The sequence below is a fragment of the Nicotiana sylvestris genome, chromosome 5, assembly GCF_000393655.2.
Source record: "Nicotiana sylvestris chromosome 5, ASM39365v2, whole genome shotgun sequence".
In the NCBI taxonomy this organism is placed as follows: Eukaryota; Viridiplantae; Streptophyta; class Magnoliopsida; order Solanales; family Solanaceae; genus Nicotiana; species Nicotiana sylvestris.
Window position 1 is genome coordinate 14,827,567 of NC_091061.1, and position 72,089 is coordinate 14,899,655.

General features: G+C 37.9%; 2 protein-coding genes and 2 long non-coding RNA genes across 4 annotated transcripts; all 4 read left to right on the forward strand.

The window, feature by feature from the left end:
* The first annotated feature begins 261 nt into the window (after positions 1-261).
* On the forward strand, positions 262-1,587 carry LOC138869774 (uncharacterized). The gene is made up of 2 exons (XR_011400022.1): positions 262-685; positions 1,436-1,587. It is a non-coding gene; the product is annotated as an uncharacterized lncRNA (long non-coding RNA).
* An 8,833-nt stretch (positions 1,588-10,420) lies between these two features.
* Positions 10,421-11,725, forward strand: LOC104239507 (uncharacterized). The gene is made up of 2 exons (XR_714148.2): positions 10,421-10,823; positions 11,574-11,725. It is a non-coding gene; the product is annotated as an uncharacterized lncRNA (long non-coding RNA).
* Positions 11,726-25,894: 14,169 nt separating this feature from the next.
* LOC138868296 (uncharacterized) lies at positions 25,895-26,752 on the forward strand. The gene is made up of 2 exons (XM_070145841.1): positions 25,895-26,194; positions 26,291-26,752. The coding sequence occupies exons 1-2, from the start codon at positions 25,895-25,897 to the stop codon at positions 26,750-26,752; spliced, it is 762 nt and encodes a 253-aa protein (XP_070001942.1).
* Positions 26,753-66,730: 39,978 nt separating this feature from the next.
* On the forward strand, positions 66,731-71,438 carry LOC104216019 (ras-related protein RABH1e). The gene is made up of 6 exons (XM_009765979.2): positions 66,731-67,013; positions 68,831-68,901; positions 69,578-69,666; positions 69,892-70,003; positions 70,719-70,809; positions 71,011-71,438. The coding sequence occupies exons 1-6, from the start codon at positions 66,897-66,899 to the stop codon at positions 71,152-71,154; spliced, it is 624 nt and encodes a 207-aa protein (XP_009764281.1). The 5' UTR covers positions 66,731-66,896; the 3' UTR covers positions 71,155-71,438.
* Positions 71,439-72,089: the final 651 nt, after the last annotated feature.

Below are 72,089 nucleotides of genomic sequence, written 5' to 3' on the forward strand. Positions count from 1 at the left end.
ACAGAGTACATATTGGGCTAGTATAATTTAATTAAAATTGTGCCAAAATTGGCCCAAAATTTGAGCCCAAAGAGCCCAAATCCGGTCCAAAAGGGGGCTGCCAAGAAGAGCTTAAAACGACGTAGTTTTGTCTTGAAACTACGTCATTTTGGTTAAGTGACAAGATTCAATCTCATCCACCCATCTTGATTTAATCCAAAAGTTCTAGTTTGATCTTCATCCTAGGTATTTAAAGCCTAAAATCCCCAAAAATTTGCCCCATTTCCCCCTTGTTTCCTCTCTCTTCTTTCTTTCTCCTTCTTCTCTCTTCTCTCTCTCTTCACTCTCTCTACGCCGCCCCAGCTCCGCCCACCTCCGCCAGCGGACCACCTCCAAATTCACACCACGTAATCTCCACAACTTCCTCTTTCCATATCTCCAAACCAAATCCTAAAAAAATCCCTCGAACTCCTTGAATCTTAGATCTAGGAAACTTTCCCGTCAACTTTTTTGCCCAAATTCTTGAAGCTCCAACCACTACCACCCCAAAATACCTACATCAATGGATAGAGCTCCTCAAGACCTAGCTATTGATGTCAATTATACCCCAAAATCCGGCGACCAAAATCCGGCCTAATTCCGGCGACCTCCCGGAACACCCTCTTTGGCATACCACCATTTTTTCGGCCTTTTGATGTGTAAAATGGTAAAATACTATTCTTTTTCATGGATGATTTTTTTATTTTTATTTTTAATTTTCAGATTTTATTTTTCTCTATTATTAATTATTTTAGCATTAGTTTTTGAAGTTTGAAATGTTAAATTTTCTATTTTTGCACTTGTTGAAGTAGTAAAATAGTTTTGTATTGATAAAAGTGAGGTAATGAAAAATACTTAAGAGTATATGGTACTTGTTTGGTTGTTTGTTTACTGCTTCAAGACTCTTTGAGTACAACACTCAAAAGTCAAATTGTTTGGTAAGAAAATGTAGACCTTTGGACATTATTTGAATAAAGTCTATCTTTGAATAGTGGAGAGCAGATTTTGTTTGAAATACTTGACAAGATTTGAACTAGAAAGTCTTGCTTTTTGAATTTAAGAGCAGATTTTGTAGAAAAATCTGTCAAAAAGATTGATTTTTTTTTTTGAAATAGCTGATTGTTTTGATATATAGGAGGACACTCCATCTTACTGAGGGAGCTCGACACACAAAAAAGAGAAAAACTCAGTAGCTATAAGTGAAAAACTTGTTTAAGGAAAATAGAGTCGTCTTGAAAGATTTTTCTGGAGTTACATAATTGTACTGTTTTGCTGGGGTATTTCTAGTTTATTTTCTTGGGTTTGAATCTGCCGGTTGTCGCTGTCTTTTGCTGTTGTTGCTGCCCGTTTAATTGTTTTGTTGTTGATTTTGGAAAGAGCTGACTCTGCTGTATTTGTTCTTCTTTCTGCTGTCCAGGTAATTTTCGGACCATGTAAACTCATAAAATCGAGTTGGAATGAAAGATAATGACGCTGGGAAATATTAGTAGCTTTATCCTTCTATTGTAATTCATTTTTATATGCTCTTGAATGTTTGATAATGTTATAACGATATGTTAGTTAATTAAATTGTGTTAAGCATCTTTAATTATTTTTATTTTTGCAAAACATTAGATATAATTCCACTGGTATTTGGTTGTCTGAAAGGAGCATATATATTAAAATTTGAACCCTTGTAGCCATGTTTGTCCCTTTGTTATCACCAAGCTAAGTTATTATTATTATTATTATTATTATTATTATTATTATTATTATTATTATTATTATTATTATTATTATATTTTAGAGTCCCAATAATCTTTTTTTTCATCTCTTAAAAAATACTTATTTAGTAAGGTAGTTAAGTTGTAGATTAGAAAGACAATTTGTAAACTTATTTTTGTAAATAGTTGGCTACGAATTGCAAATAGCAAGATATGGCCAAATATGTAACATAGCTTTAAAAGGCCATATCTGCAGATTTAAAGTCCAAAAGCATATGGGCTTTTGGATTTTGTCTTGGACATGAGCTCATTTGACTCCATCAACCCAATAGTGGGCTGCCTCATTCAATATCAAGACAAACCCACATCTTACTAGTTTTAAGCAATGTCAATTGATAATTTTCTCTCATTATTCTCATCTTTTAAATTAGTATTCATAACAATAATTTTCTCTCATTAGTTAAGTTGTAGATTATTGTTCAAATCTTGTCTTTAATTTTTTTTAAAATAAATAAAAACGAACATAAGAAAAGCATAAAAATCAAATAAACCACAGTTTATCCAAGTTTAATTCAAGCCAAATGTAGTCAATAAAGCGACCGTGCTAGAACCACGGGACTCAGGGAATGCCTTACACCTTATCCCCGGTCAACAGAATTCCTTACCCGGACTTTGTTTTCGCAGACCAATAATAATAGAGTCAAACCTTCCTTTGAATAGGGATTCAAATAAAAGGTGACTTGGAACACCAGTAAAAATCAATTCCAAGTGGCGACTCTGTAAATAAAATAATCCCTACTTCAAATTTGTCACTTTAATTGGAAAAACTCTTTAACCCACAATCCGTTACATTTTGCACACTTATCTCTTGGAGGGGTAAAAAGGGGTGTGACAACTCTGGCGATTCTGCTGGGGACGGTACTCAAAAATTCAAGCTTGTACATTGACTTTATTTGGCTTTATTAATTTTTTATATATAACTGTGATCTATTTGGGCATAATGTGCTACTTGCTTGCTCTTTACCGCTTTGATATTGTTGAACTATTTTATAAATTGTCTTCTTGCGCAACCCCTTTGAGTCTTCTGAATACAACCTCGGGAATCGCAGATATGCGCCCCATTCTTTGTTGAGATAAAGACGGTGGGCCTGGGCTCCCGGTGAAGGATTATTAGTCACCCATATTTAAGAACGGGGAGGGTCCAGTAGTTAAGTCGGAGAAGTATTGCTCCCGGTACGCTACCCCTTCCCAACTCGAGTTGTTCGCTCGTTGTATGGTCAGTCTAGATACGCCTCATCCCCTAGGAATTTTAAAATATAGAAGAACAAGCCACATGACTGGTTATCCCTAGTAGGATCGTTTTGTTGCATCATATGCACTTGACTTAGTGAAGCTCGGCACAGGGGCCGAGTCCGTATAAGACAGATATCCTTTTTGAGACCATCATGTTCACTTATGTGCTACTTGTTGCATCATTTGGAAGGCTTTCTTGCATTTGTCGATCGGCTTTAGAAAATTAGTTTAGCAGAATTATTAATAAAAAAGTACCCAGTTTTACCGAACTACGCGAGTCTGATTCTCATCGGATGTGAGATACGTAGGCAAACCTCATCGGTTCCGGCCCCCAATTTTCAAAAAAGAAAATTCAAATATATTTCCCTTCACTTCCTTCTTTAGAAAATAATTTCTTAGAGACCTCAATTTAAAAAAAATTCAAAAATATTTTCTTATTTTTTCTTTTATAAGTCTTTCTTCCACAAAAAACAAAATCAAAATCAGATTTTTTTTTCTTCAAAAATCACAAAATAAATAATTGAAAAAGAAAAAAAAAATCGAAAATTCCAAAAAAAATAAATTGTTGAATTCCAAAATATTTTTTTTTCTGCTTCAGAAGTTTTTCTTTCAAAAATTGAAAAAACAATAATTCAAATTTCAAAAATATTTTATTTCTTCTTTAGAAGTGTTTATTTTAAAAAATCCCAAAAAAATGAAAAAAAAAAGAAACTTTAAAAATGAAAAAAAAAATCTTTTTTTTAATTCTTTCTTTCAAAAATTCCAAAAACAAAATGAAAAAAAAATCGAATTTCAAAAAAACAAATCGCTCTTCTTTAGAAGTCTCACTTTCAACAATTCAATAAAAAAATTGAAATCTAAAAAAAAAATTCTTTCTTCTTTTGAATCCTTTCTTTCTACCATAAAAAATCCAAAATTATTTTCCTTGTTAGGAGCTTTCGTAGAGTTATTTGTATATGAGTAAAAAACGAGAGTTAGTTTGTGTACTTTATTCCTGATTTTTTCTGAACTACGTAATGATCTGATTCATGCGACGTCATGATACGTATGCAATCCCCATCGGATTCGATCATAACCGTAGAATTAACTGAGGAAAAAATAAACTAAAAAAAAAGAAAAAAAAAGAGAGAAAAAAAAGAGAGTGGAAAAAAATAAATAAAAGAGTGACCAAAAAAAATAAAATAAAAAGAAAGGAGAATGCCAAAAAATAAAAAGCGACAGAGACGAAAAAATCAAGAGTGATTAAATAGAGGTAGAAATAACAGAAAAGAGGTACATACTTAAAGGATTAGTTAAGGCCGGGATGAAACATGCAACCGTTCAAACACATGGTAGAAATGTTTAACTATTAGGTGCATTGCATCCCCAACGTGCGATTTCCTATGTGTTAAATGTTTCAAAACTAACGAGGTTGTGGTGTGAGCAAATTAGTCAGGTTCTGTTCAGGTGGTTGGTTTTGTTGGTATGCAGTGATGAACGCGCAACCTTGCACGCAGCCACAACATTATACACAAAACCGAGCTCCACCTCCCAGAAATGCACATCCTTACCCAGCTCCATATAATCCCCAACCAAATGATCTCCGATACAATCCTCGCCTAAGAGAGCCTTTCAGAAAGAATCAGTTCACCCCTATTGGTGAATCGTATTCAAGCTTGTTCCAAAAGCTAATCAGGCTAGATCTATTGCAGCCAGTGGCCCCGAAATGGCCGAACCCCGAGTCCCCTCGCACCGAGATGATGCTAGATGTGAATACCACTCTAGAGCAGTGGGACACAGTACAGAGGACCGTTGAACCCTCAAAAGGGTAGTTGATTGAAACTGAAAGAATCGTTTTTCGGGATGAAGAAGCTTCTGATGTGATGAGCAATCTGTTGCCTGCCCACAACATTGGGCCAATGGTCAGAATGATTTGTGAAGCTGAGGAATTTGATCCGGCACCGAAGGCCGTTGCAGCCTTTGCCGAGATAGAAGAAAAGCCAAAAATGGCCGCCAAGCATGAAAGTTCCCCATCAAACGGGAGTCTTAGTGGCCAGTCTTTCTATCCTTTATGCATCCGGATTATCTTAGGGTGTGATCCGGATGTTTTACCTTATTGTCTTATTTTCTGATGCAAACCCTTCTATTTTCAAAAGATTGAAAAAAAAATCAAATGAAATTAATATTTTATTTTCCAGGAATGCCTCTTTTCTTAATCTTGTCATTTTTCTTTCTTATTCTCTTTTTAGTTCTGTTAAATGCAGATTTCAATAACATGACATGCTTGCGGACTTCATGCCCAGATCCTGAAAGTTGTTAGACCTCGAAATAATGAATCAAGGATTAGATCGCAATGAAGATAAAGTTTAAGGAAATAAAACAAAGAGTTGGAACAACTGAAGGAAAATTGGTTCCCGGATTGGAAAGGTCCGTACATTGCAACAAGAGTACTGCCAAAAGAGTGCGTTGCACTTGGGACACATCGAAGGAAATGTCCTTGAAATAACTGTCAATGCAAATGCAGTCAAAAGGTACTATGTTGGATCCTCCATATAGTACTAATATTCTCCAATTGGGATGACGAAGGCTTTCATTCTCGCTACCCAAACACTATCAACCCTTTGCAAACCCTTTGAGCCGGCTCCCATTTTTTTATCATCCTCTTTGGAACCTGAAAGTGTTATTGAAAAATGAAATGAAAAAAAAAAGAAAAAAAATGTACAAAAAAGAGGAAGAAAAGACAAAGACAAAGAAAAACAAAAGAGGAAAAGGAAAGGAAAAAGAAAGAACAAACAAAACAAAACAAAAAAACGAAAAAAATAAGTTCCCTGAACTACGTTCGACTTGATTCCGAAAGGATATGTAGTCAACCTCTTTATGGGGTTCAGTCACACCAAAATAAAAATCCAAATTCCACCAAAAGTGAAACTGGGGCAGATGTTGTAATGGTCCGGCGATGATCCCGCCTGAATGGTTCCAAAGTTGTAATTCGATCCAAATTATTTTTACCCAAATCCTTTCAAGTCCTTCCGATCAATCGGTGAGAATGTTCAAGGATCAGAGAATACGACTACTTGGATCCGATGCAATAAAAATGAGAGAAATAAAATGAGAGAGTCTTATTGGTGAAAACCCACACGGGCACCATGAGGCGATGGTAAAAAGAGAAATGAAAAATAAGAGAGTCTTGTTAGTGAAAACCCATAAAGAGCACTATAAGGCGAGAAGAAAAATGAGAGAGGTTAGCTCGTGAAAACCCGCAAAGGGCACCCCTGATCGAAAAGAGGATCCTCACAGCCATCGGCATCGATAGAGTCCTGGCAAGGTTTCTCCATTTTGAGGAAAACATTGTGATGAATTTCTGAGAGTCGGACGGTTCAGACAGATCATGCATCCAGTCCAAAATGCATGTCATGATTCATTAAAGTCGGCACATACCTCCAGATAAGTCTCCCTATTCCTTTCCCCGAAAGGGACACCTTTTGTTTAAGCACAGTTCTTTTTCGCTTCCAGTTATTATTCTATTTTTACCCATATTTTTTCTTTGAGTCCCCTTCGGTCTAATCCTGCATCAAAATCGAAGCAAAGAAAGGGCTGAAAACTGGCTACAGCTTCCCCGTAATGTCGGGCACAATTTGGGGCATATATGGCATTGACGAAGGAACGAATCCATCTCTGATCTCATTCGATAAGACAAACAAAGTGTCTCAAAAAAAAGAGCTGAAAAGGTCACCTAAGCAAGACCTGCTTTATCAGAAAAGTTGATCAGCACTACAGACACAAACTGATACTGGGGTAAGACAACTGAGTTTGATTTTAGAGAAAAATGCATTGCCTTAGAGACAAGGGTAGCGGTACCATGGACATCTGGGTATGAAACAGTTGGGGGCAATATTGCAAAGCCAAGGTCTCTAGAAAATGATACAGAGCGGCATAACATCTCGGTACCACGCTGACAGAATCAGTTCTTCGATAGTAGTGGTCATGAATCAAGCTACTCAGGGCATCAAGGCCACAAACCAACCACCACTTTAAAAACTCATAAGTTTTTCTTTGTTTAAAGTAGGAACAAAGTAGTGCAGAAAGTCGGTCCTAAGTGAACGAATGTCACCAAACGTAAGATCCTTAAAAGCTCCATTTTTCTTTTATTTTCAGCATACATCACTATTGTTCACACCTCCTATTTCTGAAGCTTAACTCAGGTAGAACCGTTTCGCCTAGGGGGATCCAGCTCATAGTTTCCGGGTAGAAATACTCTTAGCTCAGGGTGTTTTACATAGCTTAACCCAGGTAGAACCGTTTCGCCTAGAGGGATCCAGCTCATAGTTCCGGGTAGAAGTACTCTTCGCTCAGGTTGTTTTTACATAGCTTAACCCAGGTAGAACCTTTTCGCCTAAGGGGATTCAGCTCATAGTTTCCGGGTAGAAGTACTCTTCGCTTAGGGTGTTTTACGTAGCTTAACCCGGGTAGAACCGTTTCGCCTAGGGGGATCCAGCTCATAGTTTTCGGGTAGAAGTACTCTTCGCTCAGGGTGTTTTACGTAGCTTAACCCAGGTAGAACCGTTTCGCCTAGGGGATCCAGCTCATAGTTTCTGGGTAGAAGTACTCTTCGCTCAGGGTGTTTTACGTAGCTTAACCCAGGTAGAACCTTTTCACCTAGGGGGATCTAGGTCATAGTTTCCGGGTAGAAGTACTCTTCACTCAGGGTGTTTTTACGTAGCTTAACCCAGGTAGAACATTTTCACCTAGGGGGATCTAGGTCATAGTTTCCGGGTAGAAGTACTCTTCGCTTAGGGTGTTTTTACGTAGCTTAACGCAGGTAGAACCTTTTCACCTAGGGGGATCTAGCTCATAGTTTTCGGGTAGAAGTACTCTTCACTCAGGGTGTTTTTACGTAGCTTAACCCAGGTAGAACCTCTTCGCTTAGGGGGATCCAGCTCATAGTTCCGGGTAGAAGTACTCTTCGCTCAGGTTGTTGTTACATAGCTTAACCTAGGTAAAACCTTTTCGCCTAGGGGGATCCGGCTCCATATTTTCGGGTAGAAGTTCTCTTCACTCAGGTTGTTTTACATAGCTTAACCCAGGTAGAACCTTTTCGCCTAGGGGGATCCAGCTCCATATTTCCGGGTAGAAGTACTCTTCGCTCAGATTGTTTTACATAGCTTAAACCAGATAGAACCTTTTCGCCTAGGGGGATCCAATTCATAGTTCCAGGTAGAAGTACTCTTCGCTCATGTTGTTTTACATTAGCTTAACCCAGGTAGAACTTTTTCGCCTAGGGGGATCCAATTCATAGTTCCGGGTAGAAGTACTCTTCGCTCAGGGTGTTTTACGTAGCTTAACTTAGGTAGAATTATTTTGCCTAGAGGGATCCAATTCATAGTTCCGGGTAGAAGTACTCTTCGCTCAAGTTGTTTTGCGCAGCTTAACTTAGGTAGAACTGCTTCGCTTAGGGGGATCCAGCTCATAGTTCCAGGTAGAAGTACTCTTCGCTCAGGTTGTTTTGCATAGCTTAACTCAGGCAGAACTGTTTTGCCTAGGGGGATCCAGCTCATATTTTCGGGTAGAAGTACTCTTCACTCAGGGTGTTTTATGGAGCTTAACTCAGGTAGAACCGTTTCGTCTAGAGGGATCTAGCTCATATTTCCGGGTAGAAGTACTCTTCGCTCAGGGTGTTTTACGCAAGTTTAACGCAGGTAGAATCCTTTCACCTTGGGGATCCAGCTCATATTTCCAGGTAAAAGTACTCTTTACTCAGTTTGTTATGCAGCTTAACTCAGGTAGAACTGTTTCGCCTAGGGGGATCCTGCTCATAGTTTCCAGGTAGAAGTACTCTTCGCTCAGGGTGTTTTACGTAGCTTAACCCAGGTAGAACCGTTTTGCCTAGGGGGATCCAGTTCGTAGTTCCGGGTAGAAGTAATCTTCTCTTAGGGTGTTTTACGTAGCTTAACCCAGGTAGAACCATTTTGCCTAGGGGGATCCAGTTCGTAGTTCCGGGTAGAAGTAATCTTCGCTCAGGTTGTTTAATACAGTTTAACTCAGATCGAACTTTTTTTCACCTAGAAGGATTCAGCACTTTATCAATAATACATGGTGCTAACACCCGATTCTATTTCCTTCTAGTGAGAGAAGGTACCAGCCCCTGATTACATTTTCTTTCAGTAGTAAGTGGTATCGATCCCTGGTTATACAATCATTCGTTGCCAAATTTTATCCCCTTTTAGATAGTTTTTACTATTGTTTCTGTCTGCCTTTTCAATAAATTAGATAATTTACAGATTTCTCTAATAACTCACAAAATTTTTCTAGTGCTAGACTGGGGCAGAAAAATTTTGTTCGTTTTTGTTTGTCTTTGATGGCTTTGCAGGCTCTTCCGTATAGCACAAGTGACGATTAAAGCTTGCAGTTTCAGTTTCTCATCAGAAGAAAGAAATGATTCAATCACAAGATAGTCGGAGTTTAGCTTTGATAATGTGTCAGCAGCCCAGCTTCTCGAGATTCATCTTCTCAAATTCTGATTTAGAAATCAAGCCATCGAGATTGAGTCATAATCTTTTCTTCAAAAGAATTAAGATCCAATCTAAGGTCAACACAAGCGAGTAGGTCAAAAATCAAGATTTGACTCCAGAAGACACGTGGATAGGAATTTTTGTACTCTTAGTTTGCAGACATATGTAGTGCACTTCTCCTTTTTCTTTTGATGTAAGAAGCAGTAACGGTAAGAGTAACAGCAACAACAGCAGCAACAACTGTCTTAAGTCCAGTCTCCGGTAGTCCCAGCTACCAAAGTTTTTCAGAACTACACTGACCTGATTCCTTTATAGCCCAGGATATGTAGGCAACCTCAGAAGCAAGATTCGGTCACCACCTTTTTCAAAATGCTTCCACTAGAGTGAATGTGAGCAAAAATTATCCATAACATTTATTTGTCTTTGCACGAAAACTCTTCATGTTCTCGAGCAAAGAGAGGCAGCTGTAAATCTGTAAATGCCTAATTTTTGCCTTGTATATATATATATATATATATATATATATATATATATATATATATATATATATATCTATGTATGTATGTATGTGTGTGTGTGTGCGTTTGTTCTTATTTGTGTATGTATAGGTTTTAAGAATTGAGTAATGGTTTGATAAACGAAGTACGGATTGGGCTAGTATAATTTAATTAAAATTGTGCCAAAATTGGCCCAAAATTTGAGCCCAAAGAGCCCAAATCCGGTCCAAAAGGGGGATGCCAAGAAGAGCTTAAAACGACGTAGTTTTGTCTTGAAACTACGTCATTTTGGTTAAGTGACAAGATTCAATCTCATCCACCCATCTTGATTTAATCCAACAGTCCTAGTTTGATCTTCATCCTAGGTATTTAAAGCCTAAAATCCCCAAAAATTTGCCCCATTTCCCCCTTGTTTCCTCTCTCTTCTTTCTCTCTCCTTCTTCTCTCTTCTCTCTCTCTTCACTCTCTCTACGCCGCCCCAGCTCCGCCCACCGCCGCCAGCGGACCACCTCCAAATTCACGCCACGTAATCTCCACAACTTCCTCTTTCCATATCTCCAAACCAAATCCTAAAAAAATCCCTCAAACTCCTTGAATCTTAGATCTAGGAAACTTTTCCGTCACTTTTTTGCCCAAATTCTTGAAGCTCCAACCACTACCACCCCAAAATACCTACATCAATGGATAGAGCTCCTCAAGACCTAGCTATTGATGTCAATTCTACCCCAAAATCCGGTGACCAAAATCCGGCCTAATTCCGGCGACCTCCCGGAACACCCTCTTTGGCATACCACCATTTTTTCGGCCTTTTGATGTGTAAAATGGTAAAATACTATTCTTTTTCATGGATGATTTTTTTATTTTTATTTTTAATTTTCAGATTTTATTTTTCTCTATTATTAATTATTTTAGCATTAGTTTTTGAAGTTTGAAATGTTAAATTTTCTGTTTTTGCACTTGTTGAAGTAGTAAAATAGTTTTGTATTGATAAAAGTGAGGTAATAAAAAATACTTAAGAGTATATGGTACTTGTTTGGTTGTTTGTTTACTGCTTCACGACTCTTTGAGTACAACACTCAAAAGTCAAATTGTTTGGTAAGAAAATGTAGACCTTTGTACATTATTTGAATAAAGTCTATCTTTGAATAGTGGAGAGCAGATTTTGTTTGAAATACTTGATAAGATTTGAACTAGGAAGTCTGGCATTTTGAATTTAAGAGCGGATTTTGTAGAAAAATCTGTCAAAAAGATTGATTTTTTTTTTTGAAATAGCTGATTGTTTTGATATATAGGAGGACACTCCATCTTACTGAGGGAGCTCGACACACAAAAAAGAGAAAAACTCAGTAGCTATAAGTGAAAAACTTGTTTAAGGAAAATAGAGTAGTCTTGAAAGATTTTTCTGGAGTTACATAATTGTACTGTTTTGCTGGGGTATTTCTAGTTTATTTTCTTGGGTTTGAATCTGCCGGTTGTCGCTGTCTTTTGCTGTTGTTGCTTCCCGTTTAATTGTTTTGTTGTTGATTTTGGAAAGAGCTGACTCTGTTGTATTTGTTCTTCTTTTTGCTGTCCAGGTAATTTTCGGACCATGTAAACTCATAAAATCGAGTTGGAATGAAAGATAATGACGCTGGGAAATATTAGTAGCTTTATCCTTCTATTGTAATTCATTTTTATATGCTCTTGAATGTTTGATAATGTTATAACGATATGTTAGTTAATTAAATTGTGTTAAGCATCTTTAATTATTTTTATTTTTGCAAAACATTAGATATAATTCCACTGGTATTTGGTTGTCTGAAAGGAGCATATATATTAAAATTTGAACCCTTGTAGCCATGTTTGTCCCTTTGTTATCACCAAGCTAAGTTATTATTATTATTATTATTATTATTATTATTATTATTATTATTATTATTATTATTATATTTTAGAGTTCCAATAATCTTTTTTTATCTCTTAAAAAATACTTATTTAGTAAGGTAGTTAAGTTGTAGATTAGAAAGACAATCTGTAAACTTATTTTTGTAAATAGTTGGCTACGGATTGCAAATAGCAAGATATGGCCAAATCTGTAACATAGCTTTAAAAGGCCATATCTGCAGATTTAAAGTCCAAAAGCATATGGGCTTTTGGATTTTGTCTTGGACATGAGCCCATTTGACTCCATCAACCCAATAGTGGGCTGCCTCATTCAATGTCAAGACAAGCCCACATCTTACTAGTTTTAAGCAATGTCAATTGATAATTTTCTCTCATTACTCTCATCTTTTAAATTAGTACTCATAACAATAATTTTCTCTCATTAGTTAAGTTGTAGATTATTATTCAAATCTTTTCTTTATTTTTTTTAAAATAAATAAAAACGAACATAAGAAAAGCATAAAAATCAAATAAACCACAGTTTATCCAAGTTTATTCAAGCCAAATGTAGTCAATAAAGCGACCGTGCTAGAACCACGGGACTCAGGGAATGCCTTACACCTTCTCCCCGGTCAACAAAATTCCTTGCCCGGACTTTGTTTTCGCAGACCAATAATAATAGAGTCAAACCTTCCTTTGAATAGGGATTCAAATAAAAGGTGACTTGGAACACCAGTAAAAATCAATTCCAAGTGGCGACTCTGTAAATAAAATAATCACTACTTCAAATTTGTCACTTTAATTGGAAAATCTCTTTAACCCACAATCTGTTACATTTTGCACACTTATCTCTTGGAGGGGTAAAAGGGGGTGTGACAAAGTTGGCACAAGTCGGGTATTACTATCTCTAGGTTTAACCCTTTAATTGAGGCTATCAATCTCTTGAATACACCCCAGTTCCTTGTTGGCCTGAATTTACTAGACTTAAGCTCTCTTTCTCAAGAAGAGCCTAAATCTAAAAGGCACAAATTTGTGTTTGCACCACCAATTCAACATAAAAAGCACAAATCAGGCCAACTATCAATCATCCATAAACATCTAAGTCCTAAAATAGAAGACCCATTAAAAACCACACTAGGGTTGACACACAACGCTAGCTAATGGGTCTAGCTACTCATAATAACTGAAGAAATCAAAGACCGAGATGAAGAATAACCCATAAAAACTAATTACAATATGAAAGTCTAAGACTAATTGTTAAACAAGCTCTAAAATTACTCAAAAAGGCAAAAGTAGGCAGTTCACGTGCTCAGCTAAAGATAAGATGACCTAAAAATCTGAAAAAGAAGTATTTATACACAGCTAAATTTTTCAGACAAAAATGCCCTTGATGGAGGTACCGTTGACAACGAAAAATGGACCGCTGCAGTGTGAGGCTACCGTGGCCGCATAAAATCAAGCGCGGACCGTGGTCTTCAACATTCAGCTCAACTACAGAGTGCAGACTCTCTAAACCTCTCCTCCGCTGACCGCGATAAAACAACTACTGTCGAGGTAGAGGCACCGCGGGCAGCGGTAACTTGCAATCCCAAAAATGGAAACTCTCTGAACCTTGCCACTGCGGACCGCGATAAAAGGACCCCCTTAGAGGTAAGGCCACCGCGTCCGTGGTTGATTTTCTGATGTAGCTCTCAGTTGACTCAGCTTTTGACTTGTGCAGGTTTCACTCCTTTTTTGAGCTGGTTTTGAATTTCTTGTCTTTTTTTGGCCAAACACTGCAAACAAGCACAATAAGTTAGCTTTTAGGAATACTTGTACATACTTTTAATCCAAAACTCAAGCAAAAAGGAGCATAAAATAGATTAGAATCCCTAGTTATCAATTCCCCCAAACTTAAGTTTTTGCTTGTCCTCAAGAGAACAAAGTAATTCCCACCTCCTCAAGATAAAAGAAAGGAAAATTCAGTTGTCTTAAAGTAACCTCATCAAGAATCAAATGGGACTAACAATTACCCTCAACTCAAATGCATTATCAACAATACACAACCTTTTAGCACCATGGCTATAGTGCGACACAAAAGCATCAAGAGTTGACTCAACTCATCAAGGAAACTTTCTGTTACATTGGTCGTTGTGGAACCCAAACTCATACTCCTCAACTCTCCATAAGCAAACCTCACTTTTAGATTGTAGCACTCAGAACGAGGATTGTGGAAAACACACTCATATCTCTCAAAGGAAGGTCACAAGTTCGGCTCTAAGTACCATAAGCTTACCCCTTATGTGAGTCACCACTAATGTAAGCTCACCCAACTCAAGATCATATAGGGCTTTTGTGGGGATGTAATGAAGGCTTTTGGTTCAGGGTCGGATATATTGGTCTAAGAAGGTTTCATCTTCCCTTAAGCACTTCATTTGCTTCATTTTGGCACATATTTTCTCGACTCTTTGAGTCATTTTCTTCTTCCTTATGGGCTAGAGACACACTGTCACTCTTTCTTGTTCATTTCAATCCTTTTTCTCCTTTCTAATCTTTCCATGCCTTTCATCTTTTGCTTTTATTGATTCCCTTCATTTCTTCTACATTGTTCACTTTGTTTTTGAATTTTTGGCTTTTCTTTCTTTTTTTTTCTTTGCCTTTCTTTTTTTCATTTTGTACCTTTTATCACTTTTGCATTCCTCGTCTCTCCCCCCCAAACTTATGCTTTTGCCTTGTGCTAAGGAAAGATAGGGTGCCAAGAGAGGATCATTTTGGAATGGATAAAGGCTTGTATTATGGTTATTGAAAGAATAAGGGCTATGGCTCAACGAGGTTGACGAGGGATATCATCATTGGTAGGCTATGGATGTTTTCAAGTCTCAATTTGGATCAAGGAGAGCCTATAATCACTTCTCAAGTCGAACTACACTTAGGATTTCGCCTAGACAAACATGCAGGGCAAGTTCTAGAATTATTATCACGGGACTTGGACTTGCAAATCAAAAACTCACCACACAAGCTATAGGATTGCTAAAGAAACAGAGTCGGGGGCCCACAACAACCTTATATATTATTTGAGAAACACAAATGGTTCCTAGAAACCACTCGATGATTGTTTAGTCAACACAAGAGTCTCAAGGTCACAACTATCACCATCCTACACACACCAATATGTTTTTAACCATAAGGTCAAAGGTAAATGTGTTAGGCCCAAGTGAAGCTTTGCCTGAGGCACCATTGCTCACTAAATACTATTTACACAAAAATGAAAAGAAAAACAAACTCAAACCCTTAAGAAGGTTGTCATGCCATCCATCATCAGGAAGAGCCACCTGGTTCACACAAACTCCACCTTTGAAAAGAACAATGATATTAAGAAAATCAAAGGCTTATTGATCATTGAAACTTGTAAAATAAGAATCTACGAACCGAAAAAGAAGCTATTAAATGAAGTAAGAAGCTATACTAAAAAGGGAAATTGTAAAAGAAGCTATGAAGTAAAATGCGGAAAGTAAACTAAATATGTACAATAGGGGGTTTAGATGAATATACATAAGAGGTAATGAATATATACATGAGAGAGTAACTTTATATACATACCAAGATCGGAAAAATAACGAAAACTGAAATAAAAGGTAAATTTATATGCATACCAAAAGTGAAAAAAATAAGCATAAAGAAAGGAAATAGTATCATAATTACAAACCAAATAGGGCCACCCCCTCAAATGAAACCTAGCATTGTCCTTAATGCTAACTAACCAAAAATAAGCTCAAAAGAAAGGTAGAGAGTAAAGAAAACTCCCTATGGATCCTCCGTCTGCATGTGGTCCTGTGGTTGGGTCCCTGGAGACAGACTCTGTCTGCTCTGGGGCCTGTGGCTGGCTAGAGGCACCTCCCCCCGGCTCCTCCGACTGAATCTCTACATCATCGACCCTGGGCACTATTCTCCTCCTCTTGGGATCTCTCTCAATCTCCTGTTCTTGGACCTGCTCTGTCTGAGCTGCTGGAGGCTGGTTCTATAATAGCAGATCCAATGGTAAGTGGTCTGCTGCCTTCATCTTCTCCACCTCCCCCCCTCAATTCCTTCACAGACTCCTTCAAGGCCCGAGTCTTCTTTAGCTTCTTTGTGTACTTGCTTAGCTCCTGAAGTGTTTTTCCTTGATCTGCAAGAGCATCCATGATAATCTTTTAGTTATCTAGGAGCTTCTTCTGGTTGTCCAAAAGCTCCTTGAGAGACTCCTCTACCGAAGCTGGTACCTGTGGCTGTAGGGGAACTGATTAGGCTACCACCGAACTGGATAGCACAGACAACTTAGAAGTTGCTGCCTGCATCTAGTTGTTGATACTGGAGAGTGTTTGGCTCAATCTGTGGGCAGTCAATGGGTATGCTGAGGAGGATGGAATTTCTGAAGGCATGAAAGTAGATGGTCCGGAAGCAAGATATGGTATGGCAGTGGAAGGCTATGAAGTAGTGATTACCACTACTGGCTCTTTAGACTAGCCAGTAAAAGTAGTAGTTTTGCCCTTGGATCCCTTGTCCTTGGGGTTGTCTGGACCCTTAAGGCTGTACTATGAAAAGGGCATCTTGGGTTTTACCTTGATATCAAAATTTCTTTTCTCCACCTCCTGATCTTCAAAGTACATGGTGAGGAAATTCGGGAAGGGGTACGATTTATCACCCTCATTGACCACTCTGGTGATCACCCTAGACATGATATTCCCGACATTGATCGGGAACCCTGCCATAATAGCTGCCACTATAATCGCCAGGGAGACCGGCAATGTGTTTCAAAAGTCTCCCAACCCTTCGCCTCAAAGTTTAGGGTGTTCCTCAAGATAGGAACCCCTACTATCAACCATGCTGGAGTGGTATCAGGGAGAGCTAGGTATGATGCCAACCACGAGTGGGATGCCTCATCCATCGCCACCTTCTTCAAGTACAATGTCTCATCTTCATCATTGAAGCCCAAGTATTCATTGATTGTTTCCCTATCAAACTTAACTTTCAAGTTCTACACCTTAGTCACTTTTGTATCCTTCTTGATGTGGGAGGCATTGGCGTAAAATTCCTTGACAAGGTGCTCATTATCATCTGACACCTTACTAGTGAAGTAATCCCATCCCACTCTTTCATTGAAGTGTTGCTTCACGTTGGGGTTGTGAGGTAGAAGATCCCACTCTATGAAATGGAGCTTATGAGTAAGTGACTTTTGAGGCCACCACTCCCTGAACTTGTGATATGCCAGCTCACTGACAAACCTCCTTTGCAACACTTCAGGGTTCTTGTCCTTTCCACACCCTCGATTTGGGTCTCACCCCCTCCCTCTTCTTCCGGTACCCCAGCATCTACATTCTGTCCAGGTGACGAAGGTGTAGGTGAGGTTGAAGCTGAACTATCACTGCTCTCTACTGAGCCATTAGATGACTCAGAAGAAATATGAACAGAAGCACGAGCAGTAGGAGAGGCTGGAGGTGTGGGCTCATCTCTCAACCTAAGTCTCCCCGAGAAGTCTGGAACACGAGTGGGCACTGAGTCAGTCTCTAGTGCCTCCCGGGAGGGAAAATACTCACTCCCCCTCAGAATGGAAAGCAACTCTATCTTGAAATGGGAAGCAGCTCTATCTACAGCTCTGATGTTCTTCCTCATTTCCCCAATTGATTTTCGAACAGCTGGGGTCAATTTAATCTCTCTTCGTTCCCTACCCCGGGAGGACTCCGCTTTCCCTTTTTGTTTTTCACCGCCTCCTTTAGATTTAACCATTTTCTGCAAGTATAATTAGTTAAAAATTGTTAGTATAAATACTAGAAGAAGCAGTGCAGAAAAGCAGTATAGCAATTGACAATGCTTGAACAAAACAACACACCGCAGACAACAGAAAAAGGAGCGCGGCCGCGAAGGCTACACCACAGAAAATGCATCGTGGCCGTGAAGGTGTGGGGATCAGACTACCTACCCTCTGATTCTATAGCACCGCGGATCACTGAAAAAAAGAGGGCGTTCGTGGTAGTTGCACCGCTGTCCGCAAAAAATCAAACGCGGCGTGAACCCTTGTTTAGACCTCTCTAAACTTGAGCATTGCGGACTGCGGGAAAAAGCATCGTGGCAGCGGAGAGGCACCACTGTCAATGGAATTTGCCACTACTGACCATGGTTATCAGGACTTAAAATCTCAGAAAGAACATATGACCGCAGACCGAGGTAAATCAGCGCAGTCGTGGAAGCCAAATTAGGGCTCATATGGTTATTTCTGCTATAAACAAATACTATAAAAGCCTAAGTTTGTCATCATCAAAAAGGGGAAAACTGATGGGTTTTCAATATCTTTACCTTATGCTTCTTATGTTTTGACGATCTAACAAACTTATTGTTAAGAACCAGATAGAGAACCTGACTCACTTGGTACACATCTCAAATGAACAAAGTCCAGTATGATCTCCAGCAAATGAAATACTATAAAGAGGAACACAACAGGGACCTGATCCCTTGGTGTTCTCTAATAGAAGTACAAGTCAACAACTGCTGGAACACAAATGCAGAAAGTGACTATCTGCAACTGTACACGCGACATTGCAGCAAATAGTGCGGCAGTCACTTCTCATTGGGAAGAAGCGTTTACAAAGAATTGACTTCACCATTGTGATGTCTTTTGTAGTATAACAACCTGGTGCAAGGTACAAGATATTCACTTGAGCATTTAGTGATATTCTCTCAAGCAGAAAAGTGTTCATCCAGCATTGAGGTCACAAATGTATCAAGAACAAGAAGACAACTCCACTAAAGGATCTATTTCACAATGAGTTTATGTGTATCCGTACTTGAGTTGTAATCTTGTTATTTGTTCTTCATTGTAACTCCTATCTTGCTTTCTTAGAAGCTGTGTTTTAGGATACCCAAAAATCACAAACCCTCTAAGTTTGTGTTGTGACTACAGTTAGTCATAAGTTAAAGTCTTTGTAACTAGAAAGTGACAAAGTGGCTTGTGGTAAGAGTATCTTAAGTTAGTTAAGTTGAAGTCTTTGTAATAGAGTCATTACAAAATGGCTTGTAATAGTAAGATAACAAGTTAGTGAAGTTGAAAGCCTACAAGTGTAGGTCGTGGTTTTTGTCCCCTTGAGTGAGATTTTTCCACGTAAAAATCCCGTGTCTATTTTACTGACTGCTTCATAAGTATTCTCAGTAGAAACTCATAGAGGATAAGGTGCTCTATAGTTTGGTGGACTCATATAAGCTAACAACCGGCGAAGTCCAAGAACTATCTGAGATGGGGTACACAACCCCTGCATCTAGCAACTTGATTACCTCATTTTTGACAACCTCTTGCATAGCCTCGTTCAACCTCCTTTGATGTTCCACGGAAGGCTTGGCATCATCCTCAAGTATAATCTTGTACATGCAAAATGTGGGGTTTATTCCCCAAATATCAGCTAGAGTCCATCCAATTTCCTTCTTTCTTCTTTGGAGCACCTCCAATGTGGCATCTACCTGCACGTTAGTAAGACGAGAGGAAAGAATAACATGTAAAGTTGGACTAGGGCCTAAGAATTCATACCTGAGGTATGAAGGCAAGGGCTTCAACTTCAAAACTGGAGGTTCCTCAATTGAGGGCTTTGTTGGGGGATTTTTCTGTTCTCAAGATCCAAAGAGAGCTTTCGAGGCTCAAAAGAGTAAGATCTCATTCCATGTAAAGCATTGACACACTCCACCTGCCCTTCATCATCATTGACATCAAGGTTCAACAATACCGCTTCTAAAGGATCCTCCACATTGATCATGGCACTAGTATCATCAACTATTACCTCCGTGACAAGATCCACAAAAGAGCACACCTCAGTACTATTCGGCTGCTTCATTGATTTGCACACATGAAAGACCACTTTTTCATCACCCACCCAGAAGGTGAGCTCCCCTCTTCCACATCAACCAATGTCTTCCTAGTTGCTAGAAAAAGCCTTCCCAATATTATAGAAACCTCATAATCGACCTCGCAGTAAAGAATCACAAAATCAGCTGGCAAAATAAACTTGTCCACCCGAACAAGAACATCATCAATAATACCAAGCGGCCTCTTTATTGTTCTATCCGCCATTTGCAACCTCATTGAAGTAGTTCACGGTTGACCAATACCCAAAGTTTTGAACACAGAGTAAGGCATCAAATTGATGCTCGCTCCTAAGTCACACAATGCCTTTGCAAAATCCACACTCCCAATGGTACATGGAATGGTGAAAGCGCCGGGATCTCCAAGCTTTGAAGCCATATAGTGCACAATTGCACGTACTTGGTGAGTCATTTTTATGGTCTCACAATCCATGGATCTCTTTTTATTCACCAAGTCTTGGCGTAACCCGGCATTTTCTCAAGAGCTTCCACCAACAGAACATTGATATACAAGCTTTTCATCATCTCAATAAACTTCTTAAATTGGTTTTCATTCTTTTGCTTCGCAAGCCTTTGAGGGTAAGGCGGAGGAGGCCTTGGCAAGGGAGCCTTAGCCTTGGGAACTACCATTTTCAGCATGTCTATCACGTATTTCCTTGATGAGTTCACATCATTTTGAGTCTCCACCTCATTATCATGAATATTAATCCTCACTTCGGCATTCAAATTCTCTTCACTCACTTGCTCATCAACTATAGGAACATCGCCATCTTGTACTTCAACCTCATCATTCACCACTTCTTTTTGCTTGGAAGTGTTCACTTCACCACCTCGACTGCTTCTAGTAATCACCACCATTGTATGCCCGGTATTGTTGCCACCCTTCGGGTTTACTACCGTATCACTAGGTAGAGCCCACTTAGGGTGAGTATTCAAAGATTGTGAAATCTGGCCAAGTTGAACCTCCAAGTTTCGGATTGAAGTATTATGGGATGCCAACTGAGCATCAGAGTCGGCATTCTTTTTCATCATTTGTTCAAACATCATCTCGATCCTTCCCATCTCATTATTTGACAAGCTAGGACCTTGGGACGGAAATGGAGGCAGGTTGTTTGGTTGTTGATACATCAGAGGTCTTTGAAAGCCTTGCCCCTGAATCCTTTAATTGCCATTATTCCAACCCCTTTGGTTGTTGTTTCCTCCCCAATTATTGTTGTTGCCACTCCAGTTGCCCTGGTTGTTTTGGTTGCCCCAATTTTAATTGTTGTTCCTTGAGTTGTTATTTCCTTGTTGGTTTTGATTCCCCTAATAGCCTTGGGATCTCCACTGTTGTTGTTGGTTAGGAGCATTGCCCCTTTGTCCTTGGTAATTGTTCACGTACTGAACTTCTTCACTTTGCTCATCATACCCATCATCTTGATTGAAACCACTTTTACCTTGCTCATATTGATCCGGATTTCCTTGACTTTGTTGCTCTCTTTGTCGCCTCTTGTTGACCAACATGTTTACACCTTCCATAGTATTTACTTGTCTCGGTGCTTGCACTTGTTGCAATTGAGCTTTAGCCAACTGGTTCGTTGTTGTGGTTAACTCTGCTATTGCCTGGCCATGGTTATAGAGCTCTTTGTGCAAGTGAATAACAGTGGTATCACCCTGTGGCACATTAGCTCGACTTTGCCAAGCTGAAGAAGTATCAACCATCTCATCAAGAATATCACAGGCCTCAGCATAAAGCAGCTTCATGAAATTACCCCATGCTACTGGTTAACCACACATTGATTGGTCGTGTTTATACCCCGATAAAATATCTGTTGAATCATTGCTTAAGTCATATCATTATTGGGGTATTCCTTGACCACAGTTCTATATCGATCCCAGATTCCATGAAGGGGCTCATTTGGTTCCTGTTTGAATGCTAAGATTTCATCCCTCAATGCCGCCATATGTGCTGGTGAGAAAAACTTGGCTATGAACGTATCAGCCAACTCATCCCATGTAGTGATAGAATGGTTGGGAAGAATCTTGAGCCAGTCCAAAGCTTTCCCTCTAAGTGAGAAAAGGAATAACCTCAATCTCAATGCATCCTCCGATACATTTGTTTGTTTGCTTCCCCAACAGGTATCCACAAAGCCCTTGAGATGTTTACATGCATTCTGATGGGAGCACCTGTAAAATACCCTTGCTACTCCAACAAAGTCAACATCACATTTGTAATTTGAAAATTGCCCCCCGGATCCGGGGTGGGACAATTGCACTTGCATATCCTTCATTTGGAAGCACCCAAGGAGCGACTCTTGGAGGAGGCGGGCGAGGGTTTGGAACATTATCATTGGCCTGGCGGCCTCGTTGTTGACCTTGAGTTACTATAGGCACCTCATCCTCACCATTATCATCTACTTCCTCCCCCGGCAAAACATTTCCAAGATTATAGTTGTTCGCCATTTTGTACCTGAATTGATGATACACACAAGTTAGTAACACAGAAGGAAAGCAAAACAAAACACAAAACTAGTCAGATAGATAACCAAAACAATTTAGCTCCTCGACAACGCCACCAAAAGTGATCGGAGCCAACCTTACACCACTATAGAGTGGCAAGAGCGAACGATTCATCTTTTACCTGAGAAGGTCGGGATCGAATCCACGGGGAGCTAAGATGTATTTGGAGTTGGATTCCTATCTAATCTAGCAATGTGTAGTGCCCTTGATTGCACTTCCAATCATTCTTTTGTTTGTTTTTTATTTCTAATTTTATATTGATGATGCACGAAATTAAACTAAGTAGATATTTTTGTAAGTTTTTCTAAATTGGTAAAGAGGCACTAGGGAAGTGACTTACTCCTAGGTGAGTATCCAGCGGGATGTAGAACTTAGGGCAATAATGTTATAGTTGGGATCATGATATAGCCAATGAATGTAACTACTCACTCTATATCTCTTGGTATTTTGAGTGGCTTTGCCCTAATTGGCTTTCTCAAGCCCAATTGGGTGTTCAATTTGTGCAAGTAATGTTGGCTCAAGTCGGGTATTACTATATCTAGGTTTAGCCCTTTAATTGGGGCTATCAATCTCTTGAATACACCCCAATTCCTTGTTGGCCTGAATTTCCTAGACTTAAGCTCTCTTTCTCAAGAAGAGACTAAGTAAAAAAGGTACAAGTTAGTGTTTGCAACCACCAATTCAATATAAAAAGCACAAATCAGGCCAAATATCAATCACCCATAAACATCTAAGCCCTAAAATAGGAGACCCATTAAATACCTACACTAGGATTGAGCCACAACCCTAGCTAATGCATCTAGCTACTCATAATAACTGAAGAAATCAAAGATTGAGATGGAGAACAACCCATAAAAATTAATTACAAGATAAAAGTCTAAGACTAATTGTTAAACAAGCTCTAAATTTACTCAAAAAGGAAAAAGTAGGCGGTTCGCATGCTCAGCTAAAGATAAGATGACCTAAAAATCTGAAAAAGAAGTATTTATACACAGCTAAATATTTTGGACAAAAATTCCCTGACGAAGGTACCACTGACAGCAGAAAATGGACCGCTGCAGCGGTGAGGCTACTGTGGCCGTATAAAATCAAGCACGTACCACAGTCTTCAACATTCAGCTCAACTGTAGACTCTCTGAACCTCTCCTCCGCTGACCGCGATTAAAAGACCGTTGTCGCGGTAGAGGCACCACTGCCGCACAAAAGCACTCGGGCAGCGGTAATTTGCAATCCCAAAAATGGCAACTTCCTGAATCTTGCCACCGCGGTCGCGATAAAAGGACCGCCTCAGCGGTAAGGCCACCGCGTCCGCGGTTGATTTTCTCCTGTAGCTCTCAGTTGACTCAGTTTTTGACTTGTGCGGGTTTCACTCCTTTTTTGAGCTGGTTTTGACTTTCTTGTCTCTTTTTGACCAAACACTGCAACAAGCACAATAAGTTAGCTTTTGGGAATACTTGTACACACTTTTAATCCAAACCTTAAGAAAAAAAAGGAGCATAAATAGACTAGAATCCCTAGTTATCAGTAGCCCCACAGATAGTTACAAGCATTTATTTAATTCACCTAGGGGTTTATTTCCCTCTTACGAGGTTAGAAAGGAGACTCACTTTGCTCAAAGCTCACTTCCAAATTCAAGAACGTGCTCAAAACCCATAATTCGGAGCCGAACGATCCAAAACTAATCAAACGGGGTGAGAACTAGTTAGTACAAGCTCAAGAATTCATATTCTAGCTATTAGAGTAATTTCCCAACCCTAAATGCAAAGTTCCTCAAAATTCATCCCCGGGCCCACGTGCCAGGATTTTGAATTTTTTTTTAAGAAAGTTGTTACCCAAAGGATCAAGAATATATGATTTTTACTCCATTCTATAACAAATTTCGTGGTTAGATCTTGTTTTTATCAAAACCCTAGGTTTTACTCTAATCCCATGATTTGCACTAATCTTTATGTGTTAATCTACCCAAAACTCAAGTATTAAACTCACATTAAGTGGAAATAACTTACCTCACAATGCTAGGTTGAAATTCCCTCTTTGGAAGCTCCCAAATTGCCCAAGTGTAGAAGTGAAATGAAATAAATGGCCTAAGTGCCATTTTTAAAAGTTGTGTCCAGGCCTCTAATGTCGCATTTGCCACATCATATTTGCAAATGCGAAGGTCGCAATTGCGACAAAACCATCGCAAATGCAAACATGGGCTCCCTCTGCAAGGGTCGCAAATGCGACAAAAATGTCGCAAATGGGGACGCTGCTGGGTTCGCAATTGTGAAGGAAATGTCGCAAATACGACGACTGACTAGCTTAGGCTTCTTCACAATTGCGAAGCTTTCCTCGCAAATGCGGTCCTCGCAAATGCGAACAAATCCTCGCATTTGCAATACCTGCAACACTTACCCAGGAATACCAAAAAATCGGAGTGTTTTCACTCCCAACACACGTCCGAAACTCACCCGAGCCCTCGGGGCTCCACACCGAATGCTCACACAAGTCTAACAACACCATACAAACTTGATAGCACGATCGGAACACCGAAATAACATCAAAAACTAAGAATCACCACCCAAAACCAATGAATCAAACTTAAAAACATCAAATTCTTCAATTTACTTTCAAGGTGCCGAAACGTACTTATACTACTTGGATTGACACCAAATTTTGCGTGCAACTCTTAAATGACATTATGGAACTATTACCGGTCTCAAAATTCCATTTGGACCTCGATAACACAAAAACCCGCTCCAAACCAAATATTTAAGAACTTCTAAAACCTTCAAGAACCAACTTTTACTATTATGCGCTAAAACGCTCCTGAGTCATCCAAAACCCTATCCGGACATACGCAGAAGTCCGAAATCATTATACAAACCTATTAGAACCTTCAAATCTCTATTCCAAAGTTGTTTACTCAAAATGTTGACTGAAGTCAAACTTGGCCTTTTAAGCCAACCTTAAAGAACCAAGTGCTCTGATTTCAACCCAAACTCTTCCATATTCCGAACCAACCATCCCCGCAAGTCATAAATCAGTTAAAGCAAGTACAAGAAGTCTTATTTAGGGGAACGATGTTCTAGAAAGCAAAATGACCAGTCGGGTTGTTACAATCACATTCATGGACAGCGTTAAGGCCATGCAAAGATTAATAGGACGGATAGCCGCTTTAGGCCGATTCATCTCGAGGTATTTGGATCGAAGTCACAGGTTCTTCTCACCGCTCAAAAAGAAGAACAATTTCACTTGGTCCCCAGAATGCCAACGGGCTTTGGAAGAGTTAAAACGATATCTTTCGAGCCTTTCGTTGCTTCATACTCCGAAAACGGATAAACAACTCTACTTATATTCGGCAGTATTAGAGGTCGCGGTAAGTGGTGTCTTAGTTTGAGAAGAGCAAGGTACGCAATTTCCTATTTACTATATTAGCGAGACTTTAGGTGAGGCCGAAACCCGATACCCACACTTAGAAAAATTAGAGCTTGACCTAATAAGCGCCTCTAGGAAATTAAAACCTTATTTTCAATGTCACCCTATCTGTGTTGTAACCACCTACCCCCTTTGCAACATTCTGCACAAGCCCAAACTCTCAGGCCGACTGGCCAAATGGGCTGTCGAGATTAGCGGGTACGATATTGAATATCAACCCCGAAAAACCATCAAGTCTCAAATCTTGGCCAACTTCATGGCCGAGTTCACTCCAGCCCTCGTACCCGAGGTCGAAAAGGAACTATTGCAAAAGTCAGATACATCCTCGGGGTTGTGGACCCTTTTCACAACTGGTGCTTCAAATGTGAAGGGGTACGAGCTAGGAATCGTTTTGAAGCCACCCATAGGGAATAAAATTAGACAATCTATTAAAAATTCAAAATTGACTAACAATGAGGCCGAGTATGAGGCCATGATTGCAAGTCTCGAACTAGCTAAGAGCTTGGGAGCAGAGGTCATCAAGGCCAAGTGTGACTCCCAACTTGTGGTAAATCAGGTAAATAGGACTTTTGAGGTTCGGGAAGATCAGATGTAGAGGTACTTAGACAAATTACAAATGTCTCTACATCGATTTAGAGAATGGACGTTGCAGCACATACCTCGGGAACAAAATGACGAGGCCGATGCCCTTGTAAATTTGGGGTCATCGATCGAAGATGATGAACTTAGCTCAAGAACTATCGTACAACTTTCAAGATCAGTGATCAAGGAAGGGCACGCCGAGATAAAATCCACAAGTTTAACCCGGGATTGGAGGAATAAGTACATCGAATACTTAAAGAACAGGAAGCTCCCATCAGATCCTAAAGAATCAAGGATTCTACACACTAAAGCTGCACGATTCACTTTGGCTGAAGATGGAACACTATATAGGAGAATGATCGATGGGCCGCCAGCAAAATATTTGGGACTAGGAGACACCGATTACATTCTACGAGAAATCTATGAGGGCACTTGCAGGAATTATTCCGGTGCCGATTCGTTGGTTTACAAAGTCATCAGAGTAGGATACTATTGTGTCAATATGGAAAAAGATACCAAAGAATTTGTTTGAAAATATGATAAATGCCAAAGGCATGCGTCGATGATCCACCAACGCGGAGAGCAACTTCATTTAGTCTTATCCCCATAGTCATTCATGAAATGGGGGATGGACGTCGTTAGTCCTCTGCCATCGGCCCCAAGTAAAGCTAAATTCATTTTATTTATGACTGACTATTTCTCTAAGTGGGTTGAAGCACAGGCTTTCGAGAAGGTCAAATAAAAAGAAGTTATAGACTTCATCTAGGATCACATCATATGACGATTCAGAATACCCACTGAGATAGCATGTGACAATGGAAAGCAATTTATTGGATGCAAAATAACAAAGTTCCTCGAAGATCATAAATTAAAAAGGATATTATCGACAACGTATCATCCTAGTGGGAACGGACAGGCCAAATCAACAAACAAGACCATCATTCAGAACCTAAAGAAATGATTGAACGATGCTAAGGGAAAATGGATAGAAATTTTGCCCAAAGTCCTTTGGGCGTATCGAACGACGTCAAAATCTAGTACAAGGGCAACACCTTTGTCCCTAGTATATGGGGCTGAAGCTCTGATCTCGGTCAAGGTCGGGGAACCTAGTGTCAAGTTTCGATACACAACGGAAGAGTTGAATCACGAGGCTATGAACACAAGACTCGAACTGTGAGATGAAATATGGGAGGCCACCCTCGTTAGAATGGCCGCAAAAAAGCAGTGCATCGAAAGATACTACAACCGAAGAGTCAATCTTTACCACTTTCAAATCAGGGACTTAGTTTTGAGAAAAGTCACCCTCAATACTCGAGACCCAAATGAAGGGAAACTCGGCCCAAATTGGGAAGGGCCATATCAGGTCATAGGTGTCATCGGAAAGGGATCTTACAAACTCGGCACAATGGATGGCGAACAATTGCCAAATAATTGGAATATATCACTCCTCAAACGATATTATTTCTAAGGTATGACTTTCTAACTTTTCATTTGTATTTGATACTAACTTATTACAGGTGTTCGATCGAAGACATCGAGAAGTTATTCGACACGAATACCTTAGGTTTTAAAGCATGCGTTGCACTCTTCGGTTTTTAGCCCAAATGGATTTTTCCAGCGAGGTTTTTAAAGAGGCAACAATTATTTATGTTAACTAGGGACAATTCAATAGTATCCAAAGCTTCTTTACAAATCACCTTGAATACTGGGGGGTATCACCCTCATTATGTTCTCAAAAAAGGTATTCCGTATCAACAAGTCTCAATAGATAAAAGCTTGTAAATGGCCAAACGGTCGAATGAACCGTATCTTTGTAGATTACTCGAACCCCGATGACAAAACATGTACGCATGAATGATCTATTAAAAGAAGTATTTCTCCCTTACCAGATGTTCCATGCCTTAGTGAAATTTCTATTTTGCAAATTTCTACTGTGCTTATGATCTATGCGTCGATCGCAACTAAAGCTCGAACTGCCAACCCCATACTCGGGGACTACCGTACAAAAATTGAATGCTCGAGTTACTAAACTTCGAGACATAAGACCTTGTAAAGGCAACTCTCGATTTTATAGGCCACGGCCATCCACTCGGGGACTAGTACTTCGAACAAGTTCGAAGTACTATTGAGAAACAAGCCCAAAAGGCAAATCTCAAGTTAAAGGCTACAGCCAAACTAACACGGTTCGTAAACGTCCGAATTCCATAATAAAAAAGGCCTTCAAATATTTTCATAAAAACCGGTTAAAAAAGGCTACCCTCGGCAAAATTACAAAGGGTTTCGACAACGTCGACCCTCAAAAACCTTAAGGGGTACCAAATTGTTCGAACTCTCAAACAAACTTATACTAAGTGTCACACCTCCTTTTTCCGCCCCCGCGGGGGTCGTAGGGAGTTTTTTCCAATTAAAGGACAATCGAAACGGAATTTGTTTATTTATTTCAGAGTCGCCACTTGGGAGATTTAGGGTGTCCCAAGTCACCAATTTAATCCCGAATCGAGAAAAAAAATGACTCTGTATTACAGTCCGCGAACCAGAAATCTGGATAAGAAATTCTGTTAACCCAGGAGAAGGTGTTAGGCATTCCCGAGTTCCGTGGTTCTAGCACGGTCGCTCAACTGTCATATTTGGCTTAAATATCTGATTTTTATACAATTATGAGCTCATGTGCAAAATTTATCTTTTTACCGCTTTTATTATTGTTATTATTATTTTTACAAGAATGTGAACATTGTTTAAAACATGTCTTTGGATTACGTCACATGAAATGCTCCCGCAATCCGGAACACATTTTTATTCAATGTTTTGGGATTTGGATTTGGGTTGCATGAAATACGCACCCGAGTTTAAGAAGATAATATTATTAAATACGCGCCTAAAGCGACTAGCGTATCATTATTTTGGGTAGGGCCGAGAAATTTGCTAAACGGCTCCTCCCGAATTCTAAGCAATTAAATGTACATTTATTGAGGACCCCGCAATCTATACATTTTATTAAGCGAAGCTCATCTCATTTATTTTAAATGGACAAATCTTAAAGCGACTACATTTTTCTATGAAAATTAGTCTCTAAAATAAAATAAAAAAAGAAAATCCTAATTAATCACTAGCTTTTATTTTATTTATTTAAGAAAGCATGACATACTAATTGCTAGATTAATACAAATATTGATGAAAAGGAATTTTATTTAAAAAAATTCGAAATTATAAATAAAATAAAAATTTGACAACTAATATTTAAAAGAATCAAATACAGCTAGATTAAAACTCAGCATTGTTATAAAAAAAACTATTGAGATTAATTATTCACAACCATTTGAAACTAGATTTTAACCATAATTACTAAAAAAAAAATTTGAAAGTCTTTTAGACTTAAACGAAGTTTCTAATCTTGCCTGAACTAAAATGCCTTAATGCCTAATTTTCGAAAATTAATTCAAATTCATGTCTTAACTAAATTTAGCTACTTATTCATGATTAACCTACTGTTGATAATTTTGAAACCTTCATAACTAGTGAATTAACCCGTTTTGCCAAACCGATTCATTAAAGACTAACTTATGTTATTTTTTCTTATTTCAATTATTATTCAGTAATACGTGAAATAGTTTAAATACAATCGATAAAAGGAAATAAAAATGATATTAAAACTTCAAAAATTCATTCTTCATATGTATTCATGCTTCCACATTATTAGCTTTGCAATAGCTAGTATTACAGTCGTGTACCTGGTATTGGAAATAAAAGAAGATGAGAATCAGCAGCAGTAATAACAGTACAACACAGCAGCAACAATCCAGCAACATTAACAACCCAGGAACAGAATTTGCAAACCGGTGGAGTATTAATCCCAAAACAAAACAAAAGCTTCAAACTTTGATAAAACAACAATTAATTCTGATTTCAAACAATGAAATAAAGCAGAATATTTTTTTTTAGTTTTTTTTTTTGAAGGTTTAAATATTTTTTCGGAATTTTCTCTCTCTTAAATGTTCAGCCCTTTTTTCTCTCTCTTATTCTGTCTGTTTTTTTTTCTCTCTATCTATATGTGTTCTCTGTCCTATCTGTATTCTCTTTTTCAGACTAATCCTCCATTTGATTCAAGATTTCTACCTCTTTATAACACATTCCCAACCCTTTTAATTAACTAAAATCAATCCCTTTCCCCTACCAAACCCATTATCTTCCCACTCATCCCCATTACATTAAATAAATATATCATCACCACCCCATTATATTTTGTCCCCCATGCTTCATATAAAAAATTACAAAATGTACAATTCCTAAACTACCCCTCCGACCTTATTGCAATTACTATTTTACCCCCAAACGTACTGCGATTTACCAAATTACCCCATCAGCTATAACAAATCAATTAATCAAACTCAACCAAAATATAGTCAATATGACCAATTTCTACATAAATTCAAACAACAAATCTCATGAACATGATTTCTTCAACATTTCAACAACAAATCACATGAACATGATTGAACAACAAAGAACAACTAAAATTTGATTGAACAATATTTTTAGCAACAAACAAACCTATTTTCAGATTCAACAACAACAACAACAACAACAACAACAAACAAGTATATTCAAATTTCTAAATTCAATAATATTGAACTTAAAACCAACTCTAACAACATTACAACCAACAATTCCTATATTAAACTTAAACAAGATTATGAGACCAATTCAAGAAATAATCATAAATGATAAACAAGAAATCAAACTATACAAATTTCGGATTCAAGATCAACCAAACAAAGTATGAACATGAATGAAAATATTCAATAACAATAACAAACAAACTTTGTTCAAACTTCGAATTAAACTTAAACAAAACAAATAAACATATTCAAATCACTAATCTTCAAATAATCAACTAATCTTTCTTAAATTAAATCCAACAAAACTTATAACAAAGATGCATGATCCAAAAATTAAAACCAAAACATAACTTCGCATTAAATTGCTAAATTAAAAACGAACTTCAAACAAGATAACACGAACTAAATCTATATTAACAACCAACAACGGATTTGAACGATTTAAACTAATATCTTTCTATATTAAAACTAAATCCTCTTAAAATTAATAAAACAAGCTGAAAAATAATTAAATCGGATCTTCAACTTAAATCTAACAACAATATAATTAAACTAACAATTTTTATCTAAAATAAATAAGAAAACTAAAGCAAACTTATACTAATTCCAAATCTGAAAATATCAAATCTGAAAATATCAAACAAATTATGGATGAAATAAAAGTTAGAACAACTAACCGTGAATGACCAACGACGAACATCGAACGAACTTTAAACGAAACCAACGAAACTTGGACATAAACGGACTTGAAGACGACAAAGCAACAAACATCAATAGCAGCGAAGAGGACGATGAAGTGAAGCAGCAAATAGCTGGAAAAAACGCAGGAGCAGTGGCGACGCGAGCAGCAGTAGCAACGCTACTCAACTAGTGGCAGCGATGGAGACGACGATGCTCGTTTGGACGAAGCTTTTGCTTAAGCAGTAGCGGTCGCGAGCAGCAGCAGCACGAAGAGAAGAGACGCAGCAACAGCTGCTCGGAAACGCTGTAATGCAGCAGCAAATGCAGCAACGAGGAGCAGACGATGCAGTAGGGAAAGCCATGGATGAGCTCAAACTCGACGATGACGAAGCTCGATGGAGGAGGGCAGCTATGGAGTTGTTTGTGCGTGTGTGTGTGAGTGTGACGGGGTGAGGGGGAAGGGCTGGAGGGGGTGGCATTGGGTGAGGGGGTAGGGCAGCCATGGCTGCTAGGGAGGGGAGCTTGAGGAAGATGAAGATAGGAGGGGGGCGGATGGCTTAGCTCTTAGGGTTTTCTTGATTTTTTTTTGTTTTGCTTTGTTTTATGAAAAATGAAAGAAAAGGGGGTTTGAGTCTCTTTGGGTTATGGACTGGGTCGACCCAGTTCGAAATGGACTGGGTCGTTTGGGAAGATTGGGCCATTTTTTGGGCTTGTGGCTTGAAATCGAAGAAGAGGCCCAATTCCGACTTTCTTTATATTTTCGCTCTCTTTTCTTCTTTTATTTCTCTAAAACTAAATTATAAAAATATTTAAATTATTATTAAGAACTAAATTAATCTATAAAAGCGCAAATTAACTCCAAATAAAAATTAACGCACAATTAAGTAATAATTAAGCATAAAATTATATATTTGGACATTAAATGCTAAAAATGCAAACGATGCCTATTTTTGTAAATTTTTATTTTTTGTAAACAAACTTAATTACTAACAAATTGTAGAATTAAATCCTACATGCAAAATGCGACATATTTTTGTATTTTTTTATTAATTTAGCAAATAAACATGCACAGACAAAAACAAATAATTATTCAAAATTGCACACCAAGAAAAATTATTTTATTTTTGAATTTTTTTGGGAGTAATTCTCATATAGGGCAAAAATCACGTGCTTACAGCTGCCCCTCTTTGCCCGAAGACACGAAGGGTTTTCGTGCAAAGATAAAGCGAGCGATTTTTGCCCATCCGAGTACTCCGTATGAAGCATTTTTTTTGAAAAAGATTTGACCGAACCTTTGCTTCAGAGGTTTCCTACATATCCTGGGCTAAACAGGAATCAGGTCAATGTAGTTCGGGAAATTTTGGTAGCTGGGACTACCGTAGGACTGCAATGTTACTGTTGTTGCATGCTATTACCACTGCTTACCGATCTCCTTGTTACACCGTGCTTAAAAGAAAACAAGAAGCTAGGCTAGACTGCAATTTGTTCTTGTTGCCTTGCTTTCTTGTTTGCTTGCATTTCTTCTGGTGCTTTTCTTCTGATGCTTTTCTTCCTTTTGACATATGCACTTGAGTTTGTGCTGGGACCTCTTGTTGCAACCTTCTGCTTCCCGGTGCTGGGGATTTTTATTGTTTCCTGCTGGGGATTCCTGTTGTAACCCTCTGTTTTATTGTCCTCTGACTTGATCTTGAAATGTATGCCTCTGTTGTATGGGCGGGCTCACAACTTCAATACTTGAAATGAAAAACTGAAATGTATGCCTCTGTTATCTGGGCGGGCTCCCAACTTCAACGCTTAAAATGTAAAGACTAAAATGTATGCCTTTGTTCTATGGGCGGGCTCCCAACTTCAACACTTGGAATAAAAAGACCAAAATGTATGCCTCTGTTCTATGGGCGGGCTCCCAACTTCAACACTTGGAATAAAAAGATTGAAATGTATGCCTTTGTTCTATGGGCGGGCTCCCAACTTCAACACTTGAAATGAAAAGACTGAAATGTATGCCTCTGTTCTATGGGCGGGCTCCCAATTTCAACACTTTGGAATAAAAAGACTGAAATGTATGCCTTTGTTCTATGGGCGGGCTCCCAACTTCAACACTTGGAATAAAAAGACCGAAATGTATGCCTCTGTTCTATGGGCGGGCTCCCAACTTCAACACTTGAAATGAAAAGACTGAAATGTATGCCTTTGTTCTATGGGCGGGCTCCCAACTCCAACAACAACTTTAAAAATAAACGTCATTCCTCTCTTCAGGCGGGCTCCTGACTTCAACCAATAAATCGCCATTCTGTTATTCAGGGGGGCTCCTGACTTCAACCAATACTTGAACTGTGTGTCTCCGTTCTTCAGGCGGACTCCTGATTGCTAAATTTAAAATTGAATGTCTCTATTCTCCAGGCGGACTCCTGACTTTTGAAATTTAAACTGTATGTCTCCGTTCTTCAGGCAGACTCCTGACGTCAAACTTGAAAAGTATGTCTCTGTTCTCCAGGCGGACTCCTGATTGCTAAATTTGAAATTGAATGTCTCTATTCTCCAGGCGGACTCCTGCTGTCAAACTTGAAAAGTATGTCTCTGTTCTCTAGTCGGACTCCTGATTGCTAAATTTAAAATTGAATGTCTCTATTCTCCAGGCGGACTCCTGCTGTCAAACTTGAAAAGTATGTCTCTGTTCTCCAGGCGGACTCCTGATTTCAACAACAACTTAGGAGGAAATGCCTTTCCTATGGGTAAAATAAACTTAGGAGGAAATGCCTCTCCTATGGGTAAGACTAAACTCAGGAGGAAATGCATCTCCTATGGGGTGAAACTAAAACAAGCTTAGGAGGAAATGCATCTCCTATGGGTAAAACTAAATGTAGGAGGAAATGCGTCTCCTATGGGTAAAAACAAACTTAGGAGGAAATGCCTCTCCTATGGGTGAAACTAAACTTAAGAGGAAATGTCTCTCCTATGGGTGAAACTAAACTTATGAGGAAATGTATCTCCTATAGGTGAAACTAAACTTAGGAGGAAATGCATCTCCTATGAGTCAAAGTAAACTTAAGAGGAAATGCGTCTCCTATGGGTGAAACTAAACTTAAGAGGAAATGCATCTCCTATGGGTAAAACTAAACTTAGGAGGGAATGCATCTCCTATTAATGAAATCTTCACTTAAGAAGTGTGTTTCCTATGTGTGAACCATTTCCTTCTTCCTGAATTATTTACTTACATGTGTTGTCTTCCCTCGAAACTACTGGGGATTATTTTGATGGGGATGACTTTTCCTTTTCTTCCTTACCCACTCTGGTTGCCCGAAACTCTGTCGAGGATGCTTCTACATCTCGATGATCCACTGGGGATAACACTGCTGTGGATAACTCTGCTAAGTAAATATGTTATCTTACTCCTTCCAAAATTACTTCCTTTTGAGTAGGATGTTTCATTCCTCTGCAAACTACTTCCCCCTTTTTCTTTTTCTTTTTTTCTTTTTTTTTTTACATAGCTTCTTCCTTCGAAGACTACCTCCCTTACGACTCGTTTTGCCTTTCCCCGAAAGGAACCGTTGAGGATACCGATTTTCACTAAACTTGTGTTGGACTCCTCGAGACTGTTGGGGAATTATTTACTTACCTGTTGGGGGATAAAATGTTATCAGCTGTGGATAACGCTGTCGAGGATAACACTACTGGGGAATTCTGATTCTTTCAGAACTAGTGCTTCACTCTTCGAAAGGCTGTTGGGAATGATGTTGGCCTCTTGCTTTTTCTGAGCTCAAGTTGCATCCCTTTGCTGGGGAACAACTTCCTCCATTGAAACTTATTATGTTGGGGGCAACACTAGTTCTAAGACCACTTCCCTTGAGACTGGCGTTATCTTTATTCTTCCCCGAATGGGTACCTGACTTCCAAAAAATTTTCTAAATGGAAGGAAAATTTTCTGCCCCAGTTTGATAATATCCCTTGTGCATGCATTTCTGGCATCAATGCCATTACCTTTACCTGTTTCAAATCAAACAAAATTTGTTAGTTTTAAAACGTGGTGGTTGGTTGTGATACTCCTACTGGGATGGTTTTCCCTTTCTCCTTCCTTGCTGTGTGTTCCACAACTTGCTGGGGATGATATTATTTGCTGGGGATAATCCCTTTCTGCTGGGGATATCCCTCTTTTTTCGTGGCATGGCTCGGAAACTTGCATTTTCCCGACCTTTTAGTCTCGCATGAATTTCCCAAATCATGCTCACTGCTCTCCTTGCTTTGTCCACGGGTCTCGGCCTTGAGGTTTATAACCTTTGGTTTTGGCAAGGATATCCCTCTTGACACTCGTCAATCCTTTTGTCAATTCCCTTTTGCTGGGGATATCTTTTTTGACACTGGCCTTGCGCTTGTTCCTCGCTGACTATACCACTTGGATGTACTAGTCAGATCTTATCTTGCATAATTGGAAAATTGATGGCATATTTTGAAGTCAATTCACACTTGTTTTGACCAGACAGACTCTATTGGGGAGTTTTTCTATGAAAGGAAAAAGATAAAAAGGGAATAGAATAAAAAACCAAAGGAAAAAAAATGACTCTTTAAGAAAAGAAACGATAAATAAAAACCTATCAAATGCAGATACCGACTCTAATGGTCATGACATGCATATGTGGCCTATCCTACGCTGTCAATCATCTTTCAGGGTCTTCAATTGGCAATTCCCTATCTGATTCTCAATCTTATTCGACTTGTAGTGCCCGAAGGGTTTTCACTATCAAGCCTCTCTCATTTTGGGTTTTTCTCTCAGCTTTCATCGCCTTATGGTGTCCGTGAAGATTTTCACCGATAAGACTCTCTCATTTGTATCACTTTCCAGCTGGGGATTTGGAGTGTTGCCGGTATGACTCTCTCTGCTGGAGATTAGAGTCCTTTCTGCTGTGGAACAGAATGTTATGTTCGCCGGTAAGACTCTCATTTGTCTGACTTGGCATCTTTTGAAGACTGGTCAGAAGGTCTTTCTTTGGACCGTAATGTGGGTTTTGGATAGGCTAGAAAGAAAGGGTATAAAAGGCTAAAAAAAATACATTAATTTTGGGTTATTAGTTACAACCTTCGGAATTAGATTTATTCACAATAAACGCAACCTTTGCCCCAGTTTCTTGCTTGGGGATATCCTAACTGATTGTTTTTTCATTTTTCAAAACTATAACTGAGTCGTGAAACTCCCACGTATCCTCTTTGAGGAATCAGGTCAAACGTAGTTCCCAATTCCTCTTTTTTTTCATTTTTTATCATTTTTCTTTTCTTTTTTTTTCTTTTTTTCGTTTTGTTGTTTTCTTTCTTTTTTTTTCGTTGCTACTGATTCCGAACGAGGGGTATGAAAGAAAATAAATAAGGCTCAAAAGGGGTAACAAAGGATAAAGTGTTTAGGTAGCAGAACAAAATGCCTTCGTCATTTCAGTTTTCAAAACATGCCAAGTGCAAACAACACAATTGAACATAGATTTATAGTCTCTTCCGATGGTGCTGGACTTTGACAATTATGTTAAACATTTTATTTTTCCTTTGTCATTTCTAAAGCACCGTTGGGCGACACTCTCATTATCATGAACGACCCTCATGCCAATTTGGCGAATCTTGCTTTTAACGGTTTTCTTTGTGTTTAACTTGCCCCAGTTCCACATGACTCGGGCTTCAAATAATCTCAAACCGTTCTTATTTCCTTTAAATGCTTTGATCACCTTCCCAGGGTTTTATTATTAACTTTTAAGATTAGGCCCAAACTGGGTGCGCATGTCATGTCCCTAGAATCGGCATTGAACAAAAATGATAAAAGGACTAAACAAAAAGATGACTGGAAATAACAAAAGACCGGCTTTGTATTAGAATACCGGCGAGATGGTTTGAATAATAAAACAAACAAAACAAACCAGAATAAAATCCTAACACAGCCTCGACAAAACTTAAACAAACTGATATGACAAAATTGGAAAGATAGGAATGTTTGACACAAGAAAATATTCGGATTACAACCCTAAGAATAATCCGGGAAACAGAAATGACAACAAAATAAGCCACCACCAGCTTCTCTTTTGCTAACCAAGGAATGGAGCGTCTTCCCATTTTATCAAACTTGGCATCGTAGCCACTGAGCTTCGCATCAGTATTGCCTAGACCATTACCAACTTCAATATCATCAACCTTAGTCAACAAGTCCCCAATAGGATTCAAGTGCTTCTGTTATTAGGCCTGATCCCCGCAAAGTATGCTTCTGGGTCTTGTATTTCCGGCTTACCACAAACCAACCACCTTAACCTTCTTTGTGATTCAAAGCAAAACAGGTTAGAATGGACTCAGTCGGTCCTCATTATTAACAACATCTTTTTTTTTCTTTTTTTTCGATTTTTTTCATTCATTTTTTTTCATTTTTTTCATCTTTTTTTCATTCTTTTTCATCATTTTTTTTTCTTTTTTTTGTCGTGGTCGAATCTTACGGAGATTGCCTACGTATCATGACCCCGCATGAATTAGACCTTGCGTAGTTCGGACCAATAAAGATAAACAATACTCAACATTTTTTTTTAATTTTCATATTAAAACAAACTGGGTTTCAAAGGTTTAAAGATGACCTACAAACTTGAAAATCAAACAACCCGCATATTCTAATCAAAAGATTTACAAACTCAAAAACAAACGGCCAGCTTCCTTTCCCCGTTTGTCAAATGCAACCAAACGGCTATTTTTGCAAATGTGGCCCCTTCCAATTCTCACATGAATTTTGAGGCCGGGGAGGATTATTTTATGACACTTTACCAACTTGTCCATTCTTTTACGAAAATAACCTTTCGACAACTGAAAGATACTCTAAGGCTATGTCGGCAAGAACAGTTTAAGACGCGGCCGAAGCTGGCTCGACTTTTTATGACAAAATTCAAACGGTATTCACCTGACTGCCGACTCTTTGTTTTTTTTTCTTTTAAAATTATAATAAAAAACCTGGTGTTGCAAACACGACCCTTCAGCGCCTCGGGGACGAAGATTTATAGGGCTGTGTGGGTCAACTAGACCAAAAATCTTAAACATGACCCAAAAGTGATTGTTTATGCAAAGTCAGCCTTCCGGCGTTCCTTTCGGGAACATTCGGCTATTTATGACATAACAACATCACCTGACTTATTAGAAATTTGACATATATATTTTTGCTAATTTTTTTTTTAAAAAAGGGAAGTTGGACATCACCCGACTTATTTAAGACAAAATTAAAAATCTTGACATGTTTTTTTTTTGTTTTTTTTTAATTTGTTTTTGGCTTTTTTTAGCAAAAGGGGTTGGACCCGATGAGGGTTGCCTACGTATCTCACATCCGGTGAGAATCAAACCAGCGTAGTTCGGGCAAATTAACCGAACTATTTTAAAACATGACTCTTTTCCATTTTAATTTTTTCTCGCAAGACAGTCTAATTTCCTTTTCTATTTTTGAAAAAGACAAAATAACGATTTTTTTTCTATTTTCAACAAACAATAAAACAATCTATTTTTCCAAAAAAAATAAAAGACTCTTTTTTTCTATATTTTTTAGTAAAACAAAATAAAATATTTTCCTTTTTTTTTCAAAATTTCGGCAGAGTTTCGCCAGTAATTGGTCATTGATTTTTTTTTCTAAAATAATCAATTAACTCCCTAACTGATATATTCTTTTTCCCCTTTTGTTTTTCTTCAATTTTCCAACATTCCCGAGATTCAGAAACTGGTCAACATGCAAGTTCGAAACAAATATATGTACAGAGCAAGTAGGATGCATCAGAATGGTCTTTTCATTTCAGGTTGCTAGTCCTAGACGGACTCAACCCCTGTGTTGAGTCCCCTAAGTCAAATGCAACGTGATGCAAATAAGCGTTCCTACTAGGGATCCGGCATGAGGTTTTGTTATACTAGGTTTATAACCTGGGTATATGTTCTAGACTGTGTACTCGAGCGGACAACTCGAGTCGAGGAGGGGGCAACTTACCGGGAACCAAAAGGCCATCCGGCTTCGTAACTTATCCGTCCTCATTCTTATTTCAGGTATTGACACTAACAGAATAGGGAGCCTCGACCAGCGAGCTTCTCCCCGGAGGTAAGAAGAGAAAGGTTTCGGCACAGTTTATATGTACAGTTCAAATAATATCAAAGCGGTAAAAGCAGCATTTAGCACATTAGGCTCAAATATGTAAAAATCAGATAAAACCAAATATAAAAATTTATCTAAGCTCGAATTCTAACCCTGAACCAGAGATTCTGGGTTTATCCTCAGCAGAGTCGCCAGAGCTGTCACACCTCCTTTTTCCGCCCCCGCGAGGGTACGTAGGGAGTTTTTTCCAATTAAAGGACAATCGAAACGGGATTTGTTTATTTATTTCAGAGTCGCCACTTGGGAGATTTAGGGTGTCCCAAGTCACCAATTTAATCCCGAATCGAGAAAAAAATGACTCTGTATTACAGTCCGCGAACCAGAAATCTGGATAAGAAATTCTGTTAACCCGGGAGAAGGTGTTAGGCATTCCCGAGTTCCGTGGTTCTAGCACGGTCGCTCAACTGTCATATTTGGCTTAAATATCTGATTTTTATACAATTATGAGCTCATATGCAAATTTTATCTTTTTACCGCTTTTATTATTGTTATTATTATTTTTATAAGAATGTGAACATTGTTTAAAACATGTCTTTGGATTACGTCACATGAAATGCTCCCGCAATCCGGAACACATTTTTATTAATGTTTTGGGATTTGGATTTGGGTTGCATGAAATACGCGCCTAAAGCGACTAGCGTATCATTATTTTGGGTAGGGCCGAGAAATTTGCTAAATGGCTCCTCCCGAATTCTAAGCAATTAAATGTACATTTATTGAGGACCCCGCAATCTATACATTTTATTAAGCGAGGCTCATCTCATTTATTTTAAATGGACAAATCTTAAAGTGACTACATTTTTCTATGAAAATTAGTCTCTAAAATAAAATAAAGAAAGAAAATCCTAATTAATCACTAGCTTTTATTTTATTTATTTAAGAAAGCATGACATACTAATTGCTAGATTAATACAAATATTGATGAAAAGGAATTTTATTAAAAAAAATTCAAAATTATAAATAATATAAAAATTTGACAACTAATATTCAAACGAATCAAATACAGCTAGATTAAAACTCAGCATTGTTATAAAAAAAACTATTGAGATTAATTATTCACAACCATTTGAAACTAGATTTTAACCATAATTACTAAAAAAATTTAGAAAGTCTTTTAGACTTAAACGAAGTTTCTAATCTTGCCTGAACTCAAATGCCTTAATGCCTAATTTTCGAAAATTAATTCAAATTCATGCCTTAACTAAATTTAGCTACTTATTCATGATTAACCTACTGTTGATAATTTTGAAACCTTCATAACTAGTGAATTAACCCGTTTTGCCAAACCGATTCATTAAAGACTAACTTATGTTATTTTTTCTTATTTCAATTATTATTCAGTAATACGTGAAATAGTTTAAATACAATCGATAAAAGGAAATAAAAATGATATTAAAACTTCAAAATTTCATTCTTCATATGTATTCATGCTTCCACATTATTAGCTATGCAATAACTAGTATTACAGTCGTGTACCTGGTATTGGAAACAAAAGAAGATGAGAATCAGCAGCAGTAATAACAGTACAACACAGCAGCAACAATCCAGCAACAGTAACAACCCAGGAACAGAATTTGCAAACAGGTGGAGTATTAATCCCAAAACAAAACAAATGCTTCAAGCTTTGATAAAACAACAATTAATTCTGATTTCAAACAATGAAAGAAAGCAGAAGATTTTTTTTTTTTTTTTGAAAGTTTAAATATTTTTTCGGAATTTCTCTCTCTTAAATGTTCAGCCCTTTTTACTCTCTCTTATTCTCTGTCCATTTTTTTTTCTCTCTATCTGTATGTGTTCTCTGTCCTATCTGTATTCTCTTTTCACGAGCACTGGCAAAGAAGAGCAACCTGGGCGAGTGTCAGCAAGGGTGGTAGGAAGTGGGTGGGAGCGTACAACTACATCGAGCACAACAAATCAGCCACAGGTTTTGTTATCGGGAGTTGGTACCTCCTGTTTTACTGTTTCCCTTTTGGTGTTAGCTAAATTACTGTTACTTTACTTCGCAATAGTTAAACCTTTCAACTAGGATACTAGTTACCACGTGTTTCCTTCTAGTTTGATTTGTGTACGTTGTGCACTAGCGAGTCTTCTCTAGATTGTTGTAGGTGTAGTGGCTGCAGTCTGGGATGATAGAATAAGGGCATGTCCTCGGGTGGGGCAGAGTGTGGGGCGGGGTTCAGGGGGTGGGTCGGGTAGCAGGGGAGGTAGAGGGGGCAAGGGAGCCTATAGGTTGAGAATCGGGTCATGGAACATAGGTTCACTAACGAGTAAATCCATAGAGTTGGCGAAAATCCTGCAGAAGAGGAAGATTAATATAGCGTGTGTCCAGGAGACTAGGTGGGTCGGATCGAGGGCGAAAAACGTGGATGGGTATAAGTTGTGGTACTCTGGTGTCCTGAGGGGTAAGAATGGAGTGGGTATCCTGGTAGATAGCCATCTTAGGGAGTCCGTGGTAGAGGTCAGACGGGTGAATGATAGGCTAATGATTATTAAGTTGGTGGTGGGTGAGGGTACTTTAAATGTCGTTAGCGCGTACGCACCACAAGCAGGCTTGGATGAGGATATTAAAAGGCAATTTTGGGAGGGGTTGGATGAGATTGTTCGTAGTATACCGCCTTCCGAGAGGTTATTCATAGGAGGAGATTTCAATGGTCATATTGGGTTATCTGCAGGTGGGTACACTGAGGTGCATGGCGGATTTGGTTTCGGAGAGCGGAACGGAGGGGGCATTGCGCTGTTGGACTTTGCCAAGGCTTTCGATCTAGTCATTGCAAACTCGAGTTTTACGAAGCGGGATGAACATTTGGTTACTTACCAAAGTTCGGTGGCGAAGACTCAGATTGACTATCTCCTCCTCAGGAGATGCGACAGAAGGTTGTGCGAGGACTGCAAGGTTATCCCAGGTGAGACCCTCTCAACGCAGCATAGGCTTTTGGTGATGGACATTTGTATTAGGATAAGGAGGAAGAAGAGGTCAGTACAAGGACGCCCCAGGATTAGGTGGGGCACCTTAACTAAGGATAAAGCTAAAGAGTTGGAAGGAAGGTTATCGGTAATGGGAGCTTGGAGAAGTAGTGGGGACGCAAACACAATGTGGTCGACGACGGCGGACTGTATAAGAAAGGCGGCGAGAGAGGTGTTAGGGATATCTACGGGCCACTATGGTGGACACAAAGGAGATTGGTGGTGGAATGCGGTTGTCCAAGGTAAAGTGGAAGCAAAGAAGGCGGCTTACCTAAGGTTAGTAGGGAGCACTGACGAGGAGGAGAAGAGAGAGAACAGTCAAAGGTATAAGGTAGCTAGGAAGGAGGCGAAGATGGCAGTGACGGAGGCTAAGACGACAGCTTTTGCTCGTCTGTATGAGGAACTAAGGAACAAAGGTGGGGAGAAGAAGTTATTCCGACTCGCTAAGGCGAGAGAGAGGACAACTCGGGATCTGGACCAAGTGAGGTGCATAAAAGATGATGACGGCAAAGTTTTGATGGGAGATGACCAGATTAAGAGGAGGTGGCAGACCTACTTTCATAAACTTCTAAGTGAAGAGGGGGATCAGGATATTATACTTGGGAAATCGAGGAATGCCTACAGTCACCATGAATTAAGTAATTGTAGGGACATTGAGATCGATGAAGTCATGGAGGCAATGCGTAAGATGAGAAGGGGCAGAGCTACCGGGCCAGACGAAATTCCGGTTGAACTGTGGAGGTGTGTGGGTAGAGCAGGCTTGGAATGGCTTACTGCATTGTTTAGTGTTATATTCAAGACTAATAGAATGCCTGAAGAGTGGAGGTGGAGTACAATGGTCCCGTTGTATAAGAACAAAGGTGATGTCCAGAGCTGTAACAACTATAGGGGCATCAAATTACTAAGTCATACCATGAAAGTTTGGGAGAGAGTGGTAGAAATGAGAGTGCGAAGGACGGTGTCTATTTCAGACAACCAGTTCGGGTTCATGCCGGGACGATCTACCACAGAAGCTATCCACCTTATTAGGAGGATGGTGGAACAGTACAGAGATAAGAAGAAGGATCTCCACATGGTGTTTATTGATCTGGAGAAAGCGTACGATAAGGTTCCTAGGAAGGTCTTATGGAGCTGCTTAGAGGATAAAGGGGTCCCGAGTAACTATATTAGGGTGATTAAAGACATGTATGATGGAGCTAAGACTCGGGTTAGGACAGTAGGAGGCGACTCTGAACACTTTCCAGTTATTACGGGGTTGCACCAAGGGTCTGCGCTCAGCCCATTCCTATTTGCCCTGGTGATGGATGCACTGACTCATCATATTCAAGGGGAGGTTCCATGGTGCATGCTATTTGCTGATGACATTATTCTAATTGACGAGACAAGAGGCGGCGTCAACGAGAGGCTAGAGATTTGGAGACATGCTCTTGAGTCTAAAGGTTTCAAGTTGAGTAGGACGAAGACGGAATACCTCGAGTGCAAATTTGGAGTTGAGCCGATGGAAGCGGGAGTTGAAGTGAGGCTTGACTCTCAAGTCATTCCCAAGAGAGGTAGTTTCAAGTACCTTGGATCGGTTATTCAGGGGATCGGGGAAATTGACGAGGATGTCACACACCGTATAGGGGTGGGGTGGATGAAGTGGAGGTTAGCGTCGGGAGTCTTGTGTGACAAGAAAGTGCCACCGTTACTAAAAGGTAAGTTTTATAGAGCAGTGGTTAGGCCTGCCATGTTGTATGGAACTGAATGTTGGCCGGTAAAGAACTCACACATCCAGAAGATGAAAGTAGCAGAGATGAGGATGTTGAGGTGGATGTGCGGGCATACAAGGATGGATAAGATTAGGAATGAAGATATTCGAGAGAAGGTGGGTGTGGCCCCCATGGAGGACAAGATGCGGGAAGTAAGACTCAGATGGTTCGGGCACATTCAGAGGAGGAGCACTGATGCACCGGTGAGGAGGTGTGAGCGACTGGCTGTAGTGGGCACGCGGAGAGGTAGAGGAAGACCTAAGAAGTATTGGGGAGAGGTTATCAGACAGGACATGGCGCGACTTAGGATTACTGAGGACATGGCCCTTGATAGGGAAGTATGGAGGTCGAGCATTAAGGTTGTAGGTTAGGGGAGAGTGTGAATATTTCTACAGCACAATAGAGTGAGACTATCCAGTTAGGAGTTTGACTAGGAATGTCATTGGTCGTCTATTGAAGCAGGGCTTTACCTTCTAGTTGTACTATACCAGCCATCTATTTCGTATTTCGTATTTCGTATTCTGTATTTCATATTTCATATCTCTTATATATTGTTGTTATTTTTATTACGCATTTTTATGGTACTAATATATCATCTCCTATTGCTTTTTTGAGCCGAGGGTCTCCTGGAAACAGTCTCTCTACCCTTCGGGGTAGAGGTAAGGTCTGCGTACATATTACCCTCCCCAGACCCCACTTGTGGGATTATACTGGGTCGTTGTTGTTGTTGTTGTTGTTGTTGTTGTTGATTCAAGACTTCTACCTCTTTATAACACATTCCCAACCCCTTTAATTAACTAAAATCAATCCCTTTCCCCTATCAAACCCATTATCTTCCTACTCATCCCCATTACATTAAATAAATATATCATCACCACCCCATTATATTTTGTCCCCCATGCTTCATATAAAAAATTACAAAATGTACAATTCCTAAACTACCCCTCCGACCTTATTGCAATTACTATTTTACCCCCAAACGTACTGCGATTTACCAAATTGCCCCATCAGCTATAACAAATTAATTAATCAAACTCAACTAAAATATAGTCAATATGACCAATTTCTACATAAATTCAAACAACAAATCTCATGAACATGATTTCTTCAACATTTCAACAACAAATCACATGAACATGATTGAACAACAAAGAACAACTAAAATTTGATTGAACAATATTTTTAGCAACAAACAAACCTATTTTCAGATTCAACAACAACAACAACAACAACAAACAAGTATATTCAAATTTCTAAATTCAATAATATTGAACTTAAAACCAACTCTAACAACATTACAACCAACAATTCCTATATTAAACTTAAACAAGATTATGAGACCAATTCAAGAAATAATCATAAATGATAAACAAGAAATCAAACTATACAAATTTCGGATTCAAGATCAACCAAACAAAGTATGAACATGAATGAAAATATTCAATAACAATAACAAACAAACTTTGTTCAAACTTCGAATTAAACTTAAACAAAACAAATAAACATATTCAAATCACTAATCTTCAAATAATCAACTAATCTTTCTTAAATTAAATCCAACAAAACTTATAACAAAGATGCATGATCCAAAAATTAAAACCAAAACATAACTTCGCATTAAATTGCTAAATTAAAAACGAACTTCAAACAAGATAACACGAACTAAATCTATAATAACAACCAACAACGGATTTGAACGATTTAAACTAATACCTTTCTATATTAAAACTAAATCCTTTTAAAATTAATAAAACAAGCTGAAAAATAATTAAATCGGATCTTCAACTTAAATCTAACAACAATATAATTAAATTAACAATTTTTATCTAAAATAAATAAGAAAACTAAAGCAAACTTATACTAATTCCAAATCTGAAAATATCAAATCTGAAAATATCAAAAAAATTATGGATGAAATAAAACTTAGAACAACTAACCGTGAATGACCAACGACGAACATCGAACGAACTCTAAACGAAACCAACGAAACTTGGACATAAACGGACTTGAAGACGACAAAGCAACAAGCATCAATAGCAGCGAAGAGGACGATGAAGTGAAGCAGCAAATAGCTGGAAAAAACGCAGCAGCAGTGGCGACGCGGGCAGCAGTAGCAACGCTACTCAACTAGTGGCAGCAATGGAGACGACGATGCTTGTTTGGACGAAGCTTTTGCTTAAGCAGTAGCGGTCGCGAGCAGCAACAGCACGAAGAGAAGAGATGCAGCAACAGCTGCTCGGAAACGCTGTAATGCAGCAGCAAACGCAGCAACGAGGAGCAGACGATGCAGTAGGGAAAGCCATGGATGAGCTCAAACTCGACGATGACGAAGCTCGATGGAGGAGGGCAGCTATGGAGTTGTTTGTGCGTGTGTGTGTGAGTGTGACGGGGTGAGGGGGAAGGGCTGGAGGGGGTGGCATTGGGTGAGGGGGTAGGGCAGCCATGGCTGTTAGGGAGGGGAGCTTGAGGAAGAAGAAGATAGGGAGGGGGGCGGATGGCTTAGCTCTTAGGGTTTTCTTGATTTTTTTTTTGTTTTGCTTTGTTTTATGAAAAATGAAAGAAAAGGGGGTTTGAGTCTCTTTGGGTTATGGACTGGGTCGACCCAGTTCGAAATGGACTGGGTCGTTTGGGAAGATTGGGCCATTTTTTGGGCCTGTGGCTTGAAATCGAAGAAGAGGCCCAATTCCGACTTTCTTTATATTTTCGCTCTCTTTTCTTCTTTTATTTCTCTAAAACTAAATTATAAAAATACTTAAATTATTATTAAGAACTAAATTAAGTTATAAAAGCGCAAATTAACTCCAAATAACAATTAACGCACAATTAAGTAATAATTAAGCATAAAATTGTATATTTGGACATTAAATGCTAAAAATGCAAACGATGCCTATTTTTGTAAATTTTTATTTTTTGTAAACAAACTTAATTACTAACAAATTGTAGAATTAAATCCTACATGCAAAATGCGACATATTTTTGTATTTTTTATTAATTTAGCAAATAAACATGCACAGACAAAAACAAATAATTATTCAAAATACCACAAAATTGCACACCAAGAAAAATTATTTTATTTTTGAATTGTTTTGGGAGTAATTCTCATATAGGGCAAAAATCACGTGCTTACACTAAGGCATAACAAAAACTTTCGATAACTCTAACCCTCGAGAATCCTGATGGTTGCAGAGTTACCTTGTGCTAAGGCATAATAAATTCTTATATGATTAATCTTTTTAAGCCGAAAGGGGAAGAAGCCACTCTTTTGAGGCCATATCGGCCCAATTCAAAGAGCCTAAGGGCCATTATATTTTTGGGTTCAAGGATCCACCTTCGCTCAACCAAAACATAAGGATTTTTTCTACTTCGAGTTTGAGCAAGTACTCACTCGATGATAAAGAATATACTACTCCGACTTCGATCAAATCGCCTAAGTTTCAGGTTCACAAACAAATGAAAATGAAAATTTTCGCAAGACAACGAAGTGAGTCAAAATCCTCACAAAATATAAAGTATATAAAGCAAAAAGCAAAATAGAATCTTCACAAAATAGAAATTGGAGACAAGTCGGAAAGAAAAAGGGATCTTTCATATATGCAAAAATATTTACAAAGACCACTCAAGGTCTTACACAAAAATCCAAAAAAAGAAGAAAAAATTCTAAGTTCTTAATCTTCCCCAGGAGCCTCATCTTCACCCCCTCCACTCTCATATCCACTCGAGCTGCCATAACCATCATCATTAGAGAGCAAAGCTTTTGCTTCGTCCTTTAGCACTTTCGCATTCTTGATTTTGACAGTAAGGTAAAGCCACGAGCATGAATCTCCACGAGAGTCTCTCTCCGAGACTGACATTTGACATGCTCAGCAATGTAGAATGATCAAACCTAATCAGCATCGTAAATCTCCATTGCTCGAGCGTGAGCGGCTTCGACATCAGCTTGGTAGACGGCCACGACCGCTTACGCATCTGCCTTTACTCTTTCTGCCTCAAATATGGCCTTTGCAAGCTTAGCGGCCAACCGAGTCTCGAGCTCCTCAATTTTCTTTGCTCGGGCCAATATCTCCTCCTTCATGCTTTAGAGTTTATGCTCAGCCGAAGAAAGCTGGGCTCGAGCAGTATCTTTTTTCGAGGCGAGGCGGTCCATGTTCTGCTTCCACCCCAAAGTCTATGCCTCTTTCATCTTAGCCTCCTCGAGAAGCTGCTCGACCTTTTTGGCCTTCTACCAAACCTGCGGGATCAAAGTATTAGTCGTTATCCCCCGATCGACACACCAAACTTCTAAGAAAATTCTTCATTACCTATTCGATCAAGTCAGTCTGCTCTTTGTGAGCTTTGGCTAGTTCAGTTCGGAGGTCCTTGATCTCCTCTTCTTTTTGCCCATTGAAGAGTTTGAAGTCATCTCTCAACTTTATGAGCCTTTTAAGATTGGACTCACATCAGTTAAGCTAGGCTCGGAATTTGGAAAACACTTCCCGATGAAGTGTCACGACCTATGGAGAAAGGAAGGAAATCAAGCAAAGGGAAATAAAGGCAAATGTAAAACTAATAATGGGGGATGAAGTCTACCTGGTTTAGGAGTCACTGAGCCTCATCGAAAATGATTGATGCATCCAGATCGGAAACATCATCAACCCCCATAAAGCAGCCACAGAATAAGTCATCCCTTTCGTGGTCCGTTCCCACGTCAGGGGTATCCATAGCCTGGGCCTCCTAAAATTGCCCTTAGAAAATCTGAGAGGGGCGTCAAATCATCAATGTTAATTGCCCCAAGCAAGAAACTTGGGGCGCTCTCTCCTTTTCGGAGGGCCTCGGAACTAGACCCTTTAGGTACACCCGCCAATTGTTTATACGACAGACAGGCACACTCGCCGATTGATCGTCACGGCGGGAGACATCTTCAGCCTCCGATGACTCGGGGACTTTGGTCGGACTATCTTTCGATATCTCCTCAATCTGAAGATGAGCCTCCTCGACCATCACCAGCTCAACTGCCTTTGAAGCTTCGACGCTCCCCCTCTTTCTAGCCACCATCTTAGAGTCTACATCTTCTTTTTCCACTTCTTCATCTCGTAGTTTCTGTACTACATCGGTAGGCAGAGCAGCAGTGTCTTTCTTCAACTTACGAGCCTTGCTCTTTTTAGGCTTTGGAGTATCGAAAGGCGAGCCCCGTTTCCTCTTCTTATCCTTAGCCGGTTTCAGGGCCTCCTCTTCCCCAGGTGGGGGCGACCTCATGACAACATTGTCTCTGAGACCTGTATGGGAGGAAATCAAGTAAAAATGAACAAGAAACATTTCACAAAAGGGCATCAAACAGGGATAGAGAAGCTGATCGTGATTTTTGGCCTCCCATCGGCCCTTTTCCAAATCGTGCCACGAGTGCTCAGCGTACGAAGAGGTCGAGGCCAGTTTTCGAACCTAGCCTTCAAGGTTCAGTATTGCACTAGGCACCCAAGAAACCGCTACATCATAGGAAGGAACATCAATCAGAAAAAAGCAAAAAGAACGAAATAATAAATGGAGGTCAAGGGTGGGGTTTGTACTTATGCTCCATGTTCCATTCTTCGGGGAATGACATCTTTTCGGCCGGGATTATGTCGGAAGTCCTCACTCGGACAAACCAGCCCATCCATCCTTGATCTTTGTCCTTATCTATGCTCGAGAACAACAACTTTGTAGTCCGGCGCTGAAGCCTTATTAATCCGCCTTGATAGAGACGAGGGTTGTAAAGTCTAATGAGATGGTCGGGGTGAAATACATCCCTTCGACCTTGTTCACGAAGAATTGGAGAAAAATAATGATGCGCTAAAAAGAGGGGTGGATTTGGCCTAGGGTTATTCGGTACTAGCGATAGAAGTCGAGGATAATTGGATCGACGGGACCCAGCGTAAAAGGATAAGTGTAAATACTTAAGAACCCTTCTACGTAAGTAGTGATGTCCTCTTCTGGGGTCAGAATCACCACCTCCTTATTTTCCCAATAGCAATCTTTTTTCACCTGCCTAAGATCACCCTCAGTTATCGAGCATATGTATCTCGACATTTTCTCACATCGGCCAGGTATTGATGAAGTTTTCTCAATTTTAACGGAAGTAAGATCGCATGACCCAGGAACACATTCTTCGATACATGGCTCCACCAATGTTTTATCGCCAGCCGGCCGCGATGAAGAGGCTTTTTCTTTTTGAGGAATGGTTTTCGTTGTTTTTGCCATTTTTATACGAGTTCAGAGAAAGAAAAAGATAAAACTTGTTATTTGATAAGAAGGTTCGCAAAAGGGATTTGAAGAGTTGAAAAACTTGAAGGGAGAAGAAGTGCTTTGAAGATTAGAACAGATTTTGGAAGTAAAGTTTGAGAAAATTATAAAGATGATCTATTTATAATACTTGCTATGATATTTCAAAGGCACTAATGACTGATCGTCAACTGGCGCTAATTAATGATCTTGGGAACCGCACCGACGCGATGCTTTAGTCATTTCTGCCGCTTACGTCACAAGAATGACAACATAACTAGTCGAGGTATAAAATCGAAGGCTCAGTTCGTTTCTTATCATTACACTCCAAGAAATGAGGAGACTATCTGTATATGGTTAAAATCGGGCTTTCCCGATTTTTCCATTTAATCGAGACATGGGGTCGAGGTTCGCCCTCGTAATGAATCGGGCTATAGCATGAATTCGATGTATCGAGTTCAAGAATCGAGGTGTCCGTCGAGACTGAGGCCAGCAGCGATTGAGACTAAGTATGACCGACTTCGAGTGAAGTGCAATAATGGAAAATCGAGATATTCGTAACCGGTCAGAGATCACGGCGGAAATCCCGAAACAGATCAAATCAAGGGCAGTTATTTGTACCAATCATGGGATTTACTTCCATAATAGAATTGTACCATAATTAGGATTTCTCTAGTATATAAAGCGGAGTCCCCATCATTTGTAGACACCTTACATTCATATGGATCAAAGCAATATAATATTCTCTCTTTAACTCACGTTCTTTTGTTTATCAACTTGTTGCTCTTTAATTGTTCTTGTTTTACTAAGCTCGAGGCTACATCAGCTCGAGGGCACCGTCCTCGCATTGTTTTTTTTTACATTCTTGTCAATTCCAATCACTTATCTTTAAGTTTATCAATTGGTATCAGGTGAAATTACGTTCCCTTAAAACCACATTACAAGTTTAATTATTATTTAATTTTTAGGGTAAACAGAATAGTTAGTATTAGTTGGAAGAATTTTTTTTAAAACTAACATTTTGGTTAGTTGTCATGTTTTGAATTTGAAAAATAAATATTCTCAAAGGATAAAAATAATTATTGATGTTCGAGAAAATAAACATAACAAAAAATATAAGTATTTAAGATACTAACAACCTAAAATTTTATAGAGAGAGTTACAGAGTTAATTGCCACATAGTGAAGATTGATCTATATACCAACTTTTATACCTTTTGGAAAATTATCTCTTTCCTAAAAAAGTAAATTTACGTTTAAAATATTTTTGTAACATGTAGAAACTAAACCTAATTTTTAATTTAACATGAATTTTATATTTTTACTGCTTCTAAAATAATATTAGCTTAGTCTTTTTAGAACCCGTGAATTGCATATAATTTTATTACAATCATAAACTCTTAGTTTTGTACTAATTTGTTGAAACAGTTACTACATTTTTTCTTATTGATTGAAGTAATAGCACAATTTGTATTTTCTCAACGAGAAAAAAAAGGGCATTTTTGTTAGTTAGTTGAGTTTATTTGTATTTTCTATATAAACTTAAAAATATAGAACTTTTCAAATAAAATTTTACGAGAGTGTGGTTGTAATAGGGAGAATGGTTTTCTAAAAGGCGAGGTCGTCGGTAACAACCCTTAGAAAGCTTGTTTTTAGATTGTGCATTGTTGGTAATTCTTGAGGATAATTATTATAGTGTTATGAATAGTTTGTATATTGGATACTACATTGGATGCTCATGTTGTGAATAACTTAAAGATTAAATTTTCTACTTTATGTCCATCATCTTTACTTTTTATGCCTATAAAAGGCCATGTAATTGCAATGGAAAAATACACCAAAGTGAAAGAAGAAAACACTTCTCCCTTCTTTCTATCTCTTCTTATTTACATTTTACTGCATTACTTTTATTTTATTACACGTTATCAGCACGAAGCTCTAATTTTATTCTTAACTCCCGCTAAGTTGAGCCATATTTTATTAAGGTATGTATCATTATAATCATCTTATTTATGGCAGTACATATCATATGCTCACTGTTTGCAGATTACTTGTGCGCTTGGGCATCTTAAATAGTTTAAGTACATTGCAGTGATTAAATAACTATTTCCTTCCGTGCTCAACTCTTAGAGGACCTCAAAGTCATCAAACTAGCTATGCACTAATGTCATGGACTCCCTGGATCAAAACATATCTTTAAGGCATTTTGAAGAACTGTGAGAAATGAATTGACAAGCAATAATTTTTTAATTACTTTATATTTATTGGAACATATAAATAATGTTAGTCACGTTCAATTCTATTAACACATATATATCAATAATATAAAGTGAAATGAAACAAGTATGTAATTTCTACTTTATGGCAAGAATAAAATGAAATAGTAGATTGTTAACATGATATAACTCTATTTTCATTTCTTTTACCTTAATCGTTTTGTTTTCATTAATTGTTTATTATTATAATTATTTCTCTAACTTATTCATCTTTTATGATAGTTTTCACTATGTCAAATTTATCAAAACTTGAATTTGTGGCACTTGACATCACCGGAAGGAACTATTTATCATGGGTTCTTGATGCTGAAATTCACCTTGACGCTAAAGGTCTTGGAAATACTATTATACAAGGAAATGAAGCATCAAATCAGGATAAAGCGAAGGCCATGATTTTCCTTCGTCATCATCTACATGAAGGGTTAAAAACTGAATATTTAACCGTAAAAGATCCACTTGAATTATGGATTAATTTGAAGGATCGATATGACCACCTAAAACTTACGGTATTACCGAAAGCTCGGTATGAGTGGATACATTTAAGGTTGCAAGACTTTAAAACTGTAAGTGAGTATAATTCTGCTATCTTTAAAGTAAGTTCTCTATTAAAATTATGTGGAGACACTATCACAGATGAGGACTTATTGGAAAAAACATTTTCTACTTTTCACGCTTCAAATGTGGTGCTACAACAACAATACCGTGAAAAAGGTTTTAAGAAATATTCTGAGTTAATCACATGCCTACTTGTGGCTGAGCAGAATAATACTCTATTAATGAAAAATCATGAAGCTCGTCCCACCGGGTCAACTCCATTTCCGGAAGTGAATACTGTAGCAACATATGATAAGTTTGAAAGAAAACAAAATAATTATCGTGGTCGTGGACATGGTCGTGGATGTGGCAGGGGCAAAACAATTATCGTCATTATGGTGGAAATAAATTGGAGAACAATAAGGGTTCTCAAATTAATCATTCAAAAGGTAAAGCTAGTATGTGTCACCGATGTGGTATGAGAGGTCATTGGGCACGCATTTGTCGTACGCCAGAACATTTTGTCAAACTTTATCAAGCCTCCCTCAAGAAAAAAGAAAATAATGTGGAGGCACACTTGACCTTTCAAAATAATGATGATGAAGCAGGTCCCTCAAATAAATATGATTCTAAGGCACATCTTGCATATAAAGATGATGATTTTGAAGGCCTAACAAATATTACTCATTTAGAAGTTGGAGACTTCTTTGAGGATATTGACTGAAGAACTAATCATCTTACTGGGGAATGAAGCTATAAAAGTTGTTATTTTTATGTTTGCAACTAGTTTATTTTTCTTGAGTGTATTTTCCTAATGTATCATGTGTTGCTAGTTTCTACATCCCTAATGTATTTCTTAATTATTTTTTTCCGCTTGTCTTTCATATTTCTTATGATGTATTATTTGTCTTTTTTATGAAGAATATGAAAATTCCCCAGTCTTCAGTTGGACTCAAGATTAATAAAGATGATATATGTCTTCTGGATAGTGCTACAACACACACTATTTTAAAAGATAAGAGATATTTCTCTTATTTGGTAATGAAAGAAGCGAATGTTAATACAATATCCGGTAGTACAAGATTAATTGAAGGTTCTGGAAGAGCCAATTTATTACTACCAGGAGGAACAAATTTGGCTATTGATGAAGCACTATATTGTAGTAAATCTCAAAGAAACTTATTAAGTTTCAAAGATATTCGCCAAAATGGCTATCATATTGAGACTACAAATGATGAAAAGATTGAATATCTTTATATTACTACAATAATGTCCGGTAAGAAATATGTGCTTGAAATGTTACCTGCTCTTTCCTCCGGCTTATACTACACAAGTATTAGCAGGATTGAAACACATGCCATAGTAAACGAGAAGTTTACTAATCAAGATAATTTTATTATTTGGCATGACCGGTTGGGCCATCCTGGTTCTAATATGATGCGTAAAATAATTGAGAATTCACATGGACATGCAATGAAGAATCAGAAGATTCTTCAATTTAAGGAATTCTCTTGTGCTGCGTGTTCTCAAGGAAAATTAATTATTAGACCATCAACTATTAAAGTTAGGATGGAATCCCCTGCATTTCTGGAACGTATACAGGGTGATATATGTGGGCCCATTCACCCTCCATGTGGACCATTCAAATATTATATGGTTTTGGTAGATGCATCTACAAGATGGTCACATGTGTGCTTACTATCAACTCGCAATATGGCATTTGCGAGATTGTTGGCTCAAATAATAAAGCTAAGAGCACAATTTCCAGATTATGCAATTAAGACAATTCGTCTTGATAATGCTGGTGAGTTTACATCCCAAGCCTTTAATGATTATTGTATTTCAACTGGGATAACAATTGAGCATCCGGTTGCTCATGTTCATACACAAAATGGTCTAGCAGAATCATTGATCAAACGCCTCCAATTAATTGCTAGACCAATGCTTATGAGAACAAAACTTCCCATTTCAGTATGGGGTCATGCTATTTTGCACGCAGCAGCAATTGTGCGGATAAAGCCCACAAGTTATCATAAAGTCTCCCCATTGCAATTGGCTTTTGGTCAGGAGCCAAATATTTCCCATCTTAGGATCTTTGGTTGTGCGATATATGTTCAAATTGCTCCACCACAACACACAAAAATGGGTCCTCAAAGAAGGTTGGGGATATATATTGGATATGAATCTCCTTCTATTATAAAATATCTAGAGCTGATGACTGGAGATTTATTTACAGCAAGATTTTCTGATTGCCATTTTGATGAATCGGTATATCCAACATTAGGGGGAGAAAATAAGCAGCTGAAAAAGAAGATAGATTGGAATGCATTATCACTGTCTCATTTAGATCCTCGAACAAATCAATGTGAACAAGAGGTTCAAAAGATTATTCATTCACAAAATATTGCAAATCAATTGCCAGATGCATTCACTGACCTACCAAGGGTGACTAAGTCACATATTCCAGCTGCTAATGCTCCAATTCGAGTTGATATCCCGGCAGGACAATTAATTAAAGCAAATGAGTCTAAGCCATGCTTGAAACGTGGTAGACCAATCGGTTCTAAAGATAAAAATCCTCGAAGAAGAAAAGGAGCAAGTGATCAAAGTGAACATAACACAGAGGTAGTGGCTCAAGAAGAGCCCCAAGACGTAACAAATGATAAGACCTTAGGAGAGGTCCAGGTACCTGAAAATAATGAAAATGAAGAGATATCAATAAGTTATGTCTCAACCGGGAAAAGATGGAACCGAAATAATATTGTTATCGATAACATTTTTGCTTATAATATTGCTGTTGAAATAATGCAACAAGATGAGGATCTTGAACCAAAATCTGTCAATGAATGTAGACAGAGAAATGATTGGCCAAAATGGAAAGACGCTATCTAGGCAGAGTTAACTTCACTTGGAAAATGTGAAGTCTTCGGACCCATAGTTCGAACACCTGAAGGCATAAAGCCAGTAGGGTATAAATGGATTTTTGTGAGAAAACGAAATGATAAAAATGAAGTCGTTAGAGATAAAGCGCGACTTGTGGCACAAGGGTTTTCCCAAAGGCCTAGAATTGATTATATGGAGACATATTCTCCTGTAGTATATGCTATCACCTTCAGGTATCTCATAAATATGGCAGTGCAAGAAAAACTTGATATGCATCTAATGGATGTTGTTATAGCCTATTTGTATGGATCATTAGACAACGAAATTTTATGAAAGAACCTGAGGGATTTAAAGTGCCAGAAGCATATAAAAGTTTTCGAGAAACTTGTTCAATAAAGCTTCAGAAATCTTTATACGGATTGAAACAATTAGGTCGTATGTGGTACAATCGCCTGAGTGAATACCTGTTGAAAGAAGGGTACAAGAATGATCCAATTTGTCCTTGTGTCTTTATAAAAAGGTTTGGATCTGAATTTGTTATAATCGCCATGTATGTTGATGATTTAAATATCATTGGAACTCCTGCGGAGCTTCCAAAAACAGTAGACTGTTTGAAGAAAGAATTTGAAATGAAAGATCTTGGAAAGACAAAATTTTATCTTGGTCTACAAATTGAGTATATGAAAGATGGAATATTTGTCCATCAATCAACATACACCGAAAAGATTTTAAAGTGATTCTATATGGATAAAGCACATCCATTGAGTACCCCAATGGTTGTGAGATCACTTGATATAAAGAAAGATCCATTCCGACCTCATGAAAATGATGAAGAGCTTCTTGGTGCTGAAGTACCATATCTTAGTGCAATTGGGGCATTAATGTATCTTGCCAATAATTCCCGACCAGATATAGCTTTCTCAGTAAGCTTATTGGCAAGATTTAGTACTTCGCCAACACAAAGACACTGGAATGATATTAAACATATATTCAGATACCTCCAAGGGACCATTGATATGGGTTTATTTTATTCAAATGAATCCAAGCCATCATTGATTGGTTATGCAGATGCAGGATATTTGTCTGATCCACACAAAGGTCGATATCAGACAGGCTATTTATTTACAAGTGAAGGTACAGCCATATCATGGCGTTCGACAAAACAAACTATGGTTGCTACTTCTTCAAATCATGCAGAGATAATAGCCATTCACGAAGCAAGTCGAGAATGCGTTTGGTTAAGATCTATAACTCAACACATTCAGCAAACATGTGGTCTTTCTTCGAAAGAGAATATTCCAACAATATTGTATGAAGACAATGCTGCATGCATAGCTCAATTGAAAGGAGGATATATCAAAGGAGATAGAACAAAACACATTTCACCGAAATTCTTTTTCACTCATGATCTTCAGAAGAATGGTGAAATAGATGTACAACAAGTTCGTTCAAGTGATAATTTGGCTGATCTGTTCACTAAGGCATTACCAACCTCAATATTTGAAAAGCTGATATATAAGATTGGAATGCGTCGTCTTCGAGACATTAAGTGATTTTTCATCAGGGGGAGTAACTACACGCTGCACTCTTTTCCTTAACCAAGGTTTTGTCCCACTGGGTTTTCCTGGTAAGGTTTTTAATGAGGCAGCAAGCAATGCATATTATAAATAACTATGTACATTCCAATATTTTTTTGTAAGTTTTTAATGAGGCACATTATCTTACATGAGCATCCAAGGGGGAGTGTTATGAATAGTTTGTACATTGGATACTACTTTAGATACTATATTGGATGCTACATTGGATGTCCATGTTGTGAATAACTTAAAGATTAAATTTCCTACTTTATGTCCATCATCTTTACTTTTTATACCTATAAAAGGTCATGTAATTGCAATAGAAAAATACACCAAAGTGAAAGAAGAAAACACTTCTTCCTTCTTTTTATCTCTTCTTATTTATATTTTACTGCATTACTTTTATTTTATTACATATAGGTTGTATTATTGTGTATCTATCATTTTCGGTATTCATTCTGTGAGGGAAAACGGGTGAATAGACACGCAAAGAATTTGAGAATATAAAAAACTAAAGAAAATAGAACACCCACACATCATGGGCGCAAAGTGACCGTTTGTATTGGAATTCTTATGGTTGAGGAGTCAGTCCCATATGATTTGGTAGTACAGTAAAACATTTTTATAGCAACATTCTCATATAACAGTTATATGCTATAAAAGTTAAGTTTTTCTCTGAACCGATTTTTTTATGTAATGTTATAATATATGTTCTCTATAACAATAGTTTACTATCCAAAAAATATCGAAACAAACTCAACTGTTTAGAGAGGTTTGACTGCATTAGGTGTCTAAGACAATTGTCAGTCTATCGAAAAACTCTTCACGTTGGGTAGAATAATAATTTAAGTTATTTTCCTAAATTGTAGAAATAGTCATTTAATTATTTTGCTAATATTTAAAAATAATCAATTAATTATTTCCTTAACATTCAAGTGTTATAAAAGTTTAGGTTTAGTAGTCCTTATTTTCCTTATCTTGTTTAGGAGTCCTTATTTTCCTCCTTTTTTCTTCTTCAGTTTTAGGAGTACTTTTTCAAGGTTTATGAGTTTTTATTTTAAATAATAAAATAGTCTTTCAATTATCTTTCTTATATTTACATACCAACTAAATTTTTGTTATTAAATCATGCTTGAGATAGGAACAAATATCTAGCATTCACAAACATAGTAATTTCAATCATTTCCAACTTTTTAAAAAATTCAAGTATCAACTTAACTAATAAGATATTGAATTTTAATAATATAAAAGAAAGAGAAGTTTTGGCAAGATTCAATAAAACTAATGGTGTACTAACATGAAACTCCAAAAATAATGTCATAGTGATTTTTTTATTAAACTGAACATAGAATTTTTATTAGATAAAAATTATAATTATAATTAAATATTTAAAACTTGGGATTAACTAATATTAACATTTGAATCAACAAAATAATTATTCTCTTTAACGTTAAGAACAAATAATTAAGTCCTAATTAACCAAAAAAAGTCTTTGATTTAATTACTTTGTAAAAAATCCAAGCCATCCCTTTCAAAATTCATCATATAAATCGGTTATAGGTAATTATTAAAAATGCAAATACTAAACAATAACATGAAGAATTAGAGACAAAATATATTCTCAGTGAGTTGTCATTAATTTTTTATTTTTTTGTATACATTTATACAAATGACAATTCGCTATATTTTTTTACGTACGAAGTTACTTATTGTAAAATATTAACTTAATGTAGGCATTTTAAAACTTAATATTTGATAACTTGTTTTATATGTTCTTCCTGTACATATATTTTATTGATAGAAGCAAAGCATTAACGTTAAACACACGTGCAATGCACGTACATAAAGCTAGTCTTTTAAAAAGGCGGAAGTTCGTGAAACAATCAATTTGTTGTAATGGATGTTTGCACCAAATTTAGTTAATTTAAATCTAGAGTCAACATGAAGAATTAAAAGAAGTAATATTTATTGTAATATCAACATTCAATTATTATTTGTTAAAAATTATTTCTATAATCATGGACCTTGCTATATATGAATTTTTCGGAAAAATGAACTTGTATAGCCTCTCTTAAAATAATAGCCGAAAAGATGTATATTTTTTGTATATACATACATTTCTGTATGTTATATACAAATTTTATATATTTTTGCGGTTACCGGATGCAAATAGTTTTTTCCGCGAAATAAGAGGGTGATCGGATTGGTTTTTAAGCTGGTCAAATTAACTTTTAAGCTCTTTTAGCTTTTTTCAGTGTTTGACAAAGTAAAATGACTTAAAATAAGTTAAAAACTGCTTAAAACAAGCCAAAAGCAATAAGTTGGGGTTGCCAAAAATAATAAATCGGGGTTAGCGTAAAAGCTATTTTTGCTGAAAATTCACTTTTTTTATGTCAATCCGAACAAACTCTAAAAGTGGTAGTTGCATAATCATGATGTAGTTTGCCAAATGCTGCCTCGTTTACCATCTCTACAATTATAAAAGTGTCACGACCGAAAATTTACTAAGGGTCATGATGGCGCCGGACACTGCTGTCAGACAAGCCAACCAAAATACTTAATTAAATCCTTGTTTTAATAATTTCAAAAACTATGATTTTTTCTTCAATTTTCACCAGTCAAAGTTAATCGTTTCAAATCACACATGAATGTTAAGAATTTAATACAAGATACCCCATAATCATCCCAGAACCCGGTGTCACAAGTGCATAAATATTTACTAGGGAATGGAATAAAATACAGTAACTGTTCGGGATACAAAGTGGACAGAAATGAAAAAAAATAGTAAAATACTCTGAAGGGGATTCTGCTGGCTGCTGGTCGTCTCGATAAATGCAGCTCGCCTAAGTCTTCGTATCAACCATGCCGCTATGCCACTAAACCACTAGCTACATATGAACCTGTGCAACAAAAATGCACATCAAGTATAGTATGAGTATGAAAACAACGTGTACCCAATGAGTATCCTGTCTAATCTCAAAGAAGTAGAGACGAGAGGTCGACTTCGACACTTACTAGTGGTCCAATGATAATATAGTAAAAGTGTGAGAAATTCATGAATTTTATAGAGCAAAATTAAACTCATAAAGCCAGAAAGCAGGTAAACAACTTCTCAAATAATAAAGGATTTCCAAAGATTTGCTTTTCATTACCTTTATCAATTTATCTGTGGCCAGGAAAGACAAATATCAACATTTAAAATTCTCAGGCAAGCAATACAAGCATGCACATATCATGCCGAGGTCGTACGGCCCAGGGTCGAACGGCCTGAACCATAGATGCATCTACTACCCCGCTCGCGAATCATCCATGCGGTGCGGTCAACATAAAATAAACAAACACCCTGCTCGCGAATCATACATGCGACGCAGGTACACATAGAATCACATATTCAAACAGTTAATCAAGACTTCATTAGGGAACAACTATCCAAGGAAAATCCAATTGAAGCTCAATCTTTTAGAAATTCACTTATTTATCCGATGTGATCTAAGCAATTCAAATCGTCAATAGGATTACAAATATTTCCAAGTACAACATGCTTTTGGGTCCTAGACTACCCGGACAATAGCATAATAGTAGCTACGCACGGACTCTTATCACCTTGTGCGTACGTAGCCCCCAAAAATAGGAGCACATAACCAATTAACTCACCTATGGGGACAATTCCCTCTTACAAGGTTAGAAAGGAGACTCACCTCACTCCAAAATTTCCATAACCGGCTTCCAAGCCCTTCCAACGACTCCAATTGATGCACAACGCCCCAAAACTATTTAAACAACGAGCACTTGTAACAATTCAAATTATATAAGTTCCCAACTCCACTCGAAAAGTTGACCAAAATGCCCTCGGGCCCACGTGCCCGGATTCCGAAATTTCTCGAAGATAAATTCTTCCCATAGCTTTACTAACTAAAATATACAATTTGCTCTAATTTTCATGCGCATAGCTAACTTCTTTCCAGGAGGATACTTAAAGAGTACCTCGGGTCGCCTGTGTGGACTGAAGACAACACCCTCATTGTGGTCCAAGCGCTCCGGTATCGGTATCTGCACGCAGTGCAGAGTGTACTATCAGCACTACCGACCCCATGTGCTGGTAAGTGCCTAGCCTAACTTCGGAGAAGTAGTGACGAGGCTAGGACCAGACTACCAAATAAACCTGTGCAGTTAAATCATATATAACAAAAAAATAAAAGCAGATAATTACAGTTAAAGATGGGAGGGAGAAAACATGCTTCGGGGAATAACAGATGACAATAGAATATCAAGAGGAAATATAAAGAAACCAAAATCCACTTACTGACAAGGATAAGGAAAACAATGCAGAATTCACTTTCATTTCACATCTTGTTGCAGGCGTGCAACCCGATCCCATTTCATGTATCTCGTTGCAGGCGTGCAACCCGATCCTATTTTATATATCTCGTTGCAGGAGTGCAACCCGCTCCATTTCATATATCTCGTTGCAAGCGTGCAACCCGATCCCATTTCATAACCCTCTCCCATTTCATATATCTCGTTGCAGGCGTGCAACCCACTCCCATTTCATATATTTTGTTGCAAGCGTGCAACCCGCTCCCATTTCATATATTTTCGTTGTGGCGTGCCACCCGATCCCATTTACAAATTAACAACAATTACAAAAGAATCCCGGCAAGGGAATAAGAGCAATATAACAACATTCCGGCAAAGGAACAATAATATCAAAACAAACATCCCGGCAAGGGAACAATAATGATAATAACATCTCGACAAGGGAACAATAATGATAATCCCTATATGAAGCGCAATAAACCACAACATGTCATAACAATTACAATACAAGACTCACGGGCATGCTTGATACCGACGTATAGATACTCGTCACCATGCTTATACGTCGTACTCCACAGTTACCACGTAGCAAATAAGACACGACTCCTAATCTCTCAAGCTAAGGTTAGACCAAATACTTACCTCGATGCCACGAACACAATTCAAGCCTCAACTATCACTTTACCTCTTGATTCCACCACCAACTCGCTTGTATCCAGCCACAAGTTACTTAATTACATCAATAAACGCTAAATGAATCAATGCTAATGCATGGAAAAAAGTTTTCCAAGATTTTACCCAAGAAGTCAAAAACGAGGTTCGAAACAAAACCCGATTACCCATTCCCCCACGAACCCAAATATATAATTTGTTTTGAAATTGGACCTCAAATCGAGGTCCAAATCCCCAATTTTTGAAAAACCTAGGTTCTAGTAAAATACCCAATTTCCCCCATGAAAATCATTGATTTTGAGTTGAAATCATATGAAAAGATGTTAAAGATTGAAAAAAACTAGTTAGAAATCACTTACAATCGATTTGTAGAAGAAGTTTCCTTTGAAAAATCGCCCTAGTATGTTTTGGTTTTGAAAGAGTGTGAAAAATGGTTGAAATGCGTCTAAGTTATGAATTTACAGGTCTCTGATGTCGCAATTGCGACCAGGGTTCGCAATTAGAATTCTGAGACCTTTGCATTTGCGAACAAAATATCGCATTTGCGACTCAGTCTATTTTCCGGTCTTCTTCGCATTTGCAATAGACCTCTCACAAATGCGAAGTCGCATTTACGATACAGGAGTCGCATTTGCGACTAAGACAGTAACTGGGGGGGGGGGGCTTTGCATTTGCGATGGAAAACTCGCATTTGCAAGGGAAGGCTGGCCTGAGCTAGTTCGCATTTGCGACCCAGCCCTCGCATTTGCGAGCTAGGCTTCGTAAATGCGAAGCCTGCAGGCCTGCAATAGAACAGTTGAAACCTGCAATTTTTCCAAGTCCAATTCTACTCCGTGGCCTATCCAAAACTCACCCGAGCCCTCGGGGCTCCAAACCAAACATGCACACCAACTTAAAAATATCATACGGACCCGCTCGTGCGTTCAAACCACCAAAATAACATCAACAACTATGAATTTAGCATCAAAATCATGAAATTTCTTAAGAACTTCAAATTTTCCAACTTTCTCAAATACGGTCCGATTCACGTCGTTTCAAGTCCGTTCCTTACCAAATTTCACAGACTCATCTTAAATCACATATAAGACTTGTACCGGGCTCCGGAACCAAAATACGGGCCTGATACCAATAGTTTCAAACATAAATTCTCTTCTTTGCTTCATAATTAATTCAGCAAAACAATTTCTTTCAAAAATTCATTTCTCGGGCTTGGGACCTCGGAATTCAATTCCTAGCATACGTCCAAGTCCCATATTTTCGTACGGACCCTCGGGACCATCAAATCACGGGGCCGGGTTCGTTTACTCAAAATATTGACCGAAGTCAACTTAAATTCATTTTAAAGTCAAAATTCATTAGTTTTCATAGATTTTCACATAATGGCTTTCTGGCTACGTGCCCGGACTGTGCACGCAAATCGAGGTGATGCTGAAAGAGGGTTTAAGGCCTCAGAACGCAAAGTTTATTTCTCCACTTTTAAAACAACCGTTCGTCCTCCAACGGACAGAAGAAGGAAGTACCTGAGTCGGGAAAAAGATGGGGATAACGGCTCCGCATATCGGACTCGGACTCCCTGGTCGATGCCTCAGCAGGCTGACCTCTCCACTGAACACGAGCAGAAGGAAAACTCTTCGATCTCAACTGACAAACCTACCGTCTAGAATAACTACCAGCTCCTCCTCATAAGACAAGTCCTTGTCCAACTGAACAGTGCTAAAATCTAACATGTGGGCTGGATCACTGTGATACTTCCGAAGCATGGACACATGAAACACTAGATGCACGGCTGATAAGCTCGGCGGCAACGCAAGTCTGTAAACCACCCCTCCCACTCAATCAAGAATCCCAAACGGGCCAATGAATCTAGGGCTAAGCTTGCTATTCTTCCCAAATGTCACAACGCCCTTCATAGGCGACACTCGAAGCAATACCCGCTCACCGACCATGAATGTCAAATCACGAACCTTGCAGTCGGCATAACTTTTTTGCCTGGACTGAGCTGTACGAAGCCTATCCTGAATAATCCTGACCTTGTCCAAGGCATCCTGAACCAGATCCGTGCCCAACAACCGAGCCTCAGTCCCAAACAAGTTGGAGTCCGCTATATGAATCCGAGTTTCTCCATTTAAGCATTTTCCCCTTTTTTTCCAAACAACTCCCAAGTATCAATTCATACCCTTCTTGTCACATTATTTGATGGAGGGTTTCAACACATACTTGAAAATTACAGCCAAACTGAACTAAACCATCAAATATTTTTTCCCAATTTGAAGAAAGTTTGAATCTTTATTCACTGAACATTACCAACAATACCCTTTTCCATCACGCCATTCGTGGAGAGTTCCAATGCAAACTTGAAATTTCCAGCCAAATTAAACGTGACCCGCCAAGAATCTTCACCGGCGTCATCTCCTATCTTTCATTTATCCTGTTTTCTTTACTTATTTCAGAAATAGTATATTTTTTATCTTTCAGACTTTGTATATAGTATTCTTAGACCATTTGTAAAATTATGACACCAATTTTGGATAGTCGATGCTCAAACAGTTCTATTAGATACATATTTCAGATAGTTTACTGTATTTCTTTCGCTTATTGTAAATTCCGCTATCTACACGCTATTGCTTCATAATTGTTAAAGAATATAAAATGGGTAAAAGAATAATTTTTTTAAATAGTCGGCTTGCCTAGCTCACATTAGTAGGCACCATCACGACTCCCGAAGACGGAAAATTCGGGTCGTGACAAAAAGGAGTCTTGGCGTTTGTTAAACATAACATGAAACCTATATTAAAGATGAAGCAAAGTGCATGTTGCTGAAGTCCACAAATTTTGAGAGTTCAAAAAGTTGATAAAGATGATATATCGTGCAGTATTCTTAATTATTAAGTTTAACATTTCAAATAAAATAATAGTTTGACTTTTGGTGGTAGGCAACTTTCTAATTGATTGATTCGTAACCATGCAAAGTCATGCCTTGCATATCTCGAAAATCTCCTTTTCCTTCAGCTTTAGTACGCCGGCTTCCTTACTATAATATGAACCGTTATTAACTTTAGACCTTTCTCATTATTTAAAAAATTATACTACTTGAAGCTCCAAATATTAATCATTTTGATTAGCTAAATTTGTGTTAAAAAAATTGGTAATTTAGAAAAACAAAAAGTGATGTATATTACCTTTTTTTTTTCTAGATATATTCTTACCATTCTAATTAGTGGAGTACTAATTAAATGATCACGTTTAAGGAGAGATCAAGATACTTTTGTAGTATGATGACTACTAGACGTTTTCCTTGACAGATAATATGAACCATAAGTCGTAATTACCGACGAATCTAGTATACATTTTATGAGTTCATTTGAACCTAATAACTTTAGCTTGTATGTATATATATTGAAAAAAATACCATAATAAGTACAAGTTATAATTGTTAGAATTCCGAACTCGACCCCTAAACGTTGACTGAGTCGGTTGAGCGAGTGGTTTCTCATGTAGGAGGTCTAATATTGATTCCCTTCACCAACAACCTTCTCAGACAGAGCTCGTCGTCGGGCTTGCCCAGTGCGATTTATATTTTTTGTGTGATTTGCAAACTATTATACAGTAAGCAGGTATGCGCCCGAAGAATAACGACTACGAGTTTTCCTGAATTTTTTTTAAAAAAAAATAAAAATAAAAAAATAAATTCCGAACTCGAACCAGAATATTCAAATTTTGGATACTCTAGACTCGTACTTTCTCTTAGCCATTCTTGTGACAAGAACGTCATTAAAAGAAATGTTAGGGGCATAGAAGTCCTTTTGAACTTTTTCCAAGAAAGGAAAGATTTGACTAGTTGGTGCTGAAGCATTTAGTTGGCGGTTTCTTCTCGGAGTCGTATGTATGTAATACAAATTGACAATTCAAAAACATTGTTGCCTTCTTTCCTTTTGTTGCTTCTCTTTTATCTCTTCCTCAATTTTCTCTCTTCTCTCTCTCTTTTCGCCGATTCAGATCTCATCTTGAGAGAGTGAAGAAGAAGAAGAAGAGAAAGAGAATTCAATAATGGCGGCAGTTTCGCCATTAGCAAAATACAAGCTGGTTTTCTTGGGAGATCAATCTGTTGGAAAAACCAGCATCATTACTCGCTTCATGTACGATAAATTCGACACCACCTACCAGGTTAATCTCCCATTTCCAATATTTCAATTTTATTAAATCAAAATTTTCCTTTTCGTTTTTTTTTTTTGTCATCCTATTGTCTTGACATTGGATCATACAGTCAATGAATTTAGTCTCAATCACAAATTAGTTGGAGTTGGTTATATAAATCTTTCTGTTCTGCTATATTGAGTTTCAATCACGAAAATTTTTGTGTTATACTGTATCAATTTTCTCCGAGATCATCGTCAAAATTGTATATTTTCGTTGGATTTTTTGTATAATTTTGGTATTCTATCAATTTACTAGAAAACAACAACAACCTAGTGGAATCCCACAAGTGGGGTCTGGGTAGGGTAATGTGTACGTAAACATTTTACCCCTTATCTAGGGAGGTAGAGGGGCAATTTCCGAGAGACCCTCGGCTTTAGAGGAAGAATAAAAACAAGTAAATATCAACAACAAGCCAGGAAAATAAAACCAACAATGTATGAACCGGAAAAAACAGATGGAAGAAAGCAAAGCAATAGCAATAGCAATAGCCAAGCAGTAACAATGATAGGGTACTAGAAAACCGAAGCAGAAGATAGTACTAAAAATAACCCTAAAACTAGCACTCTAAGAATCAACGACAAGGTACTAGCAGGCTAGCCCTAATAAACCCGAAACGGGTCAGAAAAATACACTATGACCTATTACCCTTCTACCCTAATCTTCGATATCCATACTCTCCTATCAAGGGCCATGTCATCGGTAAGCTGAAGTCGCGACATGTCCTGCCTGATCATCTCTCCCCAATACTTCTTAGGCCGCCCTCAGATAAGGATTTTATCAAACATCTTTCCTATTTCCGGGTGTCGGCTCTACGTTACAAAAAGCTCACATAAATGGAAATGATATTGAAATTCTATGAGTTCCAAGATGAAATCTTTTGTGATAATTATGTGGATCCATGGTGCCTTTTGGTCGCGACGTGATTGTGCTTTGTCTATTTCTCATTTTCATCAGAAACTTTGGGCAATTTCTACTGCTCTTTTAGGATATAATTCATGTATCTTAATTCCTGCTACTGGCGATTTCAAGTTCTCATGCCATTCATCCTTTTCACTTAAATGAAAATCTTGCACTGCAATTAGTAGTGTGGGAAAGTTAAAATTATGATTTTCAAGTCATATGGTTCCTAAATCTTAACTGGTCACTCTTTCTAAGACCGATATGTTGAATTGAAAACGCCTTCATAACGAACCTCTACCAAACTAATTGTTGAACTGGATCGCCATCTCATCTAAAAGATTAAGCCTTTAGAGAGAGCTCACTTTTATTTTCTTAATTATGTCACGTGCGGCCTTGATTATTTTTCACTAACAGACTCATTTGCAGAAATATAATAAACATGCTTGTGGTGTTAACGAATTCTGAGGCTCATTGATAGACAAACACTTTGTTAGTAACGACTACAGGTTTTTTGTTTTGCATTGAGATTAATTTTTATTTCTTGGTTACTGACTTCGAGTGAAGTATCTAACCCAATGGACAAAGATGTGAGAACAACTTGATGGGAATCAATTAATTGACTTTGAAATTTTAATCTTCCTTTACAATTTCTGCTCCATCTTTGGGTGCTACTTAGACCTTCAGTTGTGTCATTAATCTCTCCACAAGTTTAGGCATACAAAATGCGATCCATTATTCAAGCAGATTTATTTTTGGATCTGCTCCTCCGTCTCCAACTTCCCACCCTTCTTTGTGACAGTTCGGAATAGAGAGTTGGCCATTTTCTCAAGCTGATCAATTGAATTAGTATCAACCTCTCGATTACCATGTTTCTAAATGTGCAGGCTACAATTGGTATTGATTTTTTGTCGAAGACAATGTACCTTGAAGATCGAACAGTTCGCTTGCAGCTCTGGTATGCCCTCTCTTTATTTCTAGGTTAGAAACGCTGGATATCATTTTCTGCTATTATCTTATTCTAAAGTTGCAGTTTTATTGATTTTAGAGTTATTGTCTAAGAATATACCTGAAAATGTGAAAGGAAACGTAGAATTGTTTAGTTAGCTAGATGAACCTTAATTACCACACTTGAACAGTAAACACGCCCACAAATACTTATTTGTGACCCTTAACCCTTGGTTACTTTTTGTTGGGGTTTAGGAAGACCAGATATTAAGAAATGTATATGCATGATTTCTTTAACGTACAAGATGACTTTTCAGATGTTCATACATGTCAAAATAAGAAGCTGGATTAAGAGACTATATCCTTCCAATTAGAACATTGTGCCTAGACATACTAATGCACCTAAGTTGGAAGGTCAGTTGACCCTAGTTCTTGCAAAACCTTACATGCTTTGAAGAACAGAGGTCAGTTTTCCCTATAACTAGCAAAACCTTATACAGATAAGTATAGAAAGTAATCTGTTCCTCAAATAGCATTGGAGTCCGCTAGTAATTGTTAACATTCTTCTACGACTAAGTCAGATGCTGTTGCACTTTGGATTATAATCATCTTACTGACCGATATAATAATTTGTTTATTAGCCATTCATTTTATTCTTTTCCTAATGTAATACCTTACATATACAGGGATACTGCTGGTCAGGAGAGATTTAGGAGTCTTATTCCGAGCTACATCAGAGATTCTTCTGTCGCTGTAATTGTGTATGATGTTGCCAGTGAGTAATTGATTGAAAATGTCTTTATAGAATGTTTCTACATATATCTGTGCTCTTTGTGGTCTACTCAACAATTTTAGGATTAGTGAGCATACTGAGTAGAGAAGTTTCTAAGGAAGTCAGTCTATTGGTTATCCGATGCACTATGATTTTTTTTCTTTGATTATTCTCTATTTTCTTATGTGCCATGGCATATTTTTTTCTGATAAAGCATCGCATTTGCAGACCGCCAATCATTTCTAAACACTTCAAAGTGGATTGAGGAAGTACGTACTGAACGGGGCAGTGATGTCATAATCGTTCTTGTTGGGAACAAAACTGATCTTGTTGATAAAAGGTGGGTTTGCAGATGACTGCTTCTTTCGTTGATTCATTTTCTTTGGCAGTTGCTCTGCCCACTTAACTGGAGCTGTACCTGTTGCTTTATTGTCTTATTTATTATTTGGTGGCTGTCATAATTTTTGGTATAGTAGTTGTGACTTATTCACACTATATACATTTGGCAAATTTGGCAAATTTTTGTCCCACATCGGTGGGCTCTTAAGTTTTGGGGGGATTTTCCCCCTAAAACTTAAGAGCCCACCGATGTGGGACAAAAATTTGCCAAATTCAACAGTACCTTTTTCGTGGTTTACCTTTTCCTATTTTGTTTAACGTTGTCATGATTCCTTTTAGGCCTAGTTAACCTTGTAGCCTCTAGTTTTTTTAGGATTCATGGTCATGCCTAGAATTCTGCTCTCAGCATCCATATTGGTATGCGATTCTGTAATACATGCTCCGGCTCTTGAATATTATTTTCGAAGAGTCGAGGACTTCTAATTTGTTTCATTCTATAGAGCTTATAGCCGGAAGGACTTTGAGCCTAGATTTTTTTTTTTTTTTTTTTTCGGCATGGTCTCTTGCCAATTTGCTTCTTTCTTCCTATATTCCTTCAGAAAATAAAACCTGCTTTTTAAAGATTATTGATAAGGGGAAATTGGATTTAACTCTACTATAATATGATGTCAATCTATTCTACTATTTCTCTGATTTGGACGTTGATGTTTAAACAGGCAAGTATCCATTGAAGAAGGTGAAACCAAGGCTCGGGAATTTAATGTAATGTTCATAGAAACCAGTGCTAAAGCTGGATTCAATATCAAGGTACAGTAATCTCAACCCCCTAGATACAATTGCTGTTCTATTTCTTTTGCCCCTTGGTCAAACTGTTATGGAGCTGCAATCTCCTCTTCATCACTTAATTTTTGTTTGCACATAATGGAGTCTACTTCATTTCATTTTCATAGTTGTGTAGCCGATTAATAGTCAAATAGGATGACCCTAAAATGTGATTGAACATTACAGCCTCTGTTCCGAAAGATTGCTGCTGCTTTACCAGGAATGGAAGCCCTTTCGTCCACAAAGCAAGAAGACATGGTTGATGTGAATTTGAAGCCTACCTCAAGTTCATCTCACACAGAGCAGCAAGGAGGAGGTTGCGCTTGCTAGATTTTGTACGTAACAAGAGAGAGATAAGAAGTTGAACATACACAAAGATGCAGTTGCATTCAATTATATATTATAGATGTTCAATTAGCTCATTTATTAGATCTTGATGCGGTTTGGAACAATTTTGGGTTTTTATTCACGTCGTACCACAAGTTCTTTCAATTCTGATGGTGAGGTAGCTGATTACTTTTTTCTCTAGAAAACCATTAAAGATCCAGTTGTTACTATTAAAACTTGTGATTATATATCTCGTGATTCCTAGTTCAGGAATCCTTTCTTTTTAACCATTTCTTAGCAGAATATACTATGAAATGGTATTTGTTTGTAGTTGTCTTCATTTCAGTTTTTGTGCTGCCACCTTATGTTGGTTTTCTGCAGTTGCTACTAAAAATATTCAAGGGTTCCCTGTTATTTGTGTGGTGTTTTTGGAACCCTTTTACTAGAAAGCTTGAACATTAAATTACTCTATAATAACTCAAGACACACACACACACACACAAAAAAAAAAAAAATCAACACTTTGGAAAATTAAAAAACTTAAGGGGTCATTTGGTATGAGGTATAAGAAGGTATAAGGGTGGTATAAAAATTTAATACCACCTTAATACTCTGTTTGGTTAGCAAACCAGGTATAAGTTATCCCGGTGTTATTTTTAACACCGGAATAATTTATGCCTTATAGAAGGTGGAGTAATTAGCACCGGTATAACTTATACCTTCTTTTTAGATACTAGTAATAGGATACGCGCATTGCGCGTGTAGTCATGTCAATGAATATAAAATTCTTAAAAATTACATAAATATTATATTAATGTGCCCTGAATTATAAAATTAAATTAAATGAAAGCCTTTAATATAGATAGATAGATAAATATTACAAACATAAGCAAAATCTTATTCAATTTTAAATTTCTAATATTAGGAGTCCTACATAA

What these genes read in the sequence shown, in the direction of transcription:
- LOC104216019 (XM_009765979.2), top strand. Translation starts at nt 66,897, where the DNA reads ATGGCGGCAGTTTCGCCATTAGCAAAATACAAGCTGGTTTTCTTGGGA. An exon ending in AATTCGACACCACCTACCAG is followed by an intron (nt 67,014 to 68,830) that starts GTTAATCTCCCA and finishes CTAAATGTGCAG; the next exon opens with GCTACAATTGGTATTGATTT. An exon ending in ACTGATCTTGTTGATAAAAG is followed by an intron (nt 70,004 to 70,718) that starts GTGGGTTTGCAG and finishes ATGTTTAAACAG; the next exon opens with GCAAGTATCCATTGAAGAAG.
- LOC138868296 (XM_070145841.1), top strand. Translation starts at nt 25,895, where the DNA reads ATGGCCGAGTTCACTCCAGCCCTCGTACCCGAGGTCGAAAAGGAACTA. An exon ending in CCCAACTTGTGGTAAATCAG is followed by an intron (nt 26,195 to 26,290) that starts GTAAATAGGACT and finishes TGGACGTTGCAG; the next exon opens with CACATACCTCGGGAACAAAA.